The sequence below is a fragment of the Leopardus geoffroyi genome, chromosome D3 (assembly GCF_018350155.1).
Source record: "Leopardus geoffroyi isolate Oge1 chromosome D3, O.geoffroyi_Oge1_pat1.0, whole genome shotgun sequence".
In the NCBI taxonomy this organism is placed as follows: Eukaryota; Metazoa; Chordata; class Mammalia; order Carnivora; family Felidae; genus Leopardus; species Leopardus geoffroyi.
The window spans coordinates 73,240,115-73,312,203 of NC_059339.1; the positions used below are offsets into that span (position 1 = coordinate 73,240,115).

The 72,089-nt window shown below is 37.6% G+C and overlaps 2 protein-coding genes across 8 annotated transcripts; one reads left to right on the plus strand and one right to left on the minus strand.

Annotated features, from left to right (window-relative positions):
- Positions 1–2,005: 2,005 nt before the first annotated feature.
- On the minus strand, positions 2,006–27,087 carry STARD6 (StAR related lipid transfer domain containing 6). 6 transcript variants are annotated; one of them, XM_045459103.1, is made up of 9 exons: positions 27,020–27,087; positions 26,142–26,434; positions 25,442–25,525; positions 23,661–23,754; positions 23,415–23,464; positions 13,213–13,339; positions 10,110–10,227; positions 6,876–6,969; positions 2,006–2,515 (listed from the first exon to the last, which is right to left on the minus strand). In XM_045459103.1, the coding sequence occupies exons 4-9, from the start codon at positions 23,748–23,750 to the stop codon at positions 2,314–2,316; spliced, it is 681 nt and encodes a 226-aa protein (XP_045315059.1). In that variant the 5' UTR covers positions 23,751–23,754; positions 25,442–25,525; positions 26,142–26,434; positions 27,020–27,087; the 3' UTR covers positions 2,006–2,313. The 6 variants fall into 6 exon arrangements, with proteins under 6 accessions (XP_045315059.1, XP_045315062.1, XP_045315058.1 ...); XM_045459106.1 differs by having other exon boundaries at positions 26,142–26,201; positions 27,020–27,067; XM_045459102.1 differs by having other exon boundaries at positions 26,983–27,059.
- On the plus strand, positions 27,033–54,623 carry CD3H18orf54 (chromosome D3 C18orf54 homolog). 2 transcript variants are annotated; one of them, XM_045459097.1, is made up of 9 exons: positions 27,135–27,249; positions 27,909–28,004; positions 30,421–30,746; positions 31,812–32,600; positions 32,919–33,069; positions 36,482–36,584; positions 43,116–43,247; positions 45,013–45,083; positions 53,727–54,623. In XM_045459097.1, the coding sequence occupies exons 3-9, from the start codon at positions 30,464–30,466 to the stop codon at positions 53,797–53,799; spliced, it is 1,602 nt and encodes a 533-aa protein (XP_045315053.1). In that variant the 5' UTR covers positions 27,135–27,249; positions 27,909–28,004; positions 30,421–30,463; the 3' UTR covers positions 53,800–54,623. The 2 variants fall into 2 exon arrangements, with proteins under 2 accessions (XP_045315054.1, XP_045315053.1); XM_045459098.1 differs by lacking the exon at positions 36,482–36,584 and having other exon boundaries at positions 27,033–27,249; positions 32,919–33,073.
- The last annotated feature ends 17,466 nt before the right edge of the window (positions 54,624–72,089 follow it).

Here is a 72,089-nt window from a genome sequence, read left to right on the forward strand (position 1 = left end):
TCACAAGGATTCCTCCTGCTACCCTTTCAGAGGCACAGCCACCTCCCTGCTTGCCCCCGCCTTCTTGATCCCAAAATTCTAGTTCTGTTTTCCATATCCATCATTTTGTCAGTTCAAGAATGTTATACAAATGGAATAATATACCATTTAACCTTTTGAGGTTGGCTTTTTTCACTCAGCAGTATTCCCTTGAGACCACCTCAATTGTATCAACAGATCTTTCCTTTGTATGGCTTAGGAGTATTCCACATATGGATTGCTATAGTTTGTTCATCCATTAAAGGATTTGTGAGTTGTTGCCTGTTTGGGGCTATTTATAACCAAACTGTTGTGAATATTTGTGTACAGGTTTGTTTTTTTTTTTTTTTATGAACATTTGCATTTCTCTGGGATAAAGAGTACATTTCCTGGGTTGCATAGTAAGCACGTTCCATTTTGTAAGACACTGCCATACTCTTTTCCAGAGTGGCTGTACCATTTTACACCCACAGTGTATGAGTGGTCCAGTGTCTCCACATCCTAACAGTTGATATAATCACTATTTTTTTCTAAAATTTTGGCCATTCTGACACGCATGTACTGATAACTCAGTGTGGTTATTTGCATTTACCTAATGGCCAGTGATGTTGAATAACTTTTTGTGGACTTACTTGCCATCTACATATACTCTTTACTGAAATGTCTTTTGTCCATTTTGTAATTGGATTTTTTAATACGGTTGATTTTGGAAAGCTCTTTACATATTCTAGATACAAGTCCTTGACAGAAATATGTTGCAAGGCTGTTGCTTGTCTTTTAATTTTCTTCACAAGTTCCTTCCCAGAACACACATTGTTAATTTTGATTGAAGTCATTGGCTACCGTAACAAATTACCACAAATTTGGTGGCTTTAGACAATTTTTTATTCTCTTATAGTCTGGAGACCAGAAACCCAAAATCAAAGTGTCAGCAGGGCCACACTCCCTCTGAAGGCTCTGGGGGAGAATTGTCCTCACTTCTTCCAGCTTCTGGTGGCTCTAGGTATTCATTGGCTTGTGGCTGCAAAACTCTTCTCTGTGCATCTCTTGTAAGGACACTTATGATTAGATGAGGGCTCACCTAAATAATCCAGGAGGATCTCATTTTGAGGTCTTTAATTACATCTGCAAAGATCCTTTTTCCAAATAAGGTCTCATTGAAGGTTCCAGGGATTTGACAAGAACATATCTTTTGGGGGTCATATTACAAAGGGGAAACCATTGAAATACATTGGGTTTGCATGGAGGTGCAGCACCCTGCTGGGTCTTGGTGACACTGGGGATGAGGGAAGGGCAGTGAAGTGAATAGTAACCCAACCTTCTTTGCATTAGCTGGCTAAGTCTTGTTGCTGCCAAGTTGATGTGGGAGGGAATGCTCACTTTGCCACAGGACCCCACTGACATTACCCCAGGAAGGATATCAAAGGCGGTTCCAGGCTGGAGGCTTCTGCAGTGCCCTGACTGGAATATACGGAAGGCAATAAGGAGACCCCAACAATGACTATGCCATCCCTCAAGTCCTAGGTTTCTAGGTAGTTTGCCTTCTTTTCACCTATGCTTGAATCTCCCTATGCTTATGTGCAGTCTATTAGTTTTAAAGGGAAGGATTTGGGAGGAATGGATTGTTACATCTTGGCCAGAACCAGAAATTGATTCATGCATTCATTCAATTTTACATTTTAGACATCAGTCGTTATACATTCTATTGGAATTCTTTTCAATTTTTATGTACATGTCTCCAATAATTATCAATTTAAGCAGTAAGTGAAGAAAAAACAAAATTTTTAACTGGTTATTTATTTTTGAGAGAGAGCGTGCAAATGGGGAGGGGCACAGAGAGAGAGACAGAATCCAAAGCAGGCTCCAGGCTCTGAGCTGTCAGCACAGAGCCCAATGCGGGGCTCGAACCCACAGACCACAAGATCATGAGCAGAAGTCGGACGGTTAACTGAGCCACCCAGGCGCCCCAAGAAAAAACAATTTAAAATATATTTTAATTTTTAATTAATGCTGACCTCTGACTGTGTATGCTTTCTTACTGATTCTTTTGCAGGGCGTTTTCCAGGGGGAACAAAAGATAAAAGTACATTAAAGGACACTTGTTATTCACATCATTCTTATATGAGATTAAAAACTATATTGAATGCTGTTCTCTTGTATGACTGTGAGTTCTTATTTTCACAAGGTGCCTTCAGTAATTTGTACAAGAATACCGTCTAGCAAAGTTTAACAGTATTTATGCACATTGACTTGGAGGTGAGTGGCAATGACTGCCACGCATGCTCTTCTGTGGCCTCATTTCTTTTTTAGGAAAGATGAGTGGCCGTTAGGATGAGATCCGTGTCCTGATGGAATTCTGTGTGCTTTTATTCCATCTTTTGCATTGAGGATGAAGCTTATTAAGTTGGAAGGCATGGTTGCTTCAATTATTGATGGGGACAATTTTCCTTTCATTTCTGTCTGGACAAACATCACTAGTTTGGAATGTGCTGGGTTCCTATAAACAAAGGAAGCAGTAAAAATATAAAGATTTTTGGATTTATCTACTGAATTTATAATTTCATAGAAAGCAGGATCCTTGTCTTATTCACCATCGATTCCCTTCGTGGTGCTTATGATAGGACAAACAGTTACTGAAGGCGGGGAGGAAGGAAGGGCACAAAAAGGGGCAGAGTGATTTGCACTCATAAACATTTTACATAAAAATATTAAGTAGACTATATGTTACAGTCTTCAGTCAGCTTTTCCTTTTTGTCATTTTGTTAACTTTTTTAAATTACGAAATTAATATGTGCTTACAAAAATCTAAACAAAACAGAATTTTCATAATTATTCTCCTTATTCTGTTTCCCAGAGATATTTACTATACTTTTGATTGGATCTTTTCAGACTATTGCCTATGTATATATAAAGATAGCTTACATATATGCATATACGTTTGCCTACCCCACATATACACACATACACATTTTTGTTTTTACAAAAATGAGATGTATTTTTCTGCAACTAGTTTTATTTTCCTCTTACTAGGACATCATGCACTTCTTTCTGTGTTGAGACATACCAATCAGCCTAGATATTTTTCATGACTGCATACAGTATTTCATTCTCTATGTAACCAGACCTTTCTGGACTATCATTTGGGTTGTTTCTCACTTTTTGCTGCTATACAAATAAAGCGGCAATAAAACATCTTTGTAATGGATCCATTTGGATTTCTACAAACACATAGAGTTTCTAGGTCAAAGGTTTTGTGCATTTAACATTTGGAAATATTCTTTCCAAGTGACATTAGGAAGACTGTAGTACTTCGTATTCTAACCCAGTGATCTTCAAACTGGAGTATGTGAAGACTTTCCAAAGGGTGTGACAGGATAATAACATTTAAGGGAATAACTTTTCAGGTCTCTAACCTTCACATGTACCTTTTCCCTAAACTCATCTGAGACCATCTTTGATGGAGATGTAGGCTTCTCCTTTCCCACCAGCATGTTCATATGATCCTCTGTTGCTTTACAGAACACAAGTATACCCGTCACCCTCCCTGAATAGTACTGAGTGATACTACAGTGCTTTGCTCTGGTATGTAAAAATCTCTGAGAGGGAAGCCTGGGTGGCTCAGTTAGCTAAGCATCTGACTCTTGATCTCAGCTCAGGTCTTGATCTCAGGGTCATGAGTTCATGGCCCATGTTGGGTTCCACACTGGGTTTGGAGTCTACTCAAAAAACAAACAAACAAACAAACAAACAAACAAAAAACACAACTCTGAGATCCCAAAGGAAAAATCTGATTAATTGGAAGTGAGTTGGGTAATAAATCATGTTGTCAATTCTTTCCTTTCAATAAAATTTATGGATCTAAATTATTTGTCATTAAAAATAGTTTTTGATTAAAAAATGTTTTTGGGGGCGCCTGGGTGGCGCAGTCGGTTAAGCGTCCGACTTCAGCCAGGTCACGATCTTGCGGTCCGGGAGTTCGAGCCCCGCATCAGGCTCTGGGCTGATGGCTCAGAGCCTGGAGCCTATTTCCGATTCTGTGTCTCCCTCTCTCTCTGCCCCTTCCCCGTTCATGCTCTGTCTCTCTCTGTCCCCAAAAAAAATAAACGTTGAAAAAAAATTAAAAAAAAAAATGTTTTTGATTATAGGTCTCTATGTAATTTATGGTACATAACACAAGAGAATTTCAAAGGCATTTAATGACAGTCCTAGAATTATACTCTTTTCATTTTAACCCACTCATTCAAAAAAAAATTCTCAGCACTTACAAAGTTGGAGCAGACAATAGTAAGTGCTATCTCATTTTATTAGTATCACCAATACACAGATAAAAGAGTGTAACAGTTAGAAGCATGGACTCTGGAGCCAGTCTGGATTGGTTTAAAGCTGAGCTTTGCTATTACCTATGTTTAGCCATGAGAGAATTACTTAATCTCTCCCGGCTTCCATTTTCTTTTCCACAAAATGGAGATAGTAATACTACCTACTTCATAAGGTTATTGGGAAGACCAAATGAGCCAATATATGTAGACTGTTTATAGACTGCCTGGCACAGAGCAAATGCTACCTAAGTTTTGCTAATAATCAAGGCATGTTATCAGTAACAGTTGGCTTTTATATTTAATAGCTATGTAACATTTGGTAATATATTTTTATTTTGCTCTTTTAATAACAATTTAATACAACATATATTTTGTAACATTCATTTATTTTTATTTTTTAATGTTTATTTTTTTGGGGGGGAGGGGCAGAGAGAGACAGAGACACAGAATCCAAAGCAGGCTCCAGGCTCTGAGCTGTCAGTACAGAACCCGATGTGGGGCTCGAACTCACGAACCATGAAATCATGACCTGAGCTTAAATTGCATGCTTAACTGACTGAGCCACTCAGGTGCCCCAACATATATTCTATTAGGATCAAATTATATGAGGGAAAAAAATAAGAATGTGGGAATCAAGGAGAAAAAGAATGATGTAAATTTCTGAGTGTTGAAGTTTGTATGTATTTTGAAATTGAGTTATGGTAGGTTTCAACTTATTATGGTATTTAGAGTCTATTGGATATGCTTACAAGAGTGATATAACACTTTTTTAAAAAGTATCAATACTTAAAGTGCCATAAATTGCATCCTCTAAATTTAATCCTATGCAGAATTTCAATATCAACTTACAAATACGCAAGGTGGAGTACAGTTTTACAAAATTCTTTTGGGGGGTATAAAGACCACTGCTCCCACAAACTGTGTGAGTGTCCCTTTCCCATACTCTTCTCTATGCAGTTTAGACTATTTTCACAAAAGTGTCTCTGGTGGCAGGATTGAGAATATTCACGAGCCGTGGGTAAGGTCTTAAATCTCTTTGAGTATCCAGTATTTACTAGAAAAGTGCCTTTACTACTGATAATCTTTTTTAAGTTTATTTATTTTGAGAGAGAGAGAGAGAACGAAATAACGAGAGAGGGAGAGGGAGAATCCCAAGCAGGCTCCACGCTGTCAGCACAGAGCCCAATGTGGGGCTTGATCTCACCAACCGTGAGATCATGACCTGAGCCGAAATCAAAGAGTCAGACATTTAACCAACTGAGCCACCCAGGTGCCCCCTGATAATAAGTTTTGTAAGTTTACTACATGACTAGTTTACAAATGTTGGTTGTCCAAAATGTTGTGCTGCGTGGCACAGAAGAATCATTTTTTATTCGTACCTTTCTCTGAGACTATGAATGAAACCATCTTTTCTCTAACGGGATGCTAGGCAGGGCTCTTGCCCGAAATGGGACGTCTAGATCACCCTTTGTTCCATGTTTTTGACAGTGGAAAGTTAACAAGATGCAAGACGGGGCCTCAGGCTGTGATGCACACCTTAGAGTGTGTAGCTTCCTGACTAGAGTCCCCGCCAGTGGCTGATTTACCCAGTTGATTCGGAGCATTACCCCTTCCCTTGTGTTGCTTTCTCCTGCTGTGGAGAATGCAGTCTTGACCATAGATTCAAAAGTGACAGGTGGGTAGAAAGACCATGTATCACCATCATATCATCTGCACCAATGATCCTGTCCATTAATGTACATAATTGTGAAATTCTTTTGGTTCTCTAATTCAGTAGAGAACACGTTAAGGAATACAGCCTAAAATGTAATTTTATTTTGACTTTCTTCACATAAGTTTTTTTTTTCCCCTCCTATTGAGAGGTTTATATCTGGCCAATAAAAAAATTTACAAGTTTTTATGTGCTGATATATTTTACTTATATAAAATAATTTAGCAAAAATCAAAACTTAACGAATTTGTGAAATGAACTACCTTGAATTAATGTACACACATTTACAAAATATGTGTATTTTATGTCACCATTTACCCCTAGGCTGGTCACCTGTGGGCAGTGACTCATCTCTGATTTCTCCAGCTCTTTCCAAATTTACCTACTGTGCATCTCATTCTGCAGGTATCTGTAGGTGGTCCACTGGAAAGAATTCATTTAGGACGAAGCATTCATTGCTGATAATAGTGAATATATTATAATTCTTGGGAAGTGTAATTTACAAAAATTGCTTAATAATTCACAGAAGTGACTCTAATGGGGAAATCTGAAGCATCAGGTGAAAGTTAACTGGGGGTGAAGGGATGGGGGGCAGGCAATGCATGTGTATGTGTGACTCATCCCAGAGACCTCACATCATACTTTGTAGGGAATTATCCATTCTCATGATGAAAACACTTATAAAAATTGTCATTTAAATTACACTTAGGGGCAATTTTTCCCCCCTAACAGAATATGCTGGCATATACTTGTACCAATGAGTTAGGAATTTAGTTAAGAATTGAACTAAAAGCCATTAAAATAAAATAAATGCAAGTAACACTTACTCTTTCAGAGGAGAACATATATAGCCACAAGCATGGTTATAACCACGTATGTAATTTGACGATGGTGGGTATGCTGGAAAATCCACACTGTTAGCTAAGTGATTTAAAAAAAAAAAAAAGAAAGAAAATGAACACTATTCCACAAAGATGAAAAATTCTATTTGAAGTAGTGTATTAAAAAAAATGTGTGATATAGCATTTAATTTAATTTAGTTACTGTCAGCATTGATATTAGTTTTATACCTGTGTATGTATGTTTGTACATATGTATGTGCACACAGGTCAAAACTGAGAAAATGCCTGTATGAGCACTATTGTCCTCTCAAATGATCTCATTCTAGTATCTTTAAAGATGTTGTTACCTTTTACATACAAGAAAATGTGTTAAAAGTATCATTTAATTAGCTCCTGAGATTTGAAGCAAAAAAAATCACAAAGGAAAAGACTATTCTATGAAGATATCAGGTTTATAAATTTTACTAACCATTTTTTATTATTATTTTTTTAGGGTTAGATCCTTTTTTTACATATTAAAAAATTTTTTTTATGTTTAATTTTTTTTAATTTTTTTTTTCAACATTTATTTATTTTTGAGACAGAGAAAGATAGAGCATGAACGGGGGAGGGGCAGAGAGAGACGGAGACACAGAATCGGAAACAGGCTCCAGGCTCTGAGCCATCAGCCCAGAGCCTGACGCGGGGCTCGAACTCACTGACTGCGAGATCGTGACCTGGCTGAAGTCGGACACTTAACTGACTGCGCCACCCAGGCGCCCCATTTTTATGTTTAATTTTGAGACTGAGAGAAACAGCATGAATGGAAGAGGGGCAGAGAGAGAGGGAGACACCGAATCGGAAGCAGGCTCCAGGCTCTGAGCTGTCAGCACGGAGCCCAACATGGGGCTCAAACTCACAGACCGTGAGATCATGACCTGAGCTGAGGTCAGACGCTTAACTGACTGAGCCACCCAGGCGCCCCTATATATTTTTAAAGTTTTTATTTGAATTCTAGTTAGATAACATACAGTGGAATATTAGTTTCAGGTGTACAATATAGTGATTCAATACTTACATATAAATTGTTAATCATTTTTTAAATAAAATATTTGATGTAGTTATTTGGTCTGTCAGGAAAGACGGTTTAAATGCTCTTTTCTGCCAATTCCCTGTAGCTAATTCAGAGGATAATTAAAAATCAGTAGAATTTGTTTTAAGAACTGTGTGGCATAGCCATACTGTATGTGAATGTAGAAGGGAGGTGATTTGATTCTAAGTTTATGATAATTATATATACCCTTTCTGAAAATATTTTTACATTGTATTTATTTATTTATGTGTGTGTGTGTGTGTGTGTGTGTGAGAGAGAGAGAGAGAGAGAGAGAGAGAGAGAGCACTTGTGTGCTCATGCACGCGGTGGAGGGGCAGAAGGAGAGACTCCCAAGCAGGCTCCTCTGCTGACAGCGTGGGGCTCAACCTCCCAACCATGAGATCCTCCTCTGAGCCGAAATCAAGAGTCAGAGGCTTAACCAACTGAGCTACCCAGGTGCCCTAAAAGTATTTTTAAAAATATATATATTTTTTTCTTGGCAACTGAATCCTTCTCTTGTCAGAGATGGTGACTTCTCTTTTAGGATTTTAACACAGGCAATCAATTCTGTGGTAAATGCAATGTAAATCACTTAATGGACAAATGAGGCTGAATGCATTTTCCCTGTTCACGGCGAGTTCATCATCTCAACAGATCCTATTGTGCTGGCATAACGGTACTGCTGGAAGTGATATTAACATAGTGTTTCTCTGTTTAAAATACGGAGATTATCCTGGTCTTTCTTTAAAACTTTTTTGGTTGTATTTCACAAACAAGTATGGATCTTTTATGAGGCATATAGTTAACCCAGAGTTTGGAAAGTCAGAAGACTTGAGTTTTAGTTCTGGTTCAGCTCCTTCTTAGCTAATGTAGCTTAATTTCTGTGAACTTTAGTTTCCTCATTGGTGAAATGATGCACACAAAATATTTAGCTCAAAGCAAGCTGCGTAGTAAGTTAAATAACAACAAAAGGAACGTTAAGAAGAAAACTCAGTATTCATCAAAAATTCATTTTAAGAAAATTGCTTAAAGCAAATTTAGTATTGATCACTGAATGATGGATTACTACTACTATTTGTTGATGTTAACTTCTTCCATAATTCTTTTTTACCTTCCCTCTGACCACTAAAAATGAGATTGAAATGGTCTCTTTCAAATACAGAAAATAACAGATCTATAATTCAGACATATAGTATTTTGTGCTGTAGATGGTGAATAAACTTTTATGCACTCTCATTTTAAAAGGAGACAACTCAATGTCGACTATATGAAACTACAAGGGACAGCCACATACAAGTGACGAATATCAGGCCTTATTGCTATGCTGCAACAGAGCTGTGTTTGAGCGGGCAGAACTATGTAGTAGTCTAGTATCTGAAATTTAGAGTACTACAGACATAGAATAACTGAAACTTTGTTGGAATATAATAATTACAACACTTAATTGTCCCTACTCCCAAGTAGTTTACAATAGAGAAGATTATTCAGATAGGAAGGTGAGATTAAATTGAATTCTGGAGAAAAACAGGGCTTTAGGCTACTGTCCTACCAAAATCCCTTCACCAGGAGTTACTGTATTTATCTGAGTCCAAGTATGAACTGGTATGTGTTAAGTGAATAAAGCAAGTTAGGAAAAGACTACACATTTGCATTTTACAGTGACACATTTTTGGGAAGGCTAAGGATATATCAAAACTTCCAATTTCTAAAAGAAATATAAGCACATTTATGTAAAGACTCATCTAATGAAAATTTCTTCAGGAATTTTATCAGTTATTGGATATGCCCAATCTACATAATTCATATATAACATAGCATATCCAAAGATTAACTTTGTGTCTTAGTAGTTTTAAAATGTATGCTGTGAAGTTTCAGCCTACAAGTTATCTGTCTATACTCAGTGCTGCATGGTATAAATTGCAAAAAGGCCAAGAGATGCCATAATTATTGACTGATATAAATGGCACCTCCAGAGTTGGGTAAAACTCAGGCTTGTCTATATTATACATACATTTATTGGTCTCACCAAATAAAGAGAATAACAAATTAATTGAAAGCAGTTTCTCCCAAACTGTGAGTTAAAGGAAAACAAAATTTATTAATGACTCATAGTAATTCCAAAATATGGGCAAAATGCTTCAACTTACAACTGATAATATCCATATTCCCTTCGCAGTGCTTGAAGTATACTAAGTCGATAAAGTCTCGGGGAGAAATTGAGCCCATGGCAAAACTTTGTGTAATGGTATGACATATGAATGTGTCCTGGAACAAATCAAACCGTAAAGATTGCAACAGTTACTTCATATCTATCCTTTGTATCTCTCCCCAGAGAATTTCACTGCATAACATTAGCTACTATTTGGAAAAAGAAGGGGGCTTTGAAGTTAGAAGAACATCATCAAATCTGCTCGCATTTTCAGTGTTAGAGGAACATTAGATCTATAACCATACGCACAGGGCAACCAAAGCAAAAATAAACAAGTGGGACCACATCAAACAAAAAAGCTCTGCACAACAATGGAAACCATAAATAAAATGAAAAGGCAATGTACAGAAATGGGAGAAAGTAACCTGGAAATCAAATATCTGGTGAGGAATTAATGTAAGCTCAGAAAATTCAGAAAGGAATTTCGTTATTACCTACTCTTTAAATTTTTAGACGAAGGAACCGAAGCCTAACAGATTAAATCACATGCAAAACTAGAGATAAGTACAGAACTAGAACCCATGTTCCTTATTCCCAGTGTATTTCTACCAGTCCACACTGGTTAGGTAATATATTCTGACAAATATATTGGTTTAGCACCCTGTGGTATAAGGCCTTAAAATTAAGGACCAGTATTATGTGCCGCCTTGATGTCTGCTGAAGTTGGGAGAGTCTTAAATGGCCTAACTGCAAGGTATTCTCCCCATTCTGTTCCTACAGGTAAGGCCCCTTTGCCAGGCGATGCCCCTTATCACAGGATCAGCCACAGTTCCTATTTGTCCCTGAGTGGTGGGTTTCAGTTCCCTGCTGGACAGCAGAATTGATCCAACCAATCACAGCCTCCTGTAGGAGTCAGGGGTCACCTCAACCTCTTGACACCACAACGCTGGTGTTGCACAACCTCTGGTTATTTACTCTGCTCCTGGGTGCAACTCCCATGTCACCCTCCATGGCAGTGTGTCCTTGGGAGTTTAGCTAAGCTACTCCATGGTATTGCTGCTTCAGTAAACTTTTTGTTTGGCCACTGCGCCTGTGGGGGCCTTAAACTGACACTAGCCACCCCCCCCCACCCCCCGCAAGCGCATGCCTTGGTCACCACAGTCACAAGGAAATGTCAGTTCCTGATGTAACTTCCCCAACACCCCTTCCGATCAATGGTCTCCCCTGCCTCCCACAACCTTCCCCTCGTGAGGTCCTTGGACACCTCTGGGACCTGTGTTTTACAAAGTGACCTGCTCTTTTTGGTTTGAATTGGCCAATCTGGCCTTAGCCCAGGAATCCCAAAGCACTCTACTCACAGACACTCAGGTGCCTCAGGGCCTGCCTCTCTCTGCCTGCGGCCTGCCTTGACCTCCCCATGTGGCTCCTGGAGGCGTTCCGTGTACCTTTTCCAGGACTTGTGAGTAAGAAACTTCTCTATTTCAATTTCTCTTGTGGTCTTTTGTTGAACTGTGGCTCACCATCTGGCACCCTGTGCTCCACTTAACAAATGCCAATTTGACAAAGTTGTAACAGTCCTCCTCTCCTGGACTGTGACTAACGATTGATAAACTGGTGTTGATCTCATTTGTCTAGTGTCAGATGTCATGTCTTTGATCACCCTCATAAACCCTAGAGTAGGAATCCCTCTCTCACCAACGCAGGTGAATGAGTCAATTAAAACATCCCTGGAGATGCATACTATAAACATTCATAGGAAGGTAAAAGAATTCTTGGTGCAGTGTAATGGTATTCAGAGATTCTGTAATATACTGGAAAGGACATAGAATTGGAATCAGGAGATCAAGTGTTAAGTCATGGTTCTGCCTGGTATGCGAACTTGGGCAAGTCACATAATTTCTCTGGATCAGTTAAGTTTTTTTTGATGCCAAATCTAGTTATTACAGTTGATTTGCAGCAACAGCAGGAACATATGAAGTATAAAAGGAACTGTGCGATTAGGGCCACACAGTCATGAAAGAGACAGTCCAAATGTGTGAATCTTCATTTGTGGTGGACTACGCTTCTCAAACTGTATGTTTAAATCCCAAGAGAGTAATAGATAGGTGTTTTTTGTGGACAGGAACTTCAGGTGCTCTCTATAAAATGAAACATTTACTTTCCTGGGCTTTTCTACAACCTCCCCCAACTCCCAGGCTTTAAAATCAATTTAATAAAAGGAGGTAAAGTTAACCTAAGTTCTGAGAAGATGATAAGGTGATGGCAGATAAGTAGGATATTTGTTTTGATGTGTGGAATATGGTTTGGAGACTCAAAGAACCAAAGACCCAGTGACCTGAAGTTTTACACGTGTAATTGTTTATGAAAATCATGAAAGTTCACTTTATGACTCGATTTTTAAAAACAGCTTATTGGGGTGTAATGTACATACCATAAAGTATAGCTGTCTTAATAGATAAGAGGTCTATAGTGTGCTGCTTCTCTTGTCTCTTACATTTGGTCTTTCCTCCCACCTCTGTGACTTAAACTTTCTACTCTAATTACCTGTACTTTTTTCTCTTTGTTTTTATTCCCCCTGTTCATCTGTTTGAGACAATGTATGTGAAAGTTCCTAAAACCACAACTATATAAGTAGATATATAGGTTTATATAACCACAATATATAGATATTATTCCATACTATAACCTTACTCTTAAAAAAACAGTTACAGTATGTGTCGGCACTGTTCCTGCTGTCTAATGTATTATGATTAAGATAAATCTACTGACTTCCCATCAAGAAGGCATGCTTCATCTTTTTTTCTACCTAATGGAGGAGGTGAATACATAAAGTTCAATCCCCTCAAGACCAAAGGCACATGTCTGCGAGAAAGCTGGATAGATTCAGAAAGTGCTAAGCCTTTACAAGAGAATAAAGCTAACTAGAATTAAACGTTTGACTAATAAAGAAGGAAGTTTTAAGGCTTTTATAAAGATTTCAATTCAATTGAGTCTATAAAATATGAAGTGTCTATAATCATACAGGTTTAATATATTCAAATCACTAATAAAACTAAAAATATATTGATACAGTAGAAGTCTGATATCAAACAGCAAATTACCGAATCAACCTTGTGTACCATATTGTACACTTTCAATGATTTATCCCATGTAACTCTGTTTTCAGGTTTGTAGAGGAACTCAGATAGCTTAGTTGTTGATTCTGGAATTATTCCTTCAACACGATATCTATAGTTAACAAAATAGAGAAAATTCAAAATTTTACTGGTTTAGGCTTAGCTCAAAATATAATGTACCATAGTAGGCTAATTTAGCAAATAGCAGTAAAGAACACTTGTAGGTAATATCAGCAATTCAAAACACTAGTATTCAATTGGAAGTAGCCAGGTTTATTGAAATAAGCATTGCAGTAATTAATATAAATTATTTCAAGATGCATTTTTCTACATATCTTGTTTATAATGTTTTATAGTTGTCTTATTAGAGGGGCTACTTTCTTTTAGGATTTTTCTAAAATATTTCTCATAAATATTTACCTGCCATATTTATCATAAGCCAAATGCAATTGATGAGAAGTTTGTGTGTTTATACGTACAGTATCTTTTAGCCCCAATTCTTTTTTTTTCTTTTTAAAATTTTTTAATGTTTATTTATTTTTGAGATGGAGAGACAGAACACAAGCTGGGAGGGGCAGAGAGATAGAGGGGAGACACAGAGTCTGAAGCAGGCTCTAGGCTCTGAGCTGTCAGCACAAAGCCTGATGAGGGGCTTGAACTCATGAACAGCAAGATCATGACCTGAGCCGAAGTCAGCTGCTTAACAGACTGAGCCCCCCAGGCCCCCAGGCCCAATTCTTAATTTATGGATGTAATGTGGTCTAAAGCAGTGGTCAGCAAATTCTCTGGGAGAGGGCCAGACGGTAAATAATTCAGGCTTTGCAGGCCACATGATCTATGTTGCAACTATTCAACGTAGCTAGGGTAGCAGTAAAGCAGCCATGGACAATATATAATGAATAGGCATGTCTGTGTTACAACTGAACTTTATTTATAGACACTGACTTTTGAATTTCATTTATTTTTTGCATGTCAGGATTTGGGCAAGTAACTAACCTTTGTGTTTATCCATCAGTGAAATTAGATTTGGCTATCCATCAATGAAATTAAGACAATGTGAGAAAAATGGATTAAAAGTCAGTATTTAGGAGAAGGTTGTTGAACTAAAATGAAGTCTGAACAATACTGGCTCTACTCTTCTCCCAGTTAATCATTCTTTCCAACCTGAGGGGATAGGTTTAAGTAAAATCAAAATTTTAAACCTCTAAAAAGTTATAATTTCTGGGGGGAGTGAGATAAAAACCAAACAGTATTGTTACACTAAATAGTCATATTTATGAATGATTCTTCCTCTGAAACTTTGTTTTTATGATTTGGGAAACAAATAAGGAATTCATTAGACTGTTTCTTTGTATGTTAATTTCTCTTTAAAAGCTCAGTTAGTCCTTAATTTTCTCTATAAGATATCCTCAAATTTCCTTACTATGTAATGTTTCCTTCCTTCAGATCTACAAAGTTTTAAAGAGCTTATTATGAAGCTCTGTATAAGACAATGAGAAAACAACCTGAATAATTATCAGGTCCTGTGAAAAAGAAGTCAGATATGATAACAGTTAAAATTTAAGTACAAAATTATTAAGAGATATGTATATACTACCACTGATTGTTTTTTTACATAATGAGTTATCTCTCTCTCTAGTTATATTGTAAACTTGGAGTATCAAGAGTTTTTAACCTTTTGATATTTCTAACTAACATATACATATCTTCCTTGACTTTTGATGGGGTTACGCTAAGATAAATAAGATTTGGTGGGATTTACAATAAGCTCTCTCCATTGTGAGTTGAGAATATCTTAAACCGAAAATGCACAATAATACACCTAATCTACATCACAGCTTAGGCCTCGCCTGCTGTAATTGTGCTCAGAACACTACTTTAGCCTACAGTTGGGCAAGATCACCTAACACAAAGCTTATTTCATTAAAAAGAGTTGACTATCTCATGTAATTTAGGGAAGGATATCTAATATACCTATAAGTTTATCAACATTTAAGGATTTGTGACTTTTCATATCTACTGTTTAGAATAGGGATTGGCAAGCTATAGCCTATAGGTCAAGTCTAGTGTACTTCCTGCTTTTGTAGTTAGTTTTGTTGAAACACAGCCATACTTACTCACCATGGGTTGTCTATGTCTACTTATGTATAATGCTTTCATGCTATAATGGCGTAAAAATGTATTGTCTATTTATGTGTTGTTCTTCTATACTATAATGGCAGAGCTAAGTAGGTGCAACAGAGACCATAGTTGCTGCAAAGCATAAAGTATTTACTTATTCTCTGTACCTCCACTGAAAAAGTATGCCAACCCCTGGTTTAGACTATCTACTCAATGGTTAATATGTTTATTTCCCAGTCATTTGTAAAGGTGAGAAAAGTATAAGCTACAGGTATTATATGACTACAAGGCAGAAATTATTTATTTCGCTTTTTGGAAGATTATAAAACACAGTTAAAGCTCTGTATTGGGCAAAGGGTAGGCTACTAGTTAAAAATGACCTTATCTTAATTCACTAATTAGAGTTAGTGGCTTTAAAAAAATATGTAAATATCAAGCCTCTTTGAAAACAAAACATTAATGCGTCTTGGGTATCAGCATCTACTGTGTTCATGGCTCTTTCAGAGATAACAATTTTGTCATATTTGGATCTAAACTATATATTTTTTTTTTTTTTAATTTTTTTTTTCAACGTTTATTTATTTTTTTGGGACAGAGAGAGACAGAGCATGAACGGGGGAGGGGCAGAGAAAGAGGGAGACACAGAATCAGAAACAGGCTCCAGGCTCTGAGCCATCAGCCCAGAGCCCGACGCGGGGCTCGAACTCACGGACCGCAAGATCGTGACCTGGCTGAAGTCGGACGCTTAACCGACTGCGCCACCCAGGCGCCCCTAAACTATATTTTTATATCTATTGATCATTAAGATGAACAGTTCATTAGATATTTTACTATGATCTACACTAAAGCTTTGTGCTCATTATACAGGAAGTGACCTCAGGTTAAATTAAAAATATTTTAACTGTGGTGCCTGGGTGGCTCAGTAGGTTGAGTGTCCCACTCTTGATTTTGGCTTGGATCATGATCCCAGGGTTTTGGTATCTAGTTCCTCCTGCACTGGGCTCCACACTGAGCTTGGAGACTGCTTGGGATTCTCTCTCTGTCCTCCTGCCTCCCTCCCTTGCTCATGCTCTCTCTCTAAAAATTAAAGAAATATATATTTTAACTATTTTCTCTTGTCTTTTACAGTTTCTAACCAGCTTTAGCTGCTATATGGAATAACTGACCAGTGTATGTGAAGTTACACTTTATTTACAGACCATATATTTCATGAAGATTTCAGGCAGCAATGAAAACCTTTTGGTATGTGTGGATTTATATCAACATACTAATTTTAATGTCTCTAAATACTTTATGGCCTTTTATGATTTTTGTGAATGAGCACTGCCAGAAGAGTAACTAGGAGGTTGAGGAGGAGAAAAATAATATAAAGTGTTTATTTTGGCATACTAGAAACTGTAAACTTGGGGAAGCATCTGTAAGATGATAAGACACTCACGGGCTTTTAGTGATCATATTTTTCACATATCCTGTGTGATATTACAGTTGGGGGTGGGACTTCCAGAGTAGCTGTGTGAGAATTTTAGTAAAGCCTCCTCCACAGTGACAACAACTGTTTCACAATAAAAAACTGATGAAAATTACCTTAAAAAACAGCTATTGAAATTCTCTAGAAAATGACCAAAGGGCTTTCAGGAAATGGAGAAACATTTATTCAAGAATATCTACTAAATCTAGATAGGAAAAGTAAGAGTCTGTAGCATTTGAGCCACGATCTGCTTCTAGCCAACCCCTTTTCACACCTGGAAGACAAGGAGGGGCTCCCTCTCCCCACTAGCTCCCAGTCTAGGGCTATGGTTTTATCCTAGAGGGGTGGGTCACTGACATCACTCAGCTCATGCTGTTAAACTCTATTCCCAGCAGGCACTGCTGAGGAGACTGAGGCTTCCTTACCCCACCCAGAATTTACTGATAGGAAGAGGGCTCTGTCCAGGGCACAACAGGCGTAAATACTGAGGCCTATTTCCCCTTCCTGCTACATTAAGAGGGCAAACTGAAGTCATAGCAGCATCTCTCCCCAATGTCACCCTCACATCCCCCTTCTGCTCATGGATGGAGGCGTCACTCAGCTCCAATAGTAGTGCATAGGCTCTGCTCAGGGGCAAAAGCAAGACAAAATGAGCTGGCAGAATCTCAGCTATGCCTGAGAAGATGGATTTCATTTGGAACAAAATGTGGAGAGAATTTTGAAAAAAAAAATACAGATCTTGTTAGTGAACAATTAGAGGAATTACATGGAACTAGTGCAAAAGCACAAAAGACCAGCCAGAAGTAGGGAGAGATAACAGCTAGATGAACAACATAAGATCACACTTGTCCCTGGCAGGGGGGTTGTGGTGTGGAAGGCTGTGTACATGAAGTAGATTGTCCCTGCTGAGAGCAAGTGGAGTGGATGTATTACGTTGCCCCTACTCAGATATAAGAATGGATGTACGAGGATACCCTTACTCAGAACAGTCAGAGTAGGTACATAGGCTGCCCGTATTCAGAGCAATCAGAGTGTATGTACTAGGCAGCTCCCACCTAGAAAAGAGGGGATGTATTAGGCTGCCCAAACTCAGAGAAATCAGAATGCATGTACTAGGCTCTCCTACCGGAACTAACCAGATTGGATGTCTTAGGCTGCCCAGACTCAGAGCAATCGAGTTTATGTACAAGGCTGCCCCTTCTCCAGAGCAGTAAGAAGAGACAGGCCTTCCCCTATTCAGAGCAATCAGGAGGATATACTGGGCTGTCTCTAGTCAAAGCAATCAGTCAAAGAAGTCAAAGCCTCTAATCAAAACAAAGGGTGTTATACTAGGTTGCCCCTACTCTGAGCAATCAGATTAGATACACTAGGTCGCAGCAATGCAGAACAAGCAGAGTGTATATACTAGGATGGCTCTACTCAAGCATTTTGATTGGGTGTACCAGGCTGCCACTACTATGGGGTAATCAGAGTGGATGTAAAAGACTGCCCACTCAGAATAATTATACTGGATGTACCAGGCTGCTCCTATTCAGAAACAATCAGAATGGATGTCCTAGGCTGCCCCTCACGGGAGCATTCAATGCAAGGTATGGGTTGGTGACTTACAAGCATTTTCCAAGCTGCATACAGATTAATCAACAAAGAATTGAAGCCTTACTGCCTTTAGAGACTTAAGTGTAACCTCTGACACATAATGTATCCTGACTACTTTAAAATAAAATCATACTCTTTGCTGCTGTTCTGGAAGAATGTCTGTATGCCCACGAGTGCTCCCTCTGAGGAGTGACTGGTTACACAACTTCCAAGTTACTTGTCCCTGGCTAAGTGCAGGAAAAAATCATAAAACTGCCGAATTGTGAAAACAGCCTGTAAACCACACACAGATCCAACTGTAAAGGGTAAAAATCTTGCTAGTTTGGGGGTCTTAAGCACAACTCGTGATCAATAAATGGCTTATGTTGATCCCTCCTATAGGCTAAAGGATAAAAACAAGGGAAAAAATCAGAGCAGGGATTATCAGAGGCTGCAGAATAGACTTCCAGAATTAGTCTACACAAACCACCCAACTAATAAACAAATATAACAACAAGCCCTGGGTGGGTGGGTGGAATCTGTATCCAGAGTTGCCACAGTACATGACTTAAATATTCAGTTTTCAATAAAAAACTATGAGGCATTCATGCAAAGAAACATGAGTGTGATGTATGCAAGGAAAAACCGCAGGCTAGAAAATACTTGTAGGATCTAAGAGGAGTAAATTAAACATTGAAGAAAATTATTAGCCTACTGCCTGACATATAGTAAAAGATTAATAAATGTTAGCTGCTGCTAACATTTTGGGGAATGTGTAGTGTTGAATTGTGTGCTGGTAATCTGTATTACATCCCTTGAGGGTGGAAAGAAAGAAATTCCCACCAAAGAATTGGCACTCTTCTCTTGCATATACCCAAGTGCTCCAAGCTAACCACAAAAGGAACTTTTTGGGTATGAAATTATGAAATCAAGGTGAAGTGCTAAGAAGATATCTTTGGTTTATATTTTTGTACTGCAGTTACAAGGGAAATTTAAATACTTTCTATTTGGCAACCAATATAATAGAACTAAAGTCCATAAGTTCAGTCAATACACATTTGCCGAGTGTCTATGTGATAGACACTCTTCAGGTGCTAGGGATACTGTGACAAACAAAAGTGATTTCTTTATAAACTCGTCCCTATTCAGGTTCCTATTTCCATCAAGTTTACAGTATTTTTTTGTTTGTTTACTGTTTGTTTATTTTGAGAGAAAGAGAGTGCATGAGAGAGCATGTGAGCAGGGGAGGGGCAGAGAAAGAGGGAGAGAGAGAATCCCAAGCAGGCTCCATGTTGACAGTGCAGATCCTGACATGGGGTTCAATCCCATGAACTGTGAGATCATGACCTGAGCCAAAACCAAGAGCCGGACACTTAACCGATTGAGCCACGCAGGTGTCCCAAGTTTATATTCTAATAAGACATATACTAAATGAGAGAACAAAGGAAGAAGATAAATTTCACATAGTGATAGATGCAAATGAAGAAGGTGGCAGAGTGGTGTAGTAAACAGCAAGTGGGTGTGGCCAGGAAGGTCACTCTAAAGAGCAATGAGGCTGAGATCTTGAGGACAAAAATGACATTAGCCTTGGAAAGATTTGGGGGAAGAACATGCCAGACAAGTGAAGAGCAACTACAAAGGCTCTGAGGCGGGTTTAAGTTCATTGCATTCATGCAACGGTAGTTGGAGAGCGAGGGTGAAATGGTAGGAGAGGTCAGAGAGGTAGGCTAGGGTTAGATAGTGCCTTGCAGAGCTTGATAAAGGGTTTGGATTTTATTTTAGATGCAAAGGGAAGGCTTTAGAAGATTTTAGGTAGGGGAGTGACATAATCTGAATTATTTCAAGCATCTACTTTGACCATTGTGTGAAGAACAGGATACAGTTGAGTAAGAATAGATCCATGGAGTCCATTAGGAGTTACTGAGCTAATCCAGATAGAGATGGTAATGGCCTACACTGGGATGACAGCAATAAATCACTTCTCTGTACATATCTAGTCAATTAGAGCTTCTATTAGAATCCAAATCTGAGGGGCGCCTGGGTGGCGCAGTCGGTTAAGCGTCCGACTTCAGCCAGGTCACGATCTCGCAGTCCGTGAGTTTGAGCCCCGCGTCGGGCTCTGGGCTGATGGCTCAGAGCCTGGAGCCTGTTTCCGATTCTGTGTCTCCCTCTCTCTCTGCCCCTCCCCTGTTCATGCTCTGTCTCTCTCTGTCCCAAAAATAAATAAACGTTGAAAAAAAAAAAATAAAATAAAGGGCATTTTGAGGGATTACATTTCTCCCAGATACTAGTTTGGCAAATAGCATTAGACCATCCTATCTAGCCGAAAGTGTGCAATGTTCACACTCTGTTGCCCATTCTAAATTCATATTCATGTTTCTCACTTTGGTTATTTCCAACTCTGTAACTAAAATGTGGAGCTCTCTTTGATGTACTGGAAAAGTTGTAAGCTTCCCTAGATTTTCCCCTTGATTTGACTCAATTCTCACTTCTCAATCCAGGCCAGGGGAGGTCAATTTTTGACTGAGGCAGACCAACCTGACCAACATGTTCAGACAAGTTTCCTTTGTAGTAACCTAAATATCTGCCACAGCTGACACAGAATAATAGAGGTATTTTGAAAAAAAACACAAAAAACAAAAAACTGGTCCAGTCATACTCTCCTTCTGTACATAAACATGGCAAATTTAGAAGAATCTGTGGGTTGACCTTGAGAAAACAAGTATGCAAAACGGTTGCATTACCTTTTATCAAACTTAATTTATTTTTATTTCTTTCTTTATTTTGAGAGAGAGAGAGAGAGTGAGTGAGGGGGAGAGAGGCAGAGAGAGAGGGAAAGAGAGAATCTTAAGCAGGCTCCGTGCCATCAGCGCAGAGCCCCATGCGGGGCTCGAACTCACAAACTGTGAGATGATGACCTGAGCCGAACTCAAGAGTCAGATGCTTAACTGACTGAGCCATCCAGCTGCCCCCATAACCCTCATTTTAAAGCTGTGTTTGATATTTACTGGACTCTAGCGCAACTATAAAAAAGAATTAAAAGACGGTTTTCCAAAACCCGTGTGTGATAGTCTCTAACATGGCCCCCACTCATCTGCACTTCCTGGTACTCACACACTTGTGGACTCCCCTTCCCCTGAGTCAGGCTGGATCTAGCGATTCACTTCTGATAAACTGAATATTCCAAAAGTGATGAGAGGTCACTTCCAAGATTAGGCTGCAGAAAGGCTTTGGCTCCTGACTTACTTGCTCCTTCTCTTGTTTTCTCCTAGACTCCTCACTGTGAGGAAAGCAAACGTCATGTTGTGAATAGCCCTGGGGAGCAGTCCCTATGTCAAGGAACTGAGGAAGGCTTCCAGCCTAGAGCCAGAAAGGAACTGAGGCCCTCAGTCCAACAAGCCCAGGAAGATCCAAATTCTGCCAACAACCATGGAAGTGAGCTTGGAAGTAGAGCTGCCGCCAGATAAGACCAAAGCCCCAGGTGACAGCTTGATTGCAGCTTTCTAAGAATCCTTGAGGCAGAGGCACCAGGCTGAGCTACACCTGGAATCCTGACCATGGGATAATAGTGTTAAGACACTAAGAAATGGGGTATGATATTTTTGTGCATCAATAACTAGTACACAGTGCGTATAAATTTCACTTAAAATGTGAGTGTAAAAAGTCCCAATTTTTGTTTAGCTTTGCATGAAAGAGTAAAATGCCTCTGATCAAAAATCTCCATAAAGCTTTAAAACAGCCCATTTGGAGCTACTCCTTGAATGGCTCTAGGTGTGGTAGAGTACCTTGCACACAAATATCCAAGAAGTATTGTTGAATGAATAAATAACTTCCAAGGTTTCTTTGATGCATAGGTTGCCGTCTATACTTGTCCAGTATGTAAGACGCCAACAAGCTATAATATTTTTCTAAGAGTTTATTCCTCTAGTGTCACTGGCATTGACCTCACGTACTTCCCTCCTTGGTCTGTTTTTGAAAGTGCCTCTATTAGAATCATTACTTATTTTTTTTTGTATTAAAAAAAAATTTTTTTTAATGTTTACTTATTTTTGACAGAGAGAGAGAGAGACAGAGCATGAGTGGGGGAGGGGTAAAGAGAGAGGGAGACACAGAATCTGAAGCAGGCTCCAGGCTCCGAGCTGTCAGCACAGAGCCTGACGTGGGACTCGAACTCACAGACCGCGAGATCATGACCTGAGCCGAAGTCGGACGCTCAACCGACTGAGCCACCCAGGCGTCCCTAGAATCACTACTTATTTAGACAATGAAAGCAGGGATTATCTTCCTGATAATTATTAAAATGAGTAGGACAAGGCATACCAGTTTTGTCTTATAGTAAAAAAATTGGATTGAGACAAAAGGTAAGCAAATTTTAGTCAGATAAAAAAGAGCAAGAAATACAAAATGAAGAAAAAGTGGACTCCAAAAAAAAAAAAAAAAAGGAACGGAATAAAATTTGATTTCGATAACATATGATGTGTTTGCATTAATGTGATATCATGAACAATGAATGAACAACTCTTAAGAATAAGGTTAAAAATGTCAGCCCACTACCCTCAGTGTAGTTATATCTGAAATAACAGGATCCTCAAAAATATCCTTAAAAGCAGCTTTCAGAAAACATTACATGTATCAGCAAGAGAAATGACTTGGGGAAAAAAACTTTATTTTATAGTGGCTTATTTAACGGAAAGGTGAAATGTTTGAAAGGCTGCAAAACACTACTGTTATCAAGGAAACACCAATCTGTTTTTATAGTAATTATTTCTTGATGTAGAAATTTCCTGTCTTAGTGAATTGTTCGCTTGGAAAGACTTTTTTTCCTGGTTGTCTTCAAGTTTGAAAATGATTAGGTGGTACATAATTGCTCTAATTTATTAATACCAAATTTAAACTAGTGACTTAATAATTTCTATTTCCTGATTACTATCAAGCAATGTTATAGCCAGTGAAGCAGCACTGAATTCTAGATATATCAATGCCACTGAATTCAAAACGTCTATAAATAGGAAACTGTACTCACAGATTTCCATGGAATCTTTTAGAAGCCTTGCTGGAAACAGTTATCTTTTTCTCAAAGGGGAATAAAAATCCAGAAATAAATTAGCTGTCAGATACAGAAAAAAAAATGAAAAATAAAAACCAACAAGCAAAAAGTAAAAATATATTTTTTTGGTTTGTAAAAGAAAAACATTTTAAAAAGTTTATATAATGAATTGCTTCTCATTAAAAAATAAACTCTTGAACCATATTTAACTTGTTTCCTTACTGAAGTCTTAACCACTTTCCAGCCTGATGTATCTTGATTGTATCCTAAAATTTCTTGAGCAGTTTCTTGGGCAAGCGTCTTATAGTCCATCTACCTGCAAAGTTGTAAAAACAGATGACTGGTAAGAATATAATCATACAAAACAATTTTAAAATGCTGCATTACATTTTAATACTATTTCTACAGTGCCTGTCACATAGTAATGAAGAATCATTACTTGTTTTTTAATTAAGTTTTTATTTAATAATTGCTAAATGCATGCACGCATGAATTCCTTCTTCCTTATTCATAGTTTTTCAAATAGCAAGTGTGGTATACTACGAAGAGCAGGCTTTGGACTGAAAGAGAACTTGGTCAAATTCTGTCTCTGCCACTAATTGTGAACCACAGTATTTAATATTTCCGTTTTCCCATTTTCTGGGATAATAACTAAATGTTGAATTAATGTGAGGATTGAGATAATGCACTTAACTGTCCTACTCCATGCCTGGTACATAATAAGCATTCAATAAATCATTAGTATTTCCAAAGGCTTAATCATGCTTCCTTACTCCTGTAAAGCTGCATCATCTGATGATCAAGTGTTCTTGGAAATTAGTCTTTTTATTATTTATTCATGTATTTGTTTAAAAAATTCTTTTTAATGTTTATTTATTTTTGAGAGAGAGAGAGAGAGAGAGACAGAGCACAAGCAGGGAGGGGCAGAGAGACAGGGAAACACAGAATCTGAAGCAGGCTCCAGGCTCTGAGCTGTCAGCACAGAGCCCGACACAGGGCTCAAACCCATGAATCATTAAGATCATGATCTGAGCCAAAGTCAGAGGCTCAAAAGACTGAGCCACCCAGGTGCTCCGGGAATTAGTCTTTTTAAAGTGAGGGCAGTGGCATTAAATGATCTGACCCTTGGTTTCCTCTCCAAAGGCAACTCCTACCTGCCTTCTCTCCCACTCAGCTTCAATCATATTGATTTGGCTGTTCCTCAAATACAACCAAGCATCTTCCTACCTCAGGGTCTTTGTACTTACTGTTCCCTCTGCTTGTAACATTCTTCCCAAATATGAATGACAGATTCCTCTTCATTGGTGTCTTGTTTAAATTTCACCTCTTCAGACAGGATCAAGTTCAAATCAGTTCAATATAAACATATTTACTAAATCCTTTACTAGGGATTAGGACTGTGGTAGGTGTGGCAAAAACAGGTAAGATACTGTTTCTGTTCTGAATGGGTTCAGGAAACTGGAGTCTCATTGGTCCTTTGGCCCATCATCTAGTTTTCAGTTACAGGAAGCTGGTTGGTATGGTGGGAAGAAACACACACCTGGATTCAAATCCTAACTTTGCCTCTCACCGCAAGCTACATTATTTTGAATAAACTGCTTAACCCTTAATTTCAATGTTTACATCTATAGATTGGGGATAGTAATACTTATCTCACGGAGTCATTATAAGGATTAAGTGAGTTAATATATGCCAACGTGATTGAAACAGTGTGGGGCTCCTTCTTGATGATCAGAAATACTAGTTTCTTTTCTTGAAATGACACATTTAAATCTACCTTTTAAAAAACTCTCCAAAGAGCTGCCTCAATAAGCCTTCTTAAAGTTTAATGATCAGAACCATGTCTTAATTAGCTCTCACCTAAAGGTCTAGGTTGGATCATAAATCCACCTTCTCTTATTTTGTTCTCCAGCAAGGCATAACACCTAGTTGACATCTATATTTGAACAGCTTTAGTAAACCATTACAACTCCTTTTTCCTAGTAGACTTTCAGTTTCTTTACCTTTCCTAATAGATCTAGTCCAGAATTTTAATAATTATTGGGACTCTTCTCCAAAACCTTGTGGAGATCTCCATATCTCTTAACCTGTGAAGGAACAAAGAAGAATTATTTTGATCCATGAATTAGGTCAATATATTTGATCATTTCCTTAATATTTTCTCAGTGTTCTTTATTTTCACTTTATACCCTCTTTAGGACACATTTGCTATATATGCGCATGATGAAAGAAAAAAGTAGTAAGAGAAGTGTTAATAATACTGTTTATGAAAGGAGACTTTAAGAAATTATTTTAAAGAAGGACTGGTTAAAAAGACATTCTGGTGGAATGTAAATAAAGATGTCTAACTTTTTAAGCTCATGCCATTAACAGTCCTTGGCTGGTCCCTGATCTGTGCTTGCCCCAGCATATATAACACAGTTCTTTATTTCCTATCAGCAACATACTTGATACTGACTGATTTAAAGAAGCACAGATTATTGGAACATAGCACTAGGGTGTAAACTCCTGCAGGGACTTTGACTTACTCATTTTCAAATCACTAGCACTTCCTGCCACAATAAACGTGTTTAATTGAACCACTCAATTGCATTTTATAGCTCGTGGGCTTTTTCGTTTGCCAGGAAAAAAGGAAAGGTTACGTTTAGTGGGCTAGAGAGGGTGCAAAGAAGAAAACAAACAGCAGGACTACAGGGCCATTACCTTGTGATGTAACATCGGATGGACTGGAACATATTCCGGTGGAGTAATGGTCAAGGATATCTTCACCCACAGGGTCAGTGGAAAATAAACATAAACCAATATTGAGATGACATCTTTTTTTGGATACACCACTTGGTTGAAACTGGATTCTTCGCACCTCATATCCTGTCCCAGCCTCGTAGACAGAATCACGTATGTTGTTAGTGGTCTTTACATCTGTTTGTATATAATCTCCCTTTTTCTGGGCTGCCTGACTGGGTCCCCAATCCGTGCTGGGTCACTGACATTCTTCCCTGGGAATCAAGGTCCCCAAGGAATTTGTTAAATCCCATCCCTGACCAAACTCCCTCCTCCAATCTCGCATCTGCTCTATTGCGAGGGGCTGGCTGCAAGCCCAGAAGGACGGGGCTCAGGGATGGGATGCGGAAGGCACTGAGGAGGGAGGGAAGGAAGTGGTCCGGGGAGCTGCCCCTCCACCACGGCGGAGATGGTGTCTTATCCTGGGAGGGGGTGCTCTGAAGGCGGGGAGGCCGAGACCAAACCGGCAGCCGCCAGCGCCCCCGAGTCTCCTTCCCTACCTCGTCCCCTCACACACTCCCGGGGAGCCAGCCGAGGGAAGTTCAGCCTATCATCTGCGCGGAGTAGCCGCAAAGAGTGGTGACCGAGGAGGGGCGGGCGTGCGGGGCAGCCGGACGAAGCTGTCCGGAGTCAACCAACCACCCCCTCCGCCCCCCACCCCCCAACCCCAGAAAGACGAGGACGAAGAAACTACACTTCCCGGCCGAGAGTGCGACTTTACACCCTGCCGCGCCCCTTTTCCCCTGCGGCCTCCGCCCCTCACCCAGCTGCCCCGGGCGCCGAGCGCCACGCATGCGCACCGCAAGCCAGCGCCATGTTGGATCAGTTTGAAAGCGAGCGCGGGCGTCGCGTTCCGCTGTGACGGCGGAGCTGGCCTCGAGCAAGCGGAGCCTGGGGCGGGGCGGTGTCCAGGTCGGGGATGCTGTATCGCGTCTCCCGTCCGGTAACAGGCGTAGGCTTTCGGTGGAGAGTTGTGGAAGTGTGCGGTTTTTGTTTTTTTTTTTTTTTATCTCTTTGGGAGACTTCGTCGGTGAGTTCGGCCCGAAAAGGGACTGTAGTTTCGAGGGGCGCCCCATCCTTTGACGGCCCATGGGAGAAACCAGAGAAAGAGTGGCGTGGAGGGAAGAGGAGGACGTCTCCTGAGGGCGGGCGCGAGTGGACATTCCCCGTGGGAAGAGAACGTCTTTAGCGGGAGGCTCCCGAGCGGGGGAGAGTCGCGGAGCGGGACGGAGGGGCCCTGACGTGGGCTTCTGGAGACTCGAGGCGTCTATTGAAGAGGGCGGGGCGGAAGGGGGATTAGGCCTTAGGGGCTGTCACCTCGGAAAAACTCCGTCCGCCCCGGTGGGGCTCACGCCTGCTGCCTAATAAATGACTTCTGGGTGGAAGTAGCTAACAGAAGTGTTTGTCTGTGACCGCCGGGGGTGTTGGAATCCTGCAGGGTGGGTGACTCCTAGGTAAAGGGCGGAAGGATTGAAGCCAGCGCGTCGAGAGGGGAAAAGATGCTCTCCCGCAGGGATGCCCGCGATCTTCGCTTTCCGGGTCCAATAATTCTTGTCGTTTAGCTGTAGAATAAACAAAATTCGGTGTCAAAACATAAACCACAGAGCTGTTGTTTCTAGGAGTTCTTCATTGCGCGCGAGCTGTTCCTATTGGTTATTTAACAGTGAACATTCTGTTCTTGAATCAAAGGTAGTTGAAACTTGTTGCCATTCGTGTAACATTTCATTCTTCGGAATGATGGATTTCCTTTTGGAGATAGGAACGGAAGTGTTTACGGAAGAGATGGTAAGATAATGGGATTTGCTTCCAAATAATGCTGTGGTGGCAGTGGGGAAAAGTGGGTGGATAGAAAGTTGGGGTGTGTGGGTGATTATTTGAAGCAGGGTAATGGGTGCACGGGGGTTTATTAAAGTGTTAATTCTACTTTTGTATACTTTGGGGAGCTCTCCCCAGTAAGAATTCAATTGTGGCTTTTCTTTCTGACCTCCTATGAACTAAAATAAATGTTGTTACCCACTTACTGAGAACTGTAATCCAACAGCTTTACCTTTTAGGGGTTCGTTTTTGTTTTTGTTTTTTATTTCAAGTTTTTATTTAAATTCTAATTGTTTAACATATGGTAAGTTGGTTTCAGGTGTAGAATTTAGTGTTTCATCACTGACATATACACCCAGTGATCGTCACAGCAAGTACCCTCCTTAATTTTTTTTTTTTTTTATGTTTATTTTTGAGAGAGAGAGAGGGACAGACAGACAGATACAGATCGCGAGCAGGGGAGGGCACAGAGAGGCAGAGACAGAATGTGAAGCAGGCTCCAGGGTCTGAGCTGTCAGCACAGAGCCCGACCCGGGGCTGGAACTCTCGAGCTGTGAGATCATGACCTGAGCTGAAGTCGGAGGCTTAACCGACTGAGCCACCCCCACCCCACAAGTACCCTCCTTAAGGGTATCACCCATTTAGCCCATTCCCTGCCCACCTCCCTCCATCAAACCTGTTTGTTCTCTGTACTTAAGAGTCTCTTATGGTTTGGTTTCCTCTCTCCTTTTTTGGTCCCTTCTCCTGTGTTCGAGTGTTTTGTTTCTTAAATTTCACATATGAGTGAAATTGTATGGGATTTGTCTTTCTCTGACTTATTTTGTTGGAATAAGGGAGAAAATGTTGGGTCAAACCATATTTACGTGAGAAAACTTAAACATCATTAGTGAAAGCGGTAAAGAAAGAGCACAGCTGACTTAGGCTAGCCATTCTTTGGAGGCATACCAACACCACAGTATTCAGGGAAATCAAAGAGGCTAATTAACCGTTATCTTATGTTCTGTGGCTGCAAAGGCAGATGCATGCTCTTGCATGCTCTGAAGCTGAGGCAGGATGCTGTTTTACTCTTCTTTAAATGGAAAACTTTCAATATTTTAAAGTCAAATTCGATAGTTATTAAGATTGCATTAACAGTTGTTCTAACTTAAACATTCCCAAAATTATAGCCCAAAGTTGAACATTTTAACTTTATAACATTATAGCATGTGTTAAGTCCTAGACATTAATCTTTCCTTTTCAGTACAGAAAAAAATCCATTTCCACTGATTTAATTTTTATTTTTTTTATTTTAAAAAAAAAATTTTTTTTTAATGTTTTTATTTATTTTTGAGACAGAGAGAGACAGAGCATGAACGGGGGAGGGGCAGAGAGAGAGGGAGACACAGAATCGGAAGCAGGCTCCAGGCTCTGAGCCATCAGCCCAGAGCCCGACGCGGGGCTTGAACTCATGGACCGCGAGATCGTGACCTGGCTGAAGTCGGACGCTTAACCGACTGCGCCACCCAGGCGCCCCCACTGATTTAATTTTTAAGAGTATCATACCGTACTGAAGTAACACCTGTTTGTTACTTTTTAGTTTTTCAAATGATCCTATTCGAAATAGATCCTATTATTACTATTCTAAGTTGAGTATGTTGTCAATTTCCAAATTATCTAAGTCTCTTTTAAAAGAGAGGTAGGTTGAATCTGTGTAACATAAGAAGTGAAAATGGTAAGTGTATTGCCAAAAATGAAGGTGAGAAAATGATTAACAATAACGATATTATCTTAGGAAAAGAGCATGTTCCTAGCTCAATAAATTTGTGGTTTATTTCTTTATAATAAATACTGTTAATTACTTTGTTCTCAGTTTTTTTTTTTGAGGAAAGGGCTGGCTAAAGTTACATATTGGCATTTACAACATTAAAAGTGGATATTCTGTTCTTGCTTCTTGTTTCTAATACCTCATTTGATGCCTTTAAAAATTTATTGAGCACCTACTATCTGCAGTGTATAATAGTAGGCATATGAATTGAAAAATAGTCTGTACAGGGGAGTGTTAGGTATTGTGATGTCATAGAATCTATTCCCATAGAAAAGACTGCTCATCAGTAGTTTTTAGGACTTTGAAATAGTGAGTACTCTTCTCTTGGTACTGTTCTCAGATAATTATGTGTACACAATTCCAGGCACATAGTAGGTACTCAATAAATGTTTTCTAAATCAATGATGAAGGAATTCACAATAATTATAATAATAGAAAATCAATGTGTATTGCCTAAAAATTATAGAAATGGATTTTATTCCTTAAAGAAGATTATAAAAAAGCTTACAAATTTAGTAATTTCTCTCTATATGGCTATTATTCCCTTTAATGGAACCTTAACCTATTGTTTTTGTATTACAGTTTTTAAGAGAAATGAATAGAAATAACCCATTTTGAGGAAGCCATGGCAAAATCAATTACAAAACACAGAGTTTGTTCTCGGGAATCTTCAGTATCTTCTCTGCTAGCAAGCTGCAGCCTGAGTGGTAGCAATTCCTCTAACTCTGATGGCTCTTTTCAATATAAGGATAAACTGTATAGTTCTGCCTCTCAGGCTCTACAGGCCTATATTGATGATTTTGATTTAAGCCAGATGTATGCAGGCGCAAACACTGGACAGATTAACAACAATAGGTGTTCTGCTCATATGCCAGAATTCTCCAACTATATTTGTAAACCAAACAATGGTATGCTTTTATTTTGTGTGTGTGTGTGTGTGTGTGTGTGTGTGTGTGTTTCCCCCACTGATTTAAAGCATTTGAAAGATGTGTTGTAGCCTTGAAAAAGTAGACACTTTTTTTCCCCCCCTTTGGGGTAAAAATGACTTATGTAATATGGAGGTCTGGATATTTTTCTTAAATGATTCTGTAATTCTCTGGTTCTCAAGAATTTTCAGCTAAGATCTTCTTGTGACCGTGGAGGGGAAGCTGATGAATGTGACTAATAATAGCAGGTGGTTGATCCTAAACCCTTAAGCCATTTTATTTTAGCATAATGGAAAGAGCATTGACATGGTGGTTCTAAGTTTCATTAACTAGCTTGATGACTTCAGATAAATCTCAGTCTTTCTGAATTTATACTTGATCAATCCCAGTTGACGTGATAAGACTCTGTCTTCCTGATCTGTATTCTATAGGACAATAATATAAGATGTTAAGAGTTTTTCCTTGATGCAGTTCCCATGAAGACAACTTTGGAAAATGCATCTATTGATAACCCAGTTAACACTTTACTGAAGACTTAAGGAATAGCCCTAGTATGGAAAAATTTTTCATTCAACTCTTAGAAGTATGGGAGCAGTATATATTCCAGAAGACTGTTAGGACAGCTATTCTTTTTGTGTTAATGCTGTTGCAGGCTTAATTGGCAGAAAGCAAATTATTTTTCCACATAGTTTAATAGCATATTTTTCTTCTATGTTGCAGCCAGTGTCGAGTGACTAATAATAATATGAGTGTATTAGTGCACTGGATAGGTCTAGATGAAAAAAGGTTAAATGGTAAATAAAGAACAAGGGAAAATTTACAGGTTGGAGAAAAAAATGTACAACTTAGTTAAAACAAATTGAAGAGATGTGAGAAAACACATTGTATTTCATCAACCTATACTATTTATACTTTCAATCAAACTTTAGTGAAGATAAAGGGAAGCAGCAAAATGACAAATTCTTAATTTTCATTTACTGTTAAATATTATGAAGTATTGTTGTATGTGATTTAGGGAAATAAACAGAACTATGCTTTGTTTTTCAGCTTTTGAAAATGTTGATCACAAAAAAAGCTCCTTGTCCTTATCCTGTAGAAGAAAGACTGTTAATGACATAGACTCCATTAGCCTAACAACTGATGATCTATTAAAACTTCCAGCAGATGGATCATTTTCTTTTGCTTATGTTGGATCAAATCATCGAATTAGCAAGAAAAAGAAGAAATGCATTGGAAGACTGAGTTCATCAGTTACTGAGAAGAATAAAAATTTTCAAGAACCCTCCACTCCCATGTGCAAGGATAACTTAGTTACTCCCGTTGTATACACAAATATAAATGGAAAGCAATGTGGTAGGCTGAAAAACCCAAAACTTGTGAGTAAGACTAATAAATGCGTTTCTGAACCATCTTTACCTTTTTCCAAGAAATTGTCTTTCGAGGACAGTTCAGAACACAATCTTGAAAAGAATTACCCAAGATGGCTCACTAGCCAGAAATCGGACCTTAATGTTTCAGGGATAACTAGTATACCTGATTTCACCTACCCGGTGTGGCTCCACCATCAAGACTTGCTACCTGATACAAATAGTCAAAGGATATATAAAATATTTAAAGAAGATCGGTGTTCCCCTAGACATAGTTACCAGGCACAAAGAACTTCTCGACTTATGAATAAATTAGATTGTTTTGAATATTCTTTTGAACCCTCAAACATTTCAGATTCCTTGAATGATGATAAAGGATTGATTAATGAATGTAAATGTGATTCTCAACATAGCCAGTGTCAATGTGAGAATCCAGTTCTCCCAGGACAAACCAAAAAGCCATTCAGTGGTAATTGTTTTGTTTTATTTTTAAGAACCAAAGAAAGTGCTATAAATTTGACCTAATGTCTAGGAGCTTTTATGTTACATTCTTGATGTAATGAACAGATGATAAATCTTGAACACATAATGGTCTTCATTTATATATCATTTTGTGCCTAGAAAATGTCTCTTCTCCCCTTTTTTCCTTTGGAATGTCATTAAAAAATTTGTTACAGATGTGTGTATATTCTAAATTATCTGAACTCTTACTTGTTTGTTGCCTTTGAGATTTTGTTGTGCTCTGCATTTACTTTTTTTCTTGAATTAATTTAATCTTTTAAATTAGGTGACAAAATTGAATTGCTTATCCTGAAGGCCAAGAGAAATCTAGAGCATTGTGCTGAAGAGTTACCGAAGTCTAAGAAAAAGGATGATAGTCCTTGTTCATTAGATAAACTTGAAGCAGAAAGATCATGGGAAAATATCCCTGTTACTTTGTACGTAAGTTACAATGGAAAAAGTTTTTAGTTCTCCAAGTGAAAAATGTCATGTGAACAGTTAATTTATTTTATTTATTTAAAAATTTTTTTTCAATGTTTATTTTTGAGAGAGACAGCCAGAACAGGGGTCGTGCACAGAGAGAGAGGGAGACACAGAATCTGAACCAGGCTCCAGGCTCTGAGTTGTCAGCGCAGAGCCGGATGTGGGGCTTGAACTCACGAGCTGTGAAATCATGACCTGAGCTGAAGTCAGATGCTTAACTGACTGAGCCACCCAGGTGCCCCAGTTAGTTTATTTTTTACATAACTCTGTGATAATTGACAATTATAGTGACATGTTAATTCTATAGAATGTTGCCTTTGTGTTGTTTCTTTGAATTGCATTTTTCAGTTGTTACCACAAGATGGTGTAATGTTGCATAACCTTAGGCACATTATACAACTTTTGTCTTCTTTATGTGTTTTTTTGTTACACTGTAAAATACTGATTTTACTGGTGAAAAATCACAACCAAAAGCAACCTATTTTGCAGATGGAGGAGTGCTATGAAATTCTTGTTGTTTTCTTTTTAAGTTTTTTTCTCCCTCTATATTCTTTCCATATATGGAGTTATGCAGTTATCCATTTTTTTCATTTACATTTTATTTTCTCTTAGTCGTTATTTTCCGTAAACAGTGGTGGTGTTTTGGTATGGTCTATTGTAATACATTTTTGTAGTTTCTAATATTGTTTTTATTTGTGTGCTTAACCTTGTTACAACATGGTTTCTCAGAATAATTTAAACTGTTTACATCGATACCTATGAATGTGGGTGTGGAGTAAGAATTGAGCTTAGGTAGGAAAGCTTTTTTCCTTAGTGATATTATTGTGTGAACTCATAAGAAATGCATTCTTGGTAACCCTATATCCTGCCTTACGCTCTGATAATTTATTATCTTCTGTTGTCTAAACTTTCATTCTGTCATACTCTGTTATAGACAGAGTCTGTTAATTGCTGGATCCATTTTTTGATCACTTCTCAGTTGAACATCTTTTTTTTTAATATGGACACTTACTATAATTCTGGTTTGGAATCATAGTTCTGTTACTTTTTTTTGTCTTTGCTGACACCTTATACAAGTTAAACTGCTTTGTACAAGACCTTATATAAATTCTCTACTTGGGGCTGTTGTGAGGATTCATTTGATTAGAGAATATAAGGTACTTAGGACAATTTCTGACTTATGAGCTGTCTTGTAAATTGTTAATGGTGGTGATAATTATCCAGAATATTTTTTTTTCCTCATTTACCTTCATTTCTCAATTGTTGCTTCAATAGTATCTTTATTTTTTGAAACTTGGGGTAATAATTAGCTCAGTTAATTCTTAAACTTTTTTTTCTAATTTCTTATTTTGTCAGTTGGTCTTGGTAATTGTAAAGTACCATAGCTATAATACTTTACTTTCAATTGCAACCAACAAGAATGGGTGAGCAAATAGTATCAGAGGTGTTTAAGAATAAAATTTTTGAATGCTTTTAGTGTATTATGTAATTAGATACTATAATTTATGCTTGTATAATTATTATTATAATCGTTGGTTTGGCCCAGTATCTTGCATATAGAAGTTGACTTCTGGAAGATTGAATTCATATTGTGATGGGTATGTTTGTGCATAAAATGAATGATGGATTGTCAGAAGGAATAGACCTGACCTTAGTATGGTGTTGACAAATTATTGTCAATCTACCATCAAAACAAAAATTGACTAGGAAGTAGTCAAGGTAGTATACTGAAAGGTAGAACACAACCACCATCAGATAACTGCTTTTTTTTTTATTTGTTTAACATTTTTATAATGGAAAATTTCCAAGAAATACAAAAGTAGAAGAATAGTATAATGAATTCTTATGTATCCCACACCCATCTTCAGTAATCTGGTAAATGCTTTTTGATGGTGGTAGATGGATGTGCAAACTCCTTTGGTAAAGAATGTGAGAAAAGACTACATGGGAGTAAGAAAAACCTCATAGTAAGTTACAAATCAAAGGAGTCAATAATGAAGTGCTGCTAATTATTAAGAAAAAGTTAGAATTGTGACATTTATATGTTAGGGAAAGATTCTTAGATATCTGATTACTTGAGTTAGAAACACATTTTATGTTGATATATAAATAAGAAAGAATGACTTTGTTCTCTGTGACTAATAGAATTTGTTTTGGGAGAATTCTGACTTTTGCTGGGGTTGCCCTACTGTCCCTTGAAACATGAAGAAAGAAACTAATATTTATTGTGCCAGGTACATAGAGTTAATTTATGCAATACTTCTGTGAGATAAGTGGGACTACTAATGTAAAACTGAAGTTTAGGTAAATAAATTATATAAAGTCACATAGTGAGTGGGATTGAGGTTTGAACTCAGGAGTTTTTTTTTTTTTTTTTTTTTTTTTTTAATTTTTTTTTTCAACGTTTATTTATTTTTGGGACAGAGAGAGACAGAACATGAACGGGGGAGGGGCAGAGAGAGAGGGAGACACAGAATCGGAAACAGGCTCCAGGCTCTGAGCCATCAGCCCAGAGCCTGACGCGGGGCTCGAACTCACGGACCGCGAGATCGTGACCTGGCTGAAGTCGGACGCTTAACCGACTGCGCCACCCAGGCGCCCCTGAACTCAGGAGTTTTAATTTCACAATTGATCTTTTTCCTACTGTAATCTGTCCTCTTTATTAATGCCAGTTCTGGAGGGCAGGACCTGTTGCTTTGACGTGGAAGAGCATGTAACTATCATCCCAGTAGAAACTCATATATTTGTGGGGGTTTTTATTATCATTGGGGTAACTAACTGTTTATTTGGAAAAATGTACTGCTTATTTCGCACAAATGAGCTTTTGGAGTGTAGCCATAGTTCAAGGCTTATTTGTTTGAGGACTAATGTTTTTACTTGATAGTTTTTTCTTAAAGCTTTAAAGGAGAGGGACACCTGGGTGGCTCAGTTGGTTGAGCCTCCGACTTCAGCTCAGGTCACAATCTCACAGTTCAGGAGTTGGAGCCCGTTGTTGGGCTCTGTCCTGGCAGCTCATACCCTGGAGCCTGCTTCGGATTCTGTGTCTCCCTCTCTCTCTGCTCCTCCCCTGCTCACACTTGTTGGTGCGCACGTGCTCTCTCCCTCTTTCTCTCTCTCAAAAATAAATAAGCTTAAAAAATATATATTAAAAAAAAAAAAGCTCTAAAGGAGAAACAAGGAGATAGGGAGGGTGAGATTCTAATATCAGTTTAGGGAGATAGGGAATCACCAAGCAAAATCAATATGAATTGTATTCGCAATGGTTGTTTCTTGGTGATTATTTGTATTTAAATGATAACCATTCAGTTATAGACTAATTTTTATAAATTGGGAACTTACTTTCTTGTATCCTTAAATCCTATTTAGCAAATCTCCTGTTCCTGTTAACTCTGATGATAATCCTCAACAAACTTCAAGGGCAAAGTGTACTAAAGGGTTCCTCGAAGATTTTTTAAATAATGATAATCAGGTGGGTGAAATTAAATCTTTTTAACTTCTTAAAAGAGGATTTTTTTTAACTTATTAAAAGGATTTATGACTACTATACAGATTTTAATTTCTGAGTTGTTAAAAAACAAAAAAAAAAGATTCAAATCCCCTCTTCCTCAACATAAATGCATAAAAGCATCACTCCTAGAATTATTCATAATTTTATTTTAGTATTTTAAAGTAGAAGGACCTGGGATTGAACGCTACAGAGAGCTTAAATTATGTTTTTGTTTGTTTGTTTGTTTTTGGTTTTTTTTGGACAATGTATAAAGCATACCATTATAAAGTAAGTTATATTTTCCCATAGGATGGTTGATTATTGAGAGTTGTGTTTCTAACTAAGAAAAAATTATAGACCTCTTTAATTAAAGAAAATTTTTTTTAATGTTTATTTTTGAGAAAGAGAGGGAGGAGGGAGGGAGAGAGGAGCAGAGAGAGGGAGACACAATTTGAAGCAGGCTCCAGGCTCTGAGCTGTCAGCACAGAGCCCGACGTGGGGTTCGAGCCCACAAACTATGAAATCATGGCCTGAGCTAAAGTCAGATGCTTAACTGACTAAGCCACCCAGGGGCCACATAAATCTCTATAATTTAAAATAGGAAAATTATTACCCAATTTTGCAAAATCAACATATGTGCATCTTGCATGTAATCCCACAATAAAAAATAATGTGTATGTATGCACGTAAGGAATTATATATAATTTGACATAGAAATACAGCCATGGCTGTTAAATATTGAAACCATACTTTTGGGATCTTAAAATCTGGAAGATTTGGCAGGTTGAACACTCAAAAATTAACTGAAAAGTTTAATAAACTGAGTTCCTTCGATGCAATTTACTAGAGAAAGTAGAGACTTGCATAATATGTTTGATCTTAGAACTTTGTCTAAGATACTAAAGCAGATGTTGGGTAAGTGAAGCTTAATTATTAAATATTTGTTTGATAAATATTTGAGGGCCAAGCACTTCTTTAGGAACTGTCTCCCCAGTAGTGAATAAGAGGGAGGAAATCCTTGTGTCTTGGATTTTTTATTCCACTTGGAGAGGCAAACTAAACAAATATATAGTATGTGACATATAAGGGAGTACTGTAAGTATTATAAAGAAACATTAGTTGGGATAGGAAAATACAGGTACAATTTTAGGTAGGGTAGTCAGGAATGATCTCTCTGTTGAGGTGATACTTGAGCAAAAATCTAAAATGAGTGAATAAGCCAGATATTCCTGAGGAAATAACTTTACATGTAAAAGTAATAGTAATTGCAGAAACCCCAAGGCAGAATTGTATTTGGCATGTCTAAGAAATATCAGACTCTAGTAGTGTAGCTCAGTCAGAATGAACAAGAGAAGGATGGTAAGATGGAGAGATAACCAGGAACCAGATCATGTAGCATCTTACAAGTGATGGAATGAAGATTTCTATGTTTTATTTAGGTGAGATGAGAAGTCACTGGAGTGTTTTGAGTGGAAGCGTGAAATGATCAGATCTACATTCTAAAATATAAAATGGCAGCTATATGGAGCATAGACTTAAAAGGAGCTGGTGAAGGAGCAGGAAACCTAGTTAGGAGACTTTTTCAGTCTTTTGGGATAGGATTGGCTTAGGGTGGGTACATTGGACGTAGTCAGGAATGGGTAGACTTGGCACCCATTTTTTGAAGATAGACCTAGTAGGATGGAGATAGAATTCAAAGAATGAATTTCAGATGTTTGAGCCAAGCAACTAAAAGATTGGGTGATGCCATTTACTTAGGTAAAAAGCACTAGTAGAAGAACAAATTTGTAGAAGTTCTTTCAAGTTTGAGATGAATGAATGTTAAATACTAATCAGTGGTCCCTTTTCCCCTGCCAGTACACACACAATCTCACCACCAGGGTGTTTTTGTTTTGTTTTTAATAATTTTAGATGCACCCAAAATTCCTGTCACCATTCTTTCAGCTTCCCTAATGCTATCATCTCACATACTGTAGTATAATGATCACAGACAGGGAATTAACTTAGGTATAATTTTGTTATCTAAACTATAGACCTTACTCTAATTTCACTAGTTTCTCTACCAGTGTCCTATTCCAGGATTCAACATTGCATTTAATTGTCATGATTCCTTTTAAAATAGTCTTAAAAAAATTTTTTTTTAAATGCTTATTTTTGAGAGCGAGCACGAGCAGGGGAGGGGCAGAGAGAAAGACACACACAGAATCTGAAGCAGGCTCCAGGCTCTGAGCTGTCAGCACAGAGCCTGATGTGGGGCTTGAACTCACAAACCATGAGATCATGAGCTGAACCGAAGTCAGATGTCTAACTGAGCCATCCAGGTGCCCCCAATTGTCAGTTTTCATTAATCTACATCAGTCTGTGGTAGTTCTCAGTCTTCCCTTGTCTGTCGTGATCTTGACACTTTTGAAGAGTACTGGTTGGTTATTTTGTTGATAGTTCCTTAGTTTGGGTTTGTCTGACGTTTTCTCATGATCAGAATGAGGTTATGCATTTTGGCAAGAATGCAATAGGAATCATGCTATGCCCTTCTCAGTGCATCATATCAGAGGGTTCATGTTATATTGATATCATTGATTTGTGTCTGACACGTGTCTTAGTTGGGCTACTTTAATAAATATGCCATAGACATGGTGGCTTAAACAACACACATTTATTTCTGTTGGCTGAGCAGTCCAAGATCAAGGTGTCTGGTGAGGTCCTGCTTCCCAGGATGCCATCTTCTCCACATAATTTCCCATGGCAGAGAACAGGGAGGAAGCAAGCCCTCTTGTGTCCCTTGGATCAGGGCGCTGATCCCATTCATGAAGGCTCCACTCTTATGACCTAATTACTTCACTAAAGTCCTTTCTCCAAATACCATCACATTGGGATTAGACTTCAACATAAGAATTTTAGGGGAACACAAACATTCAGTCCATAGCAATATGTGAATAATATATTAATATACACAGTTATGTTAATACTTGTGATGTTAACCTTGAACACTTGGTGTCTACTGGCTCTTTAGTAAAATTACAGTTTCTCCTTGTAATTAATAAACGTTGGAGATATTTTGAGACTGTGCACACATGCACATCTATATTTCTGTATTTGTATATGTGTCATAATTTATATGTATGTATAAAATCATGAGTTTATACTTATACCTTTGACTCCAGTTCAGTCCTGCATGGCTTGTTTTAGCCTTTCTTTTTTTTAAAAAAAATTTTTTTTTTTTAACGTTTATTTATTTTTGGGACAGAGAGAGACAGAGCATGAACGGGGGAGGGGCAGAGAGAGAGGGAGACACAGAATCGGAAACAGGCTCCAGGCTCTGAGCCATCAGCCCAGAGCCCGATGCAGGGCTCGAACTCACGGACCGCGAGATCGTGACCTAAGCTGAAGTCGGACGCTTAACCGACTGCGCCACCCAGGCGCCCCTGTTTTAGCCTTTCTTGTTACTTATTTGTAACTTCTTTCTCCACTGGTAAGAATCCTATTATTATCCATAGTCTCTTAACTAACTATTCGTTCATTCTTAGCATACATATAGTTTGACAGTTGCTAATCCATATCCCTGTAAGGAACAAATTTACTAACTAGATCACGTTATTTATGTATAGTTCTTTTTATCTTTAGCCTTTCAATATCCAGTCAAATTACTGTTTTCCAAAGTTACCTTGGTTAATTATTTTCTTCCCAACCCTTCAGTGTGTTCATGTTGTTCAATTGTAATACTGTTAGGTTGTTAATTTTTATTGTACTTACTGGGTTTAAACCACATTCTATTTGGTTTAAATTGTTTTTTGAATATGTGAAACATTACTATAGTTCTGAGAGAGCTATATAAAAAAGATATACTCCAAGACATTCACTCAAGTTTTTTTTTTTTCCAACGTTTATTTATTTTTGGGACAGAGAGAGACAGAGCATGAACGGGGGAGGGGCAGAGAGAGAGGGAGACACAGAATCGGAAACAGGCTCCAGGCTCTGAGCCATCAGCCCAGAGCCCGACGCGGGGCTCGAACTCCCGGACCGCGAGATCGTGACCTGGCTGAAGTCGGACGCTTAACCGACTGCGCCACCCAGGCGCCCCTCACTCAAGTTTTAATGACGAGTCTCAGGACAAATTCTATCAGACATAACAACATTTATTAAATATTCATTAGTGAATTGCACAAATAGTTTATATAGTCTGTTTCATAGTTTTCTTTTTGGAACTCTGATCACTAGTTTGCATGAAAAATCCACTCCAGGCTTTTGTAACCCTTATGGTTGGCATCAGGCAACTAGAAAAAAAATTTTTTTTTAATGTTTATTTTTTTAAGGCAGTGGCTGAATGCACGTAACTTAGAGATAATGACTCAGGTCTGTCTACAAGAGTCAGGAGGATAAGGCTAATTGAATCCTTAATCCTTGTTTATTTTTCTTTATTTTTATCATTTTTTAAAATATTTGTTTATTTTTGAGAGAGAGCGCATGAGCAGGTGTGAACATGAGTGAAGGAGGGGCAAAGGAGGGGGAACAGAAGATCTGAAGCAGGCTCCAGGCTCTACACTGATAGCAGTGTAGATCTTGACCTGTGAACTGTGAGATCTTGACCTGAGCCAAAGATGGAAGCTTAACCAACTGAGCCACCCAGGCGTCCCTATTTTTCTTTATTTTTTAAATTTTGGTGAAATAATGTGTAACATAATATTTACTATTTTAACCATTTTTAAGTGTACTGTTCTATGCAGTAAGTACCTTCACATTGTTTTGCAGCCATCACCACTGTCCATGTGTAGAACTTCTTCATCTTCCCCAACTGAAACTATACTCATTAAATACTAACTCCCCATTCCTCTTTTGCCCCGCCTCTAGCTAGCACCATTCTGCTTTCTGTTTCTATGAATTTGACTACTCTAGGAACCTTACGTGTTTTATTAGTCTGCTGTGATAACAAAATACTTTAGGCTGGGTGGCTTAAACAGTAGAAATTTATTTCTCACAGTTCTGCAGTTTGGGGAATCTAAGATCAAGGTTCTAGCTGGATCTAAGATCAAAGTGCTAGCTGATTCTGTTCGTGGTGAAGGCTCTCTTCCTTGCTTGTAGGCAGCTGCTTTCTCACAGTGTCCTTCCATGGCCTTTCCTTGATCTGTCAGGTGTCTTTTATTAGAAGGACACTAATCCTGTGGTATGTGGGCCCTACCCGTATGACCTCATTTAACCTTAATTACTTCCTTATGGCCCTATCTCCAAATATAGCTGCATTTGAGGTTAGGGCTTCAACATGAATTTTTGTTGGGAGGGGTACAGTTCAGTCCATGGCATCATGTAAGAACCACACAGTATCTGTCTTTTGGTGACTGGCTTATTTCCCTTAACCTAATGTCTTCAAGGTTCATCCATGTTGTATCATATGTCAAAATTTCCTTCCTTTCTTAGACTGAATAATACTTCATTGTATGCACCATGTTTTGTTTACCCATTCATCTGTGATGGATACTTGGGTTGTTTCCACTTTTTGGCTATTGTGAATAATGCTGCTATAAATATGGGTGTATAAATAATCTGTTTTGAGTCTGTACTTTTATTTCTTCTACCTATATAGGCAGAAGGGGATCATAGGGTAATTCTGTGTTTAATTTTTTGAAAAATTGCCATACTGTTTTCCACAGCAGCTGCACCATTTTACATTTCTATATCCCATTTCTTATACTCTATTCATGTAGTTGTGGAGAGCGTGCTTAACTTTGAACCTCTTCACTAATGAGATTCTATTTCTCATATTCTTGTGCTTGTCAACAACTTCCTCTAGACTTGAAGTTTAAATAGTATGTCAGTTAATATTGTCTATACTGAAATATATTATTATGTGGCCATTATGTGGTAGCTACCAGAACACAGCAACTCATTTGAAAGATATAAAAATAATAGGTTGGTAAGAAGACTTGAAAAAAAGTTTTAAAAAATATCCCTTATGGATTCTCTTAAAAGAATCCTGATCATGTTATTTAGTGCTGCTGCCTTCTTTGGATGCAGGTAAGATCAGTTGATAATTGAGGTTTGAGTGTTGTTTTACATAGCAAGGAATGTGTGACCAATGAGTAAGTGAAAAACTAGCATTCTCTGTGTGAAAACATTTAAAAGTGTTTAGAGAATGCTGTATTTGAAATTCTGGTTCTTGTTCAGCTAATAACTAGCTTTATTTACATACCCGAGAAAGAGCATGTTGGCCTACCTGAGCTCTGAGGACCTTCCATTTCTAAAAATCTGTGATTTTAAATGTATAAATGAAAGCATTGCAAATGTGAACATGTACTGTTCATTTGAAAAGAGCAGGGACTAGAAAGGATGTGTCAGACTTCATGGTTGTCTCTAAATAACTTATCTCGCAATTGGGTAAGAGGAGGTGTTGAGTTACAATAATGACTTTTCAAAACACATTATTGATTTGAATTTTTGCATTTTATATTGTGGGGAAAATACAAAATAAAACTTTTTCCTCCATGAATTTGCTTGGTTAATCATTCATCTGTTTTATGTCAGAGCTGTACCCTTTCTGGAGGGAAACATCATGGTCCTGTTGAAGCCCTGAAACAAATGTTATTTAATCTTCAAGCAGTACAAGAAAGTTTTAATCAGAATAGAACTGTAGATCTGAAAGAAGAAATTAAGCAAGTAAGCACAAACTTGATTTATGAATTGAGATCTGTGAATGTGAATTAAGATCTGTGGAGATATACGATACCTTCCCAGATCTTTTTCAGTTTGACCTCTAGTTTTATGTCAATAAACATGCCACATAACTCATGTTCTAGAGTTGTAATATTGTTATATTTTGTAAAAATTAACTCAAATTTAATACTGTTACATTTCTGTAGCTGTGTACCCCTGAATAGATTATCCTCTTTTGTTCATGGTTATAAATACAGCATCTTGTTTAGTTATGACAGTGTTACAATTATAGTTATGGAAGGATTATGGAAGGATTGTAGGAATTGTTTATTTTTTTTTTTTAATTTTTTTTTTTTCAACGTTTATTTATTTTTGGGACAGAGAGAGACAGAGCATGAACGGGGGAGGGGCAGAGAGAGAGGGAGACACAGAATCGGAAACAGGCTCCAGGCTCTGAGCCATCAGCCCAGAGCCCGACGCGGGGCTCAAACTCACGGACCGCGAGATCGTGACCTGGCTGAAGTCGGACGCTTAACCGACTGCGCCACCCAGGCGCCCCAATGTAGGAATTGTTTTTTAATGCACTGCAACATTATTGGTATAACCCAACTTTTTGTATTTATATTTGAGGAGGCCTGGAAATCCTTTTCTTTTTTTTTTTTTTTTTCCTCAACGTTTATTTTTGGGACAGAGAGAGACAGAGCATGAACGGGGGAGGGGCAGAGAGAGAGGGAGACACAGAATCGGAAACAGGCTCCAGGCTCTGAGCCATCAGCCCAGAGCCTGATGCGGGGCTCGAACTCCCGGACCGCGAGATCGTGACCTGGCTGAAGTCGGACGCTTAACCGACTGCGCCACCCAGGCGCCCCTGGAAATCCTTTTCAACTTTGGACTTCTCTACATAACCTATGTCTCCTGAAATTTTATTGTTACCATGTGTTTGACTTTTCTTATAGTTAATGTAAAATTTTATTTCAAAACCATTGTGTTTTTATGTATTTCCTAGGAATTTCAAAATCTCTTGGTGCTTTGGACTGCTATTCTATAGGGGTTGAGTTTTCTTCACAATAGTACAGTATTTACATAAAGTTTATATTCTCACAAGTCTGATTGTAAATTCTAATTCTGCCACTTAACTAGCAAGTGCAGTATTTGTACAAATCTCTTAACCTCTTTATTTTAGTTTCTTCTTCTGTAAAATGTGGTTGTTGAAAAGATAAATTGAGACAGACTATGTGAAGTACTTATATAGTGCTTGGCTCCTGAAAAAACTTAATAGCTGGTAAATAATAAATATTTTTATTGTCATTGCTTTGTTATTCAGTGGAGCTTTATGAAATTCAGTTTAAATTACAAATGAATGGATCAGGTCTTGGAAACTGTCAAGCCTGAATTGTATTTCAATTTTTCTATACATTTTAATGATTATTACAGTAACATATAGTGTGTAATCTATCCCTTTTTCCCCCTCCTGTTTTAGACATCATTGAGACATAACCTTGTTCATTATAGTCTTAATTTGAAGCCAAGTTTTATTTTTATTGGACATATAATTTAGAAGCATACTTGAAAGATGAATAAGTAGTAGTTTTATTTTTAGAATAAAGAAAATATTTAATGCTTTACTGAAAATTATTTGCTAGAATTATTTCCTTGGAAATGCAGACTGGTTTTTAATGTTCTTATTTTTCACATACTAAGTACCACTTAAATTTATAGTTATATAATATTTTCAATATTTTGTTATATTTGGTGTTTTTAATAATAGGTTTCAGAAGACAATTTCTCTCAATTACAGTTGAAGGAAAGTATGGTTCCTATTACTAGATCACTTCAAAAGTAAGTATTCTCTATTAATTTCTTAAGATGTTAATGGATACAAATCCATTTTAGTCATCTCTTTGAAATCAGAAGATTCCAGGAGAAATTAAGTAGTTCTAAGAATAGATAGACTTGATATTTTTAAAAATACTAATTTTTAATTTATATTCAAGTTAACATATATTGCAATGATGATCTCAGGAGTAGAATCCAGTGATTTATCCCCTATATATAACACACAGTGCTCATCCTAACAATTGTCTTCCCTAATGCCCATCACCCATTTAGCCCATCCCCCCTTCCACAGCCTCTCCAGCAGCTCTCAGTTCTCTATATTTGTCTCTTATGTTTTGTCCCCCTCCTTGTTTTTATATTATTTTTGCTTCCCTTCCCTTATGTTCATCTGTTTTGTATCTTAAATTCCACATGAGTGAAGTCATATGATATTTGTCTTTCTCTGACTAATTTTGCTTAGCATAATACACTCTAGTTCATCCATGTTGTTGCAGATGGCAAGATTTCATTCTTTTTCATTGGTGGGTAATACTTCATTGTATATATATACTACATCTTTATCATCTGTCAATGGACATTTGGGCTCTTTCCATACTTTGGTTATTGTCGGTAGTGCTACTATAAACATTGGAGTGCATGTGCCCCTTTGAAACAGCACACCTGTATCCTTTGGATAAATAGCCAGTAGTGCAATTGCTGGGTCGTCAGGTAGTTCTCTATTTTAAATTTTTTGAGGAACCTCCATACTGTTTTCCAGAGTGGCTGCACCAGTTTGCATTCTCACCAGCAGTGCAAAAGGGTTCCTCTTTCTCTGCATCCTCGCCAACATCTGTTGTTGCCTGAGTTGTCAATTTTTAGCTATTCTGACGGGTGTGATATGGTATCTCATTGTGGTTTTAATTGGCATTTCCCTGATGATGAGTGATGTTGAGCATTTTTCCATGTCTATTCATGTCTTTTGCTCATTTCTTCACTGGATTATTTGTTTTTTGGGTGTTTGATAAGTTCTTTATAGATTTTGGATACTAACCCTTTATCTGATATGTCATTTGCAAATATCTTCTCCCATTCTGTCAGTTGCCTTTTAGTTTTGCTGATTGTTTCCTTTGCCGTGCAGAAGCTTTTTATCTTGATGAGGTCCCAGTAGTACATTTTTGCTTTTGTTTCCCTTGCCTCCTGAGACATGTTGAGTTAGAAGTTACTGCATCCAAGGTCAAAGAGGTTTTTGTCTGCATTCTCGAGGATTTTGATGGCTTCCTGTCTTATGTTTGGGTCTTCCATCCATTTTGAGTTTAGTTTTGTGTATGATGTAAGTAAGTGGTTCAGGTTCAGTCTTTTGCATTTTGCTGTACAGTTTTCCCAACAGCATTTGCTGAAGAGACTGTCTTTATTCCATCGGATATTCTTTCCTGCTTTGTCAAAGATTAGTTGGCTGTACGTTTGTGGGTCCATTTCTGGGTTCTCTATTCTGTTCCATCGATCTAAGTTCTGTCTTTGGTCAGTACCATACTGTCTTGATGATTACAGCTTTGTAGTACATCTTGAAGTCCAGAATTGTGATGCCTCCAGCTTTGGTTTTCTTTTTCAAGATTGCTTTGTCTATTTGGGGTCTTTTCTGGTTCCAGACAAATTTTAGGATTGTTCTAGCTCTGTGAAGAATGCCTGTGTTATTTTGATAGGGATTGCATTGAATATGTAGATTGCTTTGGGTAGTATCAGTATTTTAACAATATTTGTTCTCCCAATCCATGAGTATGGAATATTTTTCCTTTTACTGTGTGTCTTCTTCAATTTCTTTCATAAGCTTTCTATGGTTTTCAGTGTATAGATTTTTCATCTCTTTGGTTAGGTTTATTCCTAGGTATTTTATGGTTTTTGGTGCAATTATATATAAATGGGATTGAGTCCTTGATTTCTCTTTCTGCTGCTTTATTATTGGTATATAGAAATGCAACTGATTTCTGTGCATTGATTTTATATCCTCTGATTTTGCTGAGTTCATGCATCGGTTCTAGCAGTGTTTTGGTGGAATCTTTTGGGTTTTCTGTACAGAGTATCATGTCATCTGCAAAGAGTGAAAATTTGACTTCCTCCTTGCCGATTTGGATGCTTTTTATTTCTTTGTGTTGTCTTGATTGTTGAGGCGAGGACTTCCAATACTATGTTGAATAACAGTGGCGAGAGTGGACATCCCTGTCGTGTTCCTGACCTTAGGGGGAAAGCTCTCAGTTTTTCTCCATTGAGGATGATATTAGCGATGAGTCTTTTGAATATGGCTTTTACGATCTTGAGGTATGATCTTTCTATCCCTACTTTCTTGAGGATTTTTATCAAGAAAGGATGCTGAATTTTGTCAAATGCTCTCTCTGCATCTATTGAGAGGATCATGGTTCTTGTCCTTCTTTTTATTAATGTGATGTATCACATTGATTTATTTCAGATATTGAACCAGTTCTGCATCCCAGCTATAAATCCCACTTGGTCATGATGAATAATTCTTTTAATGTATTGTTGGATCCAGTTGGCTCATATCTTGTTGAGAATTTTTGCATCCTGTACTTGGTATTTTTAACCTTCATGGAGCATATTGTTTAATCCTCAACTTTTCTCTTAAACTTGTGCTATTTCCTTTAATGTGTTCTTAAGACCTAATGAGATAACCTTAGATGCCTAAATATAATGGATATGAGTGGCTTAGAGAGATTCTCTTTTCATTTGTGTAACAGCAACAATTTGACATAGTATTGTTATGGATATCATGGAAGAACAACTTGTTTCTGAAATGTGTTTTTATGAATTCCCTCTAGAATACATATAATAATGATAAATCTGTCATTATTTGACATCTCTCTACAGAAACCTAAAGTGGGCATAATGTCCTGGATATAAAGATAGGTCTAAATGCCTTGAGTGGGTTAATCCGTCTGTTTTCTTAGTTACATTATCTTAAGCAAAAAATGTGGAGATGAATGCAAATCTTTCCTATAGTCATGGTATTTGCAGAGGGAATGGTCTTTCTTTCTTTCTTTCTTTCTTTCTTTCTTTCTTTCTTTCTTTCTTTCATAATTGAGTTTTTATTTGTTGTTCCGAGGATCAGTACAGACAATTCAGTTTGTACATAATTCTTAATGTACGTACCGAAAACCTAAAAAAACCATGTAGCTGTGGTTCTTTTCTCAAAGTTATTCCAGTGACCTTCCAGCTTAAAATTTGGAGGCAAATTTCCCTTAACAGTATATCAAGTACCAGTATCTTCAAATGTTGATATGCTGTTACATATCACGTTAATTCACAATTTAATGTCATATACGCTACATACTCAAATTTTCAATCTTGCACAGCACATTAACAAAGTTACTAGGAAACTGGACTACCATGAGGAATGGTATTTATTTATGGGTTTGGTTGTGTGAATGTTAAGTGCCCTCAGAAGATGGAATACTGAGCTTTAGGAAATGCTAAGATTGAAATTTTTTACTTTAGTAACTCCATTTCACTTGGCTAGAAGTGGGGCTAAACAAATCTTGTCTACCTTTTGTCCTTCAGAATGTGTTTAGAATTCTGTTATCTAAGGAAGTGGTGGAAAAGTGAAACACTAGACATGTAAACTTTTCACTCTAATTGCCGTGATATTTATGTGTATGTACGTGTATGCACACACACTTTTTTTTTTTAACTTCCATAATTTAAAAATATATGCATGTATGATTTTTTCCCTGTGACTTTATAATTTATAATTTTCTGGGTAGAAATAATACCTTACTTTACAGTTTCCCATAGTATTTTGGTATAGTATTCCTATCTGGTAGGAGTCTGTAAATAATGATAATAACATTTTTTGAACACTTAACCAAGTGTCAGTGTTCTTAGTGCTTTTGAGTAATTCATGTGATCTTTACAACCCTATGAGGTTGTATTATTATCTTGATAATTCAGATCAGGTAATAAAATTCAAGTAATTAACTTGCCCAAGGTTATATAACTAGTAAGAGGTAGCACTGGGTTTCAAATCAGATGGTCTGATTCTACAGCCTATGTTGTTAACACTCCTCTTATTAATGATAGCGGTACATTATCCATTTAGACTGGTGCAGGGCCTCAATTGATTATCTAGTATAAAGACCTCATTCTGCCTTAAAATTTAAAATAAGATGACTTCAAGCTTTCCATGTTTCTTAAAAGCATTTATATTGAACCTGTGTCATAGACTTAAATATGTTTTCTAAGTACATAGCCTGGAAGATGTTTTGTTGGTGAAAATGAACACTGGGCCATAAGTAATTAAATGAACACAAAAATTGATATTGATTGTAGGGGCACTTTTACCATTAGCTGAAAGGTTTTTTTGGTAGTAGTAACTTTTTTTTCTGGCTTAGACGATCAGTAATCTTGACTAGATATAAAATGCCATTTTCAGAGTAAGATTCATGTTTGCAGATGGCTGTTAGCTGTTGATTCTGTTAGATTAGCTGGGGTAATCTTGATTTGGCTTTTACTTTACGTTTCAAAATTATTATCAGTAGAGTACTGATATGAAGTAAGTTTAAACTTTTAAAAGTATGTTAGTACGTGTTTTCTTTATTTTTAGTGTGTAGATTATTTTAAGGACAATTTGAAATTCAGATTTTTCTGGTTAGGTTTATGGCCATCTTTTCATATTTAAAAATAAATAGACTCAGCTTTTTCAAAAGTTGCAGATTATACCTTGGATGCTTTAATGACCTTTCCTAGGATGAAAATCCTATTATGTCTCTCTCTATCCCTCAAATAAAAGTTCTTGTTTTTAACAGTTTGACTGCTAACCAGTTTTAAAATGTCTTTCATTAGGCTCAGGAAACACTAAGCTCTTAGTATGGGTTCTGTTTACTCTGTTGGACACTCAGTTTTCTTATGTTCTTTCATTAGAAATAATTGCTCTCTAGGAAGATTCATTGGACCAGAAGTATAAAAGACTGAGTAGCCTAAGATGTTATTTTTTTCCAGAGGGATTTTGCTTTGGATAGGAATCTAAATTGTAATTGTTTTGTATCTTTATAATTCTTAGCTTTGTCTTATGCATTTACATACTGAAACCTCGAAGAGAGAAATTTGCCATCTTTAAGCAAATGAAAAAATTGTAGTTTTTGAACAGGGGCCTTTTCTAGAACCTTGTATGTCATGTAAGCCACCAGCTACTCTGTCTAGGCTGGCTGTGAAGAATGAGCGATAATTGTATTGCTCATACATTATAAAGGTGAGCAGTAGGAGATGATTGCAAAATCATCAGTCATCCAAAAATAATTTGTACTGGCTTTAGAGTATATTGCTTTATATATAATTTGGAAATGAATGTGTAAGATTTTATGGTTTTCAGCAAGTTAAAGGCCTTGCTGTAAAGATTTAATGATAGCTAGAAAGTTGTCCTGTTTCTCACTTCTCTTTTCCCCGCTGTTTTCTGGTCTTCATTCTATACCAGAGATAGATAGAATTAACCTCTCAGATTTGTAAAACATGATCCTAGAGCAAAAATTTTTCTTTATACTTATGTTCTCTGCTAAGATCTAGGGAGTGGTAGGCATTTTGTTTAGTTGTTGCTGGATGCGAGCCTGAATATAGGCCAGTAAACATAATACTTAAGAACAGCCAGTATAGCAGTACTCATAGAAAACCAGAGGCAAGGTATCAATGAGTAAATTAAAATACAGTTTGATTGCTTTCATATAATCAGTCTGTTATTAAGTTTCTATGGGCTCATTGATCGATACATTCTCATAATAAGACATGCATCTTTTAAATTTCAGTTTTTAAGGTGAATGACTATTCAGTGTTGTAACATAACTCTTAAATTTATATTTTTCCCATTAGCTTGCTTTTTCACTTTTTTAGAGAAGAAACTCGAGTAACTTCCTTATATAACTTTACCCCATGCTTCTCCCTACACATATCTTTAAAATAGCAAATCACTTTTGGTGGCCTCTTCTCTAAGTAGATTGATTGATTGATTGTCTTGTTCTAAGCAGGGCAGATAGAGGTTAAATGAAAGGAATGAAAGGAAATGAAAGCTGTTGTGTGTAGCTGAGGTAGGGGGACTGAAGAGTTCACATTACCGCTTAGCTTTTTCATTCATTCCCATCATACCACACCCCTCCCTTCCCTTCCCATCCTTCTTCTTTCTCCCTAATATTGTTTTTTAAAGACATAAAATAGGACTAGGAAGGAAAATAGTTATATTGAGTTATAGTTATGAAAATATTAAAATAATTTTAATTGCTAATTTCTAAAATAAATTTCTAATTTCTAAATTTCATATGCTTCTTACTGCATTTAAATAAGACATTTAAAATACAGGTAAGTTAAAATTCATTTAGTAAAATGGCCTTTTGCGTAACTTAAATAAAAGCATTAAACCATGATGTGGTCTTTCACTTAATGTTCACATGTTGATCAGCAAACAGAGAAAGGGAATATTGGAAAGCACCAGTGGGTCACCACTGAGACTTCACTGTTTGCTGGATGAACAACAAGGCTCAAAGTTGTCTAATAGTTGGCCAGTTATGTCATATGAACTTTTGGATTGTAGACAGAAGGACTGAAATTACATGTGTAGTACATGTGTTTAGTAATTAATGTAATTTTGTAACTATTATGTAACTATTGTAATTTTGAAGTCGTGGTGACTATAAAAGAAATTTTGAGTACCTGCAATGACTATAATGTAATAGAAAAGATCTCTGATTTCTCTGGCATATGAGGTCACAGATTTGGGTCTGTTGTTTGCATTCATAATGGAAGGAAATGCTAATTTACAGGTAGCATTTAGTGAAAATAAAGATGAGAATATTTTCCCACATTAAATTTTGTAGATTCCATAAATGCAAGGGATCTGTGGCCCTCAGAGTTGTAAATAGATAAGATTCTAGCCACTTGTCCCTCCCTCCCTCCATCTCTTCCTCTCTTTCTATTCTCCTCCCTCCCTTCCTTCTTCCCTTCCTATTTTACTTTTAGCAATCACCACACCCAGTGTGGGGCTTGAACTCACAATCCCGAGATCAGGAGTCATAGGTTCCACTGACAGAGCAAGCCAGGTGCCCCTCTTTCTTTTGAATCATAGGTTGTTAAATAATAAGCCTGAAAAAAAGATAGATCTAAGTCCAAAGTATATTCACAGATTATCTTCTGTCTCATAAATGTGTGTCTCTAGGAGGAAAATAATTCTTTAGGTAAAGAGATTTTACTATAGGATGTAGAAATGATAGAGTCTAGTTAATTTTACCTCTGATTGCTTAGTAACTTTGGATGAGTTATTGTCATTTAGTTGATGAAGATACAAATCTCAAAAATTAACTGAAGTTGCCAAAACGGTGGCAAAATCCAGATTCTCAATGTATTTGAGTAAAAGTGTCCAAGAAGTAGAGTACAGGGAAATAGATATAATGTAGTAGTAAGTAACAGTACTGGTTTCTTCCATCCCCTTGTCCTGGGTAAAGTGAAAGATGTATTTTATGTAATACATACTTACCGAACCCCGAACCTGTGTTAGAGACTGTAGAACAGGCCATTGTAGTCACCACCTTTCAGCTCACCTTCGAAATAGTAATTTCTGTTAGTAAACAGGTTAGTGCACATCATAATTGCTACATTACTTGCTTTTCTTGGTCCCTTATTAATAAGAGGTCTGAAATATGGTTGATTAACTGATGTTTTCTGAGTGGTCCTTGAGGTTCTGAATGAGTAATAGGGAGGACAAACTGGAAGAATATTTTTAGAGGAAAGTTAAGGGCTTCTTTTTTCTTAGTTTGTTTGAGGGATGATTACATTTTGTCCACTGAGACCTGACCTAGAATTTTCGCTTTGTTTTAGAGAAAACAAATTGTTGATATAATACCAGATAATTGTCATTTGTTTCCCCCATGCTCAATAAAAATGAGTTTTCCTCAACTGTGACTGATATTTCAGTGCTATTTTTAAAATTTTAGCTATCTTAAATGTACATCTTAATGAATATACTTTCTTTCTTAAATAACATACACTGTATTCCAAAAGAAAGGGTGTAATTTCACAGTTATTGTGAAAATTACATGAAGAATGTATCTTGTTAAGTGTGATACAAAATAAACCTATTATTAAAGGTCTTGGCAAACTTTCAAAAAAAAAACCCTTGAATGTCAAAAAATATATATTTTTAAAGTAAATGTTTATAGAATTTTTTTTTTTTTATTTATTTTTATTTTTTTTTTTAAATTTTTTTTTTTTTTTCAATGTTTATTTATTTTTGGGACAGAGAGAGACAGAGCATGAACGGGGGAGGGGCAGAGAGAGAGGGAGACACAGAATCGGAAACAGGCTCCAGGCTCTGAGCCATCAGCCCAGAGCCCGACGCGGGGCTCGAACTCACGGACCGCGAGATCGTGACCTGGCTGAAGTCGGACGCTTAACCGACTGCGCCACCCAGGCGCCCCAAGAATTTAAATGAATTATTTTAGCCTTCAGTTACTCAGATCTCAAGGTTTTATAAAGAAAAATTCCAAATGTTTGATACTTATTTACAAATCATTTCTCATACTAATTTTGAAGTTAATAAACAATGTAATTACCATTTGTTGCTGTCTACATTGTCTGCTCAGTCTTTAATATGGTTTATAATGTGTTTTGTACTTTTCAATGAAGGGCTTTGCACCATTTATCTCGCCTGAGAGACCTGGTTGATGATACCAGTGGGAAACAGTCACCGAAAACATGAAGAGGAAAATAAAACATTCCAACCAATAAATCGTCACCACAGAACAAAAATGTATATTTTTCCTATTCCTTAAACTGACAAATTATAACTCATACATTATTCTGTGATTGGTTCAAATATTATATGTTTTTTTAAAAACCAAACTTGAAAATGTGCATAGATTTTGTGACCTATTCTCATTTATGCCAAAATGCTAGAATGTGAACTTGAAGGACCCACACTGTGTCCTACAGTCTGATTTTGGTTTTCAGGCCAGCATATGTCCTATATTCAAAGGTGGATGATTTCCGTTCTTGAAGCTTACATGGATTTAATCTTCTTGAACATCCTCATCATTTTATCATCTGTTTCTGGATTATTAAGAAACTCTTCTTGGTTTCTATCCAAAATCTCTTAAGTAGACTTTTTGATACAATTAACATCTACTTTTAAGTAGCTTAAAGGAATATCAAAGTTGTTATGGTGTATCTTATCCATATAAAGTATGTTACTTTTAATTTTCATAAGTATTTAAGATATGTTGTATTTGCAAATAACATTAATTTAATAACAGGGTGGCGCACTGCTAAAGGAACGTTTTATGTTGTGAAATCCAAGAGAAAACCTCATTTAATTGATACTTTGATTCTGTGTAAGATAATCTTGGTCTTGATAGCTTACAAAGCATTACAGGGGTGTATATTTGAGAATTTAATATTTTGATACTGATTATTTCCCAGACTTTAGTTTTGGGGTTAGCTCAAACTAATAAAAGCTATGAGATCAGTGACCAATTACTTCATGCAATTTGATAAATAAAATGAATATGGAAAATCCAAAAGCAACTCTGTATTATGAAGCTATTTTGTAAGAACTGAACTTTCTTTTTTTTTTTTTTTTTTTTTTTTTTTTCAACGTTTATTTATTTTTGGGACAGAGAGAGACAGAGCATGAACGGGGGAGGGGCAGAGAGAGAGGGAGACACAGAATCGGAAACAGGCTCCAGGCTCTGAGCCATCAGCCCAGAGCCCGACGCGGGGCTCAAACTCACGGACCGCGAGATCGTGACCTGGCTGAAGTCGGACGCTTAACCGACTGCGCCACCCAGGCGCCCCAAGAACTGAACTTTCTTTAAAGCAATCTGCAGTCTAAAGTCTCTCTCTAGCTGGAACTGAACTGAGCTCTGTAATTTTACATTTCTACCAAGTAAACTTCTAATAAGAAAGCATCTTTACCAACAACACTAGGAATTAAGTCATAAAGCATATTTTAAAAGCCTGATGAAATGAAAGAATATGTGTGTTTATACAAATAGTACATTTTAACATGTCCAAATTGTATCATCTTTGTTAGGTAGTTTTACTGTCAGATAGGAATTTCTAAGTACATTGTGTTGAAGAATTTTTTCCCCCAAATTTAAATATAGACCTTTGCTATAGAACTTACACATCAAAGACTATAGAGGGAACGTTGTCATTTTTTTTTTTGACCAAGGAGTCACCACCATGCAGTTGTTTTTTCCCAGTTTGAGAGTCACTTGCCATTAAGTTTGTTTTGTTTAGTCTGTGGAGGTATTTCTGACATCAACATTCTATTTTCTGATTATGATCTTCTGCTTTAAAACAAATAGTTTGCATACACTCAAACAAGGCATTACTTTGATGGTGAAAGTACAATGGATGTTAAAAATGCGGATTTTAAGTAGGTGAACATGAAGTCAATTTGGGTTGATCATGTTCCAGTTTAGCTAAATCTTCTGTTAGACAAATTCCAATGAAGGCAGAAGAGATGAATATATCATCAGGTAATAAACTTCTAATCGCATATATGTTGATCAGACCTAGTATTTAGTATTTGCCTATAAAGCATTTCCAAAGAGATTCTGCTATAATGACTGAATCGCACTGATTTGATTAGTGCTGCCATTTGCAAGAGAATAGCTTCAGTGCTAAGTAAAATAAGCCTTCTAAATTTTTATAACTAATATTTTAAGAAACGGTTGATTCTACTCGATTATACTTACGAAAGGAGTATTTTTCCTTTGTGTTAAATATGGAAGCTTAGTCATTTTAACCTAAAATATAAATTAACTTTACTAAAGTGATTAATTCCAACTTAAAAAAAAATGTATAGGAGAGTCAACTAAGAAAAATCTAAATGATAAATGTTCATGAAATTCGCTACAGAATTGATTAAATTACATGTTAAACATTTCAGTATTTTTTGAGTTTTCCAGGAGTGAGAGGAAGGCAACAGTATTGAGACTGCTGAATTGGAAATTTAAAGAAGATAATGAGCACAATTATAGGTTTTAAAAGTTGCAGTGTGAATATAAATTTTTATCAACCCCTTTCTTTTAGGTATATTTAAAAGTGTTAGGTAGAAAAAGAATTTATTTTAATAAGACATTTCAGATTTTTAGTTGAGTATGAAAAAATTTAACCTAATTCCAAAATTTTTTTGAGATCAAGGGATAAAAGTGCAATGAGTATATGAAGACTCAAAACTCAACTGTATTTTCTTTAATACCAGTAGGAGCTTTACTTTCACTGTTCTCTGTGTTAGCACATTTCTGTGTCATAGAGATTTCTGACCAAATTGAGGAACACTGTCTTGGGTTTGTTTGGATTATATGTCTTTCTATGTTATTTCTTGTTGAAATGTATAAATGTGGATTTTTTTTTTTTTTTGGTATCTAAAGTTTAAGCTAACATCTCGTTAGCTTATATATACTTACACCAAAATGTTTTTTGAAGATAATTCATGACAAGATTCTCCCTTGCCCCATGTTTTGAATACATGGAATCACTCATAGGTTTGAATTTTTGTTTTATCTTTCCTTTTCCAACGTGTACTGTGTGTCTCAAAACCTATTTGGTGGAAGTGCTATGAAGAAGTAAACTTGCCAAAATGATGCAAGTACTGTGAGAAGAGACAAAAGAAGCAAAAGGCCAATAAAATTGATGATTCATGAGCAATTGAAGTTTCTTGAAATGTGAAAGAGTGTGTATCATTCTGTTCCATGTACCAATTGGATATTTTATACATGGTTATATATTGTGTTAGTTTGTAGTGCCGATCATACAATGATTGGTGCAAACCTGGTTCTGAATATGTGAACGAACACATATTCAGGTTATATTGTTAGATTTTTTTCCCATGACATTTGAAATTATTCCTTTTCTGTTTCCCTATTTTTTTTCTTCTTTATATTCATCTGTGACTAAGATTGTTTTCCTTTTTTGAACAAAAATACCTTAGCTTTTTGCCCTCCCAGTTTGTTTTAGATCAGACTTCTATAACCACTTTTCTCACAATGTAGCAACTTTTCTAACGATGTAACGGATGTATCTGTCCATTCTTCATTATCTTAACTAAGAGGAGTCCATTTGTCTAATACCTATTTATTTTTTAAATGTTCATTAATTTTTTGAGAGAGGGAGAGCACAAGCGGGGTAGGGGCAGAAAGAGAGAGGCCAAATCTGAAGCAAACTCCAGGCTCTGAGCTGTCAGCCCAGAGCCTCATTACAGGGCGCGAATGCCTGAACCAGGAGATCATGACCTGAGTCAAAGTTGGATAGTTAATCGGATTGAGCCACCCAGGCACCCCTGCCTAATACCTATTTCAACCTTTAACATTCCTTCCCTCACTTTCAGCCCTTACATTGAAGAGTGGCTGACCGGTCTGCAAGACACTGTTGTAACACCAACACTATAACATTACTAATCTACTTCAGAAATTTGCTGTAAATTGCCTTACTCATTCTCCCAACTTTCTACATATATTCTCACCTTTGTGGATGTTATTTCCCATACTTGAAATACTTAGTTTTCTTTCATTCTGGTTATGTAAAGCTTACTCCAGAATTTCTTTAAAGCTCTAACTGTTGTATTTTCTTTTCCAAATATTCTAACGTTCTTTCAAACTGGGTAGGTTGGCTTTCCTTTGTCCTCTCCCATCATTCATTTAGCTATTATATTTCTTGCTTTTGTTATGAATAACGTCTCTACCACATTGTGTCCCTAGGGGAGAGAATGTCTCAAGAGTTAGAGGATTGATTTTTTATCTCCTTGATAAGATAGTACCTCTTAACATTACATTGTATAACCAGGAACGTGTAAACTTAAAGTCATGATTGATAATTTTAAGCGTAGTTCTCCTTATAAGAGTGTAGGCTCAAGAAAGGACAGATCATACTGTTTTATGTGATGTTCTGCAAATCCTTAAAATGAAGTAAATTAAGCCTATTTTTAGATGTTGCTGGTGCTCTTTATCAAATAGGATCAACATTTGTGTACTTCGGATGATGTCTGTAAGCCTTCTAACCTCTTGAGCTCTCAAAGCTAAGATTTTTTAGTTTTTATATATTTTGTATTTCATCATGTATACAAATTATTTTACAGATCTAGGGCTATGTCTAGGAAAGCTTTCAGCAGCTGGTTTTCATTGTGTTCTTTTGAGCTTGGCTTGATGGGAAACTAGCATTCTGGGTCCAATCTAGAAACAGGAATGACGTAGTGATTATAACGAGAAATTTAACATGAAAAAGTTTTAAACTGTGACAAAAGAAATATGAGAATTCTATATGGTACCCCAGAACTGAGGGGGAGTACCCAAGGAAAAGGTACCCTTGGGTACCTATTGGAAGTAAGGGGCTTAAGATTTGGATTCAGATCTCACTGAAGAAGGGGTAGCTGTAGCCTACTGGATGGCAGAGAAGTTTACTGGTTTGGCCAGCCCAGAGTTGGTCTTCAGTCACTAGGCAAATAGGAAGTCACCCTCCAGGGTTCAGGAAGGCTGTAGCTAGTTACTGGGTGTGTAGGCACACAGAGGCAGGAAGGGGTCTCAGTGTTGGCAGGACACCTGAAACATGAAGTGTTTGTGTTGGGAGGGTTGCAGGAAGGTGATTACCAGCCTGGTCCAGATCTGTGAGTGCCAAGAAGACCCATAACATTCTGGGATTGTGACTGGGAAGAGATCAGAGGTCTTCATACCCACCTGGTTTGCTGATGGTGCAGCTGCCAGAAAGCAGTGGGAGAGCCCCTTCAGGGTGAATTTGGAACTGACAGACTGTAAATTGATAGATTTCGAAAGGTTTTGGTGGGAGAGAACACATATGGAAAATACAAAATGCCTCACCTATCTCTGCCCTCTGTTTTGCAACATCTTACATAGCCTATTCAAACCAAGAACTAGGCATAAAGGTAAGGTAGCAAGAATGTCAGGTCATTTAGAAAACAGGTAAAATGAGAGAACACGGGCCAGTGTTTTAAAAATCTAATGATCGGTGCCTGGGTGGCTCAGTTGGTAAAGTGTCCAACTTTGGCTCAGGTCATGATCTCATGGTTCGTGAGTTCCAGCCCTGCGTGGGGCTGTGTGCTGACAGCTCAGAGCCTGGAGCCTGCTTCGGATTCTGTGTCTTCCTCTTTCTCTGCCCCTCCCCCACTCACGCTCTGTCTCTAAAAATGAATAAAATGTAAAATACCTAAGTAAATAATGAATTTGGTAACTTAATAAAATAGTTCTGAGCTAGAGATCTGGGACTATGTAAGTATTCTGGAATTAAATGAATTATTCTCTTAATCAGAATATCAGACAGGAATACAGTATATTGCTTTCATTATTTTTCATCAAGGTAGCCACATAGCTTTAAATGAGTGTTTCGGGAAATGAAGTTTCCTGAAATTGGAATGCTTTGTTTTATAGTATATTTTTGCTTTAGTTAAACAACTTTTTGCTTTTCTGTGTCTTCCCCGTATTGCTCTTAATTTTTCCCCTCAAGATCATCTCACATGCGTATTCAGTCTTCCAAGTATTGAAATCAACAAGAGTAATGCTCTTTCCATCTGTCAGGCTAAGTATATCTAGTTTCTAAAGTATTTCTTCAGACAAAGTTTTCATTGTCTCACTTTGTGGATGTTCCCTAGCTTTCAATATTTTGTTGTTTAAGAGCCTGGCTTTATTTTACAAATGATCCAGAGCCCTACTTAATAGCAAAACTAGAGTATATCCTTTATTTTTTTTTTTAAATTGAGTTATAACTAAAAGTTTGATGTGTACAGCACAATGATTCGATATTTATGTATGTTGTGAAATGTTCACAATAAGTCTAGTTAACATCCTTCCACTTTTTAAAAAAAAATTTAATTCTAGTATAGTTAATACGCAGTGTTACATTAGTTTCAGGTGTTCAATATAGTAATTCAATTCCATCACCCAGTGCTCATCATCAGTGCACTCCTTAATCCCCATCACCTATTTCATCCATCCCCACCCACCCACCTTCCCTCTGGTAACCATCAGTTCTCTGTAGTTAAGAGTCTGTTTCTTGGTTTGTCTCTTTTTTTCACTTTGTTTTTCTTATTGCCACCTGTAGCTAGTTTTTTTTTTTTTCTTTGCTGAGGTATATAACTGATAAAATTGTAAGATATTTAGAGTGTGAATTGTGATGATTTGATATACATTATGAAGAGTGCCTCCATCTAGTTACTGCACCCACCATCTCATATATCTCTCTATTTTTTTCTTTTTGGTGAATTATTTTTTTTCCAATGTGGCACCAATATGCAACATGTAAAGAGTAGAATGGAACCCTACATTCGATTCTTTATTACTCCATCCGGCTAGCATTATTTGGCTCCTGGCTCTGTGCTAGATGTGTTTGGAGGTGGATGGAGGAGAGGAGAGTGCAGGGGTGGGAGAGGCGATGAATAAGAAGGCATGACTGTCATGAGGAACTCCTGGTGGAAAGATGTAAACGGACATGATTACATACAACCGGTAAGGGTTGTTTCAGAGGACTGAACAGCTGCTGTAGCTGTAAAGGCACAGGAGGTGGAACACCTAAGTGGTCTGGGGAGATCAGGAATTCCTTCACTCAGGAGGGAAAGCTGATCTGGAAAAATGAAGTTTGCCATCAGAGAAATTGGGTGGAAGGCATTTCAGACATGGGTGTAATGTGCAAAGACTTGAGCACTAAAATGGTCTGATACAGGATTCATCGACTCAGAAGGGAATGTTGTATGTTTTAGTGGGAGACACTTGTGCTTTAGTATCAGGCTTCTGATTCTGCCGTTTATTAGCTCTTTGTTGTGAACAAGGTACTTGCCCTTGTCTTTTGTTTTCCTTCCCATTTGTAACAGCTACTTTATAGCTTTGAGCATTAAATGGTGTAAGTTATGCCTGGCATATATGACATGGTGAATACTAGCTACTTATGTGGTAATGCATCCCGTTGAGGGAGGCACTAGGAATAAGACGCAAGGCTGCTTCTGTCCTCATGCCTCCCGTTCTAGTGTCCATACTATTGCAAGACTTGTCCTTTAAAAACATGTCTGAGATGTACCTCTTCCCAGAATTCCCAGTGGCTTCCCATCTCAAAAGTAAATGTGAAGTTTCGACTATAGCCTAAGAAGTCCTGTGTGGTGTGCCAACACCTCTTCCCTCAGTCCCCCAAACCGGAACATTTCCTACCACTGGATTTGCTCTCTGATTCAGTCACAATGGTCTTGTTCTCAGGTAACTGCAAATATGCTTCTGTCTCCAGGCTGTTGCACTGTATCCTACATCTGTGCGGTCTTTCCTCAAATACCCCATGATTCTCTCCCTCAGGTGTCTGCTGAAATATTTTATCACAGAGGCCTACCCTAACCCCCGCCACTCCCTATGCCGTTATTTATTTATTTATTTATTTATTTATTTTGCGTCTTTACTCCTTTTTTTTCTTAAAGTTGAGGGCAGAGACTTTGTTTTAATTCACTGTTTTCTGCCCAACAACCAGAATTGTGCCTAGGATTAAAGTGATACATAAATATTCTGTGAATGAATGAGGCTGAGAAAGTGGCCTGGGGTCCCATCTAAGACCCTTGGAATACTCAGCTAAGAATTTTTTCCAGATACTAAAACCAAATATTTTCCTTCTTTCCAGTAGTTAGTCCATATGACCTGATACCATCTTAGCGATTTTTTAAATTTTTTATTTATTTTTAATTTTTTTTTTAAATTTTTTATTTATTTTTAATTTTTTTCCAATATATGAAATTTATTGTTAAATTGGTTTCCATACAACACCCAGTGCTCATCCCAAAAGGTGCCCTCCTCAATACCCATCACCCACCCACCCCTCCCTCCCACACCCCATCAACCCTCAGTTTGTTCTCAGTTGTTTTTTTTTTAAATTTTTTTTTTCAACGTTTATTTATTTTTGGGACAGAGAGAGACAGAGCATGAACGGTGGAGGGGCAGAGAGAGAGGGAGACACAGAATCGGAAACAGGCTCCAGGCTCTGAGCCATCAGCCCAGAGCCCGACGCGGGGCTCGAACTCACAGACCGCGAGATCGTGACCTGGCTGAAGTCGGACGCTTAACCGACTGCGCCACCCAGGCGCCCCTCCTGTTCTCAGTTTTTAAGAGTCTCTTATGCTTTGGCTCTCTCCCAGTCTAACCTCTTTTTTTTTTTTTTTCCTTCCCCTCCCCCATGGCTTTCTGTTAAGTTTCTCAGGATCCACATAAGAGTGAAAACATATGGTATCTGTCTTTCTCTGTATGGCTTATTTCACTTAGCAGAACACTCTCCAGTTTTTAGTTGTTTTTTTTTAAACATTTTTTTTTTTTTTTCCAACGTTTATTTATTTTTGGGACAGAGAGAGACAGAGCATGAACAGGGGAGGGGCAGAGAGAGAGGGAGACACAGAATCGGAAACAGGCTCCAGGCTCTGAGCCATCAGCCCAGAGCCCGACGCGGGGCTCGAACTCACGGACCGCGAGATCGTGACCTGGCTGAAGTCGGACGCCCAACCGACTGCGCCACCCAGGCGCCCCTTTTAAACATTTTTTAAAAAGTTTATCTTAGAGCGCAAGCAGGGGAGGGGCAGAGAGAGGGAGAGAGAGAGAGCTCAAACTAACAAACCATGAAATCATGGCCTAAGGCAAAACCAAGAGTCCAACCCTTAATGGACTGAGCCACCCAGGAGCCCCTAACTTGTTCAGAGGTATACAACTACTTTTACTGAGGTTCCTATGATATTTTAGTATAAAATAAGTTCTCAGGATATAGGTTTTATTTTTTTTTTATAATAATGCTTAGAGGGCTATTGATTTATTTGTATTAGGTTGCAATAGTAGATGCTGTTTGATTTACTGAATAATTGGGTTTTTGGATGAGACTGTAAGACAACAACAGAAATGAGCACAAAGAAGTCTCTTGGAAGGGGATTCAGAAGCTCTGATGACCATTATTGTGCATAACTTGGCTCATCCAGGGTTAAAAGGAACATGATCATGCCCCTGACAAACTAATAATTTAACACCCCTTCAAATAATTTAAATTTTGAAAAATTTGGGAGAGACTTAGGGGAAATATGAACAATTTTATTCATAGAATTACTGGGGGTATAGCTCAGTGGTAGAGTATTTGCATAAACAGAGTTACTTATTTCATCGTTGCAAATTAAAGCATAATTGATTTGCTATTAAAAAGGAGCGAAGAGTAGCAACTGTTTCCCAAATTTCTGCTGTAGTTCTTGGTTGTGTGTGTGTGTGAGCATGTAGTTTTGAGTCAGATTTCTTAGGACAGTTTAAAATTTAAAGGTCATAAACCGTCCCTCCCCTACTTTGTTAGCTGTGGTGCCTTGGGCAAGTTGCAGCTTTCAATGAGGTAAAATTTGTAAAATGCTTACTTATTAGCACAGTGCCTCACACATAGTAGGTGCCCAGTGTTAGAAGCTATTGGTAAATACAATTTTTTCAGAATTTCAGCTGATCATAATGGTTGTCATGTAGCTGCCTGTGTGTGGTGGATATTTTGTAGAAATAGATATGGGTCCGTGTTAGTAAGGACTGCTTAAAAATTTTCTCCCACTAGAGGGCACTGTCTTCTTTGGCAATAACAAGATTAAGAAACTGGCCTACTGCCCCTAATCTGGTTTTGAGCTCCAACCCGTGGCTCAAAGTTCTCCATTTATAACTCTTAAAGATTGTGCTAGAATATGTTAAGAAATGATCTTTCTTATCTTCCCTTTCCTTCCCACTTAAAGATACGTGTTTTATTTGTTTATTTATGTATTTATGTATTTATTTTTGAGGCAGGAGAAACATCTTTCTCCATTCTGTAGACTGGATATATTCTTTAGACTTAAGACATTATGATTCTGGGGAGCCTGGGTGGCTCAGTCGGTTGGGTGGCCTCTTATCCTTGATTTCAGATCAGGTCATGATCTCATAATTTGTGAGTTTGAGACCCACATCAGTGCAAAGCTTGCTTGGAATTCATTCTCTCTCTCTTTCTTCCTCTCTCTCATGCATGCATGTATGTGCTCTCTCAAAATAAATGAACTTAAAAAAAGATATTATGATTCAGACCCTGACTCCTCTCTGCAGCATACTTCAGTCCCAGGATTCTTGTTAGACCGCTATAGACTTGCATTGTACGAGGTCTCTCCCTTGTCACCCTCCTCCAAATTGCATAATGGAGGAGTATTTGGGCCTTGGCACATGCTTATGTCATTGTAAAGGGTTGGCTCTTGAGAGAAAAAATTGGCTTTGGGTCTTGAAGACACAGGCTTGACATCATGAACTGGGAGTAGAGGTTCAAGGGAAGTACCCTGGTTACTTATCATCCTTGAAGCTTCTTCCTTATACATATGGTTAAAGCAAACTTAGCTAGTAGACTAAACCAGTGGCCATAGCTTCCCCAACATCTCTTCATTTCAAGTCAAGGAGAAAAGAGAAGAGGTGAGGTGGTGAAGGAGAAAAAAGGTGGAAAAGGGGCAACAAAAGGTGAAGTACAAAGTTTGAAAACCTCACTATTTTGAACTAACACCCTGCTTAGGTTAATCTTTTCATGGATTAGTAGAAGTTTCTGATTCCTACCTCGTAACTATGCCTACAGAGTCACTTTGCGAACGATGATATAACATCCATATCCTAGTCTGTATGTGACTTATCGTTTTCTCCCTTGGTTCAATCTGTATGCAGTGGTATGTCAATGTGAGGGGCCCAGGGACTATGTCAGGCCTCCACTTAGTGATGGCCACAAAAGGGAGTCCCCAAACATGAAAAGGTGAGCAAGGTATAGAGATAAGGGACTAGGAGGAGAGTGGACAATCTGCCAGGATGACTGGGTTGCTAAGAATTCTCTAAGGCCCAGTGGGAATAGCTGGGGTGGGGCTGGTGAGGAGGGCTCCCCTTTGAGTTATCTTTGTATGGTCCTGAGTTGTAAAATCCTCTTAGGAGCTGGAGCACCCGTAGCTCAGTTTTAGGTTCTAGAAATATCTCGATCTCATAGCATATTTTTTCATAGCATTCTCTCTGACCCATAGTCTCAGATTCAAATGAAAAAGTCCAAATTTAGCATTAACTGCATAGCAGGGGTTTCTCTGACCTCACTTGTCAAGAATCCCCCAAACCAGGGCTTTGGTTCAATAATTTGAACAATATCTCATCCAAGGACTACACATTCTGACGTCAAATGAAAAGGGCAAAGTAGGAATACTTTTAATATTGACAGAGTTGAAATAATGGCTAAAATCAGAGACAACTAAGGAGTTTCCTGAAAGCTGGCCAGTTGTTCAACACTGGTTCTGTAGGAACTAACTTATACACAATCTAGTAGAAATAATCATCCTTCTAATGAAGCAGGATCTACCCTTCCTGGAGGAGTAACTAATAAATGGTGATTAACTGATTCTTAACACATACCTTTATAATGATGGGGAGAATTTATATCTGTGTTCTAGACTATGACTCACGGGTCAAATGTAGTGTGCTGCTGGCTTTGGTACAGTCCACAGCTAAGAATTTTTTTTTTTTTTTTTACATTTTTAAATGATTGAATAGAATTAAAAGATGAATATTTTATGACACATAGAAATAAAAAAATACAATATACATCAACATTACTAGCTAAGTACTCATCACAATATTTCCAATTCATAGAAAAGCAACAAATTAGAAAAAAAATTGTAATAATCACAGCAGAATTTCTTCACAAAAATAAAAAAATGAAAATGAGGCTGAAGCCACGGTGTTTTCAGTGCCTTACTTGTTAGCCAAGTAAGCTAAACTGTTTGTTGATAGTGAGTTAGTTAAATTGTGATTCATTACAGCAACTGAAGGAATGTGTTCTGAGAAAACAAACTTGTTTAAGACTATTAACTTTTTGGGAAGAATAGCTGATCAAAGTGCTGATGGCATTGGGAGCAGTATCAATAGTCAATTAAAAATCAGGGCAAACTATTTCAATGGCTTTTCTTGGTTCTTGATGAGTCTAAAAGATGTTATGATACCAAGTTGCTTTTATTCCAGAAGTTAATGCTGAGCTTGAAGTGACAAAAGAATTAGCCTCTATGAATGGTCTGTTTTTAATTTTTTTTAATGTTTTTTTATTTATTTATTTTTGAGAGAGAAACAGAGCTCGAGCGAGGGAGAAGCAGAGAGAGAGGGAGACACAGAATCCAAAGGCTCCAGGTTCTGAGCTGTCAGCGTAGAGCCCAACGCAGGGTTTGAACCCATGAACTGCAAGATCATGACCCAAGCTGAAGTCGGACACTTAACCGACTGAGCCATTCAGGTGCTCCTGAAATTTTTCTTAGTAAGAACAAGCCTCAAACATAATGGAACACTGAGTGGCTTTGGAAGTTAGGTATTGAGGCAGACCTCATGATGTGTCTTAATGAATTCAGGCTAAAATTGCAAGGTAGAACATCAGGTATATGCCGGTCTTAGACCTTGGTAAAGTTGTTTTGATGACAACTAATGTTTGAATCTTAAGTCATGTCAAACGCTTCTCGTGCTTTCAAATGTTAAAAAAAGAAGCAAGATCTCCACTCCTACACACGTTTGCAGGGGATGTATTTTTGAAGCTCAAGCTAGTTTCAGCAACAAGTTTTGGACCTCCCTGTGACTACAAAGGGGATTTCCATATTAAAAAAAAATCCAGTTAGTTGTACAATTGAAGAGATTTCACCTTACTTTCAGTTGAAGGTGATTAATGTGAGGACACACTAAAAAAGGAAAATATCAAGTGAAGAAACTCATAAAATTCTGTAAATGCTTCCCAAATGATAAATATGCTCAACTAAAATAATTTGCTTCTAGAGCAGTATCAGTGTGTGTCACTAACTGTGTGAAAAGATGCTTTAAAAAATGAAGGATGTAAAATCTCATATGGGTCAGCATTAACAGATGAGCATTTGCAATTGGTGTTGATGATAAGGAGCATTAACTTTGAATCCCAATGAGGCAAAATGTTATTTCCCTCCAAAGAATTCAATTTTCTTCATTATAGACCTGGTTATAAAAATTATACATATTATTATATTTTAATTTCATCAAAACATTGTTTGAAGTTTATTTTCTTTCTTGGTATGTAAGTATTTATGTAATGTCTTTGATTTTACCTCTGCTTCTTGGACCATAAAGACTAAAATATTTACTATCTGGCCCATTATAGGAATTTTTTGTTGACCCCTGCACTAGAGTTATATTTCTGCAATATTGGATTGAGGAGTAGCTCTCTAAGTGTATATTGAATCCCTACAGCCTTAGTGGTAGCCTACGACCACAGTGCCTGAGCCACTGTCCTGTTATATTTATTGCTGTGGTGTGTTGGCATTAAAAAAAAAATTTTTTTTTCAACGTTTATTTATTTTTTTTGGGACAGAGAGAGACAGAGCATGAACGGGGGAGGGGCAGAGAGAGAGGGAGACACAGAATTGGAAACAGGCTCCAGGCTCTGAGCCATCAGCCCAGAGCCTGACGTGGGGCTCGAACTCCTGGACTGTGAGATCGTGACCTGGCTGAAGTCGGATGCTTAACCGACTGCACCACCCAGGCGCCCCTATTGGCATTTTAAAAAATGTATGCATTCCTTCAAGGATTTTATCCTAGTCGGTAGGACCATCTAGAAGTTTTTGTTTGTTTTTTTCTCCTGTGAGATGAACATTGGTTCTGTAATTATACCTTCTCTTTAGAAATTTATCTAATTTAGCCCTTTGGAATCCACAGATGAGCCCTCTTTTACTTGGTAATTGTGTGTAAGCACATGTACTGATTAACTGTTGAGCCCCTCTTTCTTCTAGTTCTAAATGTGACCATTGATGCTCTCAGTCCTTCTTGGTTTGGGTATAGTATCTGCTTGCTCTAGGATTACTCAGTTCACTCACTGTTCCCTTCCCTGTGTTTACTGTGGTATCTACAGAGAAGTAAGTATATATCTATAATTAATTAATTAAAAAGTTTATTTATTTTGAGAGAGAGAGGCAGAGAGAGAGGGAAAGAGAGAACCCCAAGCAGTCTGCACTGACAGTGCGGAGCCCGATGCAGGGCTCAATCTCACGAACTGGTGAGATTATGACCTGAACCAAAATCAAGGGTTGGACACTTAACCCACTGAGCCACCCAGGCACCCCAGTATATACATATAATTTATAAACATATTATTAATAGAATAAACAGATCCTCTTCTACTATATATTACTACTCTTCTACTTACAAAAATATAGAATACATTCTATTTATCCTTTTATATTACTTTTTATCCTTTGAGTATCATTGTAAACTTAGAGTATCATTGAACATTTCACAGGTTCCATATATTTCAATTAACCACAACAGAATTTATTTGAAGCTGAAATTATCACAGTCTGGCTCGTGAAGACTCTTGAAATCTTCCTTTGTGTTGACATTCTCGAAAACATGATTGCTTTCTGGAAACAGAAGGATGTTCCAGACCCTTCTTATTTTTTCCTGCCATATGATCTAGTCATAACCTCTTTTCAAGGAATCAGGAGTTCTTGTTCCTCATGGCAGAGAAGTGTATTAGGGACCAAAATCTGGACACTCGGGAAGAACACGAGAGTGGATGGAGGGCAAAAGTACAGATACTACAGATGTCGTTGGACTGTTAGTAGCAACGGAGCTGGAAATGCATACATGAGTTCACACTCATGTTTCTTATTTAGCTCATCACATTGCTGTACCATACCTGTTTTCTCATGCTTTGTTTTTTTTAATACTGTTCTGTATATGATTTAATTGACTGCTTAGATTTCCCCCGATTTAACATTCTAGAAGGGTAAGATAGGGGGAGACTGATGAAGGCTGGGTGCATTGGTCACTAGTAGGTAATGGTTTCGGGGAAGAGATATGAGTGTATGGAATGTAAAGATCATGTAGGAATAAATTCATTCATTTAAGCCTACTAAATGCCCCAAGTATTATGCTAAGCTTTGATGACAGCGTCTCTGCTCTGTGTAGTCTATAATCTGGCAGTGGAGGCATTCAAGTAACAAATAATTTTACCATGAACTGAGATGAGAACTTCATATGAAGCATAGAGGGTGTTCTGAGAATGTATTATAGGAGCACTTACCTAGTTCTGGGGTGTTAGAGTAGATAGAAGGGACAAGGAAGTGGCAATTGGCAGGTGAATGGGGAAGAACAGTGAACCATGTTCAGAAGGAGCTTGCTGTTCAGAGATATTCAGGGCTCACACAGGAGATGAAATTGTAGCTATTGAAGGCTTGTTCTTTTTTAAGAAATAATTTAAACTTTTTTTCTCCTTTGTGAATTAAAAGAAAAAAAAGGGGGGCCATAGGATCAAAGTTTATGGACTACATAAGTTCAGACTGTTAAAAAAGAAAACCACAGGTCCAAAATGGTATCCCTTAGGTTAAGGCCCCAAGTCAGTAAATCAAGACTTAATATCTAACCTGACTGTAGTTTCAACCCCTCAGGAATGTAACCTTTAAGCAATCAGCATGGAATTTCCTGGTCAAGACTAGGAAATATACTTATGGACCCCTTTGGTTCCCCTTAGGAACCTTGCCTAAAGGATGGAGTCCTTGTGAATAAATTTCTTCTTTTTTAAGAGATTTCTTTTAATATTTACTTAGTTTTGAAAAAGAGAGAGAGACAGAGGGTGAGCAGGGTAGGGGCAGAGAGACGGAGGCACAGAATCCAAAGCAGGCTACGCTCCAGGCTGTGAGCTGTCAGCACAGAGCTCAACGTGGGGCTCGAACTCATGAGCCACGAGATTATGACCTGAGCTGAAGTCGGACCCTTAACCAACTGAGCACCCAAGTACCCCAATTCCTTCATTTTTTAAATGCCCTTTCTGCCTGTAAAAAACCTTTCTTTTGTTTTTCTCAATGAAGCTCCCCTCTATTCGTCAGATGGGATGCTGCCTATTTAGGAGTCATTTAATAAAGCCAATTAGATCTTCAAATTTACTCTGTTGAATTTTTTTCCCCCTTACCAACACCCACATACCCTAAGAGTAAGAAAGACACAATTTATATTCCTTTTCTATGGGCACATAGCTTGGCACCAATAAAGCTGAGCCTCCCTTTTCTAGGAAATTTTGATCACCTTCTTAAAATTGCTCCCTCCCAAGCCACACACTTCTGCCTTTCCCTGCTTATTTTTTCCCCATAACACTTATCATTTTCTAATGTAGAATGTGAATTACCACTTTTTATTCATCTATTTGTTTGTTCTGATCCTCTTCTAGAATGTAACCCACATGTGGGCCGGGCATTTTGTCATTTTCATTTACTGGTATGTCCCAGGCAACTAGAATGACACCTGGCACATATGGGGCATTTAGTTAGTATTTGTTAATTGAATGGATTTGAGCTGTGTTGGGGGAGAAAACATTTCCTCTGCCTTTCAAGTTTATTCTGGCTGGTCTAAGAATTAAATTAACATGAGACAGAAATTAACAAGAGAAAAATCAAGCAAAAGTTTGTAATAACACGTATACCTCCAGCATATATGGGAGAGACTCAGGAAAAGTAAGTAACTCCCATAATGGCCAAAACCATCATCTTAAATACCATTGTCAGCTAAAAATAAAAGAAGATGCTGGGATAGGGAGTCATTTATGGGAAGTTACCAGGACACACCCAGTAAATAAGAGTAAGATTGTTATGCAGATTTAAGTCCAAGCCTTCTTGATAAGAGTTTCTTGAGATTGAGTCATCTCCCCTCTTTCTGACATAAGGTGGGAGAAACACCCTAACTAATGATATTTCCCTTAGGGGAACTTCTACTTTGTTTTCAGAGTTTCTCTCATTTCTGCTGTTTCTTAAAAATAACCAGCTTAAAATAATCAATAAGCCAAAGAGTATATCTTGGGGTGGCAAAATTTGCTCCCCTTCAGCTGTAATGGTTTCTGGAGTTGGACTCAGCTAGTTTTTTGTTCATATAATCACTCAGTGGCCTTCCTGGAGTTATCTTTCTCTGTTAATATGTTTTTAGATTGGCACTATAAATTATATATGAAGCAACTTATTTGGGGAAAAATAACTGCAATGTTGAATATCCTGAATCATTATGTCCAAGAAATCTTGAAAAAATGGGAGTGTTGGGAAGCTAGCAGTCTAATGCTTTTTCTCAAAATAATTATATCCTCATTTCAAGTGTGTAGAGCTAGATTGTCTTAAGTCCGTTTAGTCTAGCCTTAATTTTATACATATGAGGAAACTGACTTAACAAGGTTAAGGAAATAGTCCAAGATCAGATTGTCATGTAGAATTGAATGAATAGAATATTTTCATTTTCATTTCCTCCCTTCCTCCCTTCCTCCCTCTTTAGAAAGAGTGAGCACAAGTGGTAGCTGGAGTGATAGGAGAGAGAATATTAGGCGGGCTCCAGGCCCAGCGCAGACCTGGAGCTCAGTTGAGTGGAGCTCAATCCCACAATCCTGAGATCATGACCTGAGCCAAAGTCAAGAGTCAGACTGGCTTAACTGACTGAGCCACCCATGGGTCCTGAATATTTTCATATTCTTAATTTCACAAGTTCAGAAATCATTCCCAATGGTCTCTGGCAATTATTTTAGAAGCTCATACCCACATAATTCCTGTAATATTAGAGTTCTTCTTGAGAACCTGTTGGAATGGATAATGGTGGAGTATGGGAGCAGGGGGAGTATGTATTGAGCCTTTTTCCATTAAGATCTGGAATTTAAATGGATGGCATTGATTTTGAGGATATAAAATATTTAAAATAATTGCTTAATTTTTCTCTGTGGGGCCAGTAAGGTGATTTCCTCATCTCGTTGACAGGGTACCATAAAACTGTATGTTTTTCCTGTTTGATTTTCCTTGTGCATGTGTTAGCTGGAATGAATCATTATATTGTAGAGTCTTTGAGGCAAGGGCCTATGTCATCTATGACTTTTGTGATCTCTGCAGTGTCAGGTTTATAGTACATCCTCATGTATCTGTGGTAGCCAGTGGTCATCTGAAAGTTGAACACCAGATAAGAAACATTTACATAATGAAGGCATTGATCATTCTTGTTACTG

What these genes read in the sequence shown, in the direction of transcription:
- STARD6 (XM_045459103.1), bottom strand. Translation starts at nt 23,750, where the DNA reads ATGGACTATAAGACGCTTGCCCAAGAAACTGCTCAAGAAATTTTAGGA. An exon ending in GGAAAGTGGTTAAGACTTCA is followed by an intron (nt 23,465 to 23,660) that starts GTAAGGAAACAA and finishes TTCCCCTTTGAG; the next exon opens with AAAAAGATAACTGTTTCCAG. An exon ending in AAAAGATTCCATGGAAATCT is followed by an intron (nt 13,340 to 23,414) that starts GTGAGTACAGTT and finishes TGTTAACTATAG; the next exon opens with ATATCGTGTTGAAGGAATAA.
- CD3H18orf54 (XM_045459097.1), top strand. Translation starts at nt 30,464, where the DNA reads ATGGCAAAATCAATTACAAAACACAGAGTTTGTTCTCGGGAATCTTCA. An exon ending in GAAAATATCCCTGTTACTTT is followed by an intron (nt 33,070 to 36,481) that starts GTACGTAAGTTA and finishes AATCCTATTTAG; the next exon opens with CAAATCTCCTGTTCCTGTTA. An exon ending in TGAAAGAAGAAATTAAGCAA is followed by an intron (nt 43,248 to 45,012) that starts GTAAGCACAAAC and finishes TTTTAATAATAG; the next exon opens with GTTTCAGAAGACAATTTCTC.